Source organism: Aegilops tauschii, chromosome 2, assembly GCF_002575655.3.
Source record: "Aegilops tauschii subsp. strangulata cultivar AL8/78 chromosome 2, Aet v6.0, whole genome shotgun sequence".
In the NCBI taxonomy this organism is placed as follows: Eukaryota; Viridiplantae; Streptophyta; class Magnoliopsida; order Poales; family Poaceae; genus Aegilops; species Aegilops tauschii.
The window spans coordinates 39940639-40012727 of record NC_053036.3 but is presented as its reverse complement, the minus strand read 5'-3'; the positions used below and the strand labels follow the sequence as shown (position 1 = coordinate 40012727).

Sequence of the window (72089 nt, the reverse complement as noted above, 5' to 3'; positions counted from 1 at the left end):
CTATGATCAGTACCCCCGCAAAAAAAAAAAAAAATCTATGATCAGTACAACACATCGTTCTGAATTTGAGTACACATCAGCAGCCGTAGATCTCACGCACGGCCGGCAGATAAGGACAACGACAATCGGACACCACGCACAACGGTGGACAAGGGGAACGCCCGCAACCAGCTATATGTGCCCCTCAACTCCAGCGGAATCAGCTAGCTCATGTCTCGACGGAACCAAGTTACTTACGTGCAGTCTACGGCCGGAAAGTACTCGACCAGTTTGACGACCACAAGTCATGGCACCACTCTGGAACATACATATACATGCGCACCATCCGTTGCACATTCCCAAAACATGGATGAACTGATTGCTTTTTTACTACATCCATAATAGTCACACGATTCACTAGAGGCAAAATGATATTTTCACTACATACTTAACACCATCAGTGCCTAAAATGGATCGAAATGTCATATAAAAAACAAAATTTACTTTAAGTGTCAAATAGGGAAGATTTTTTTTTTTAAATGGTCAAATAAGAAATTCTCTCTCTATATTTTTTTTACGGAGGGTTACTCCCTCCGATCCAAAGAAAAACTGGAAGACCTGTTTTTGTGTGTGAATAAAACTGGAAGACCTGTTCGGGAGATAGGGGATGACCTGGCCTAGAGCTCCGCAGTGAAACCAAATTGGACTGGACCTGGGCTTCTAACTTACGGCCCGATTATGGACGAGAAGTGTGGCTCAATCTGTGGAGCAGCGGCCCGCGACACGGTGGTTGCATACGGAGTGACGACCTGGATGACGGATCAAATCCTGCGTGTTCATGAACATGATCCAATGGCTGAGAGTTTCAAATCGCTCCTAGCTAGCCGCGTTATACTATTTTTTAATTCAGTCCAAAATACTAACATACTTATCTTTACCTAATATTAAAGGGAGGAGTGTTTCTCCACTTTTTTCGACTCATAAGTCTTTCGTACATTGTAATCTCATGAGTTTCGTACGTCGTCTGTTTTTTTAAAAAAGAAAAAAAAATACGAATCCCATAAGTTTCGTACGTCCTCTGTTTTAAAAAAAGAAAAAAAATACGAATCCCATAAGTTTCGTACGTCGTCTGTTAAAAAAAAATAAAAAAATACGAACAATCAAACCCTGCTCTCATGGAAAGAAGCACACATGCACAACCATCTAGCCAAACCAATGCCTTTGCTGGAAAAGCAGAAGTTCCCTTATTATTGAGGCCGAAGGTAGATCACCTCGCTACATGCAGCAATTTCGTGGGCCGGCCCATTTGAAAGGATGACATCCCACATAATTTTATTCTTTTGTTTGTAGTTTTCTGTTTCCATTTTTTCTCTTACGTTATTTTTTCATTTTCCTTTTTTCCTATTTAGGTTTTTATAGTATTCGTCACACTTTAAAAAAATCATGTATTTAAAAATGTTAAACATGTATAAAAAATGTTTCTGATGTACCAAAAAAACATAAAATATGTATTAAAAAATACTGATCAAAACATGTATTTGAAGAAAATGTTAATCATGTATTTAAATAATATTAAACATACTAAAAAATGTTTCAGATGTATATGAAAAAAGTGGACATCAAAACATATATTTCATGAAATTTTAACCATGTATATTTACAAAATTAACCCGTATAATCAAATATTTCATATGTACACAAAAGATGTACAATATGTAGAAAAAACTAGACATCAAAACGTATATCTGAAAAAATGTTAATCATATATTATAAAAATGTTAAACATGTATAAAAGTATGTACAATGTGTATTACAAAATGTAGACATGTGTTGAAAAAACGTAGACATCAAACATTTATTTAAAGAATGTAATTGTCTATTTGAAAAATATTAAACACGTATAAAGAAATGTTCCTGATATATACAAACAAATGTAAAATGTGCAAGAAAAAACATAGAGAGTAAAACCTATATTAAAGTAATGTTAACCATGTATTTCAGAAATGTTGAACATATGCAATAAAAATGTCCGTTATATATAAGCAAAATGTACATTATGCGTGAAAAAAATAGACAAGTGTTGAAAAAGTAAAAATGAAAAAATGATGAAAACCTGAAAGGAAAAAAGTGAAGGAAATCATACATAAACAAAGGAAAAAAACACTGAAAATGGAAGAATAAAATAGGAAAAAGGAAAGCCAGAAAACTGAAGAAAAGCCAGGCTGCAGGCAATCGGAAAAAAACTGAACAAATAAAAAAATGCACAGTTGGGCCAGCCCACTATTTCCTACACGTAGGCGATTCATAGGAATCACTAAGAAGAGAAATAACCATCGCGGTCTTATTATGGAAGAGAGTTTTCTTAAAAAAAGTTGTTCGCTCCACAAGCCCACTGAATTTGTTTTGCCGTTCCGTAGTACATTACTTGACTTTTCTTCGTCGAGCTGCACGTCCCTATTCTCGATCTGTTTTGACTTTTGACGATCAAAGCGTTCGACATCCAAACTGTTCTTGCTCTCACGTACAAAATAAGTCTACAAATCAGAAGAAAAATCTATTAATTTTTTTAGGAGAAAAGTAATTCCAGGCAAGGGAGAAAACCAACTCTATGCCCAAGAGTTCATGAAGCACATGTCGGATCCCCACCATCCATCTTCGATATGTCCTTGCCTCCATGACTTGCACCATCGCAGACATCTCATGTGCATGCGATGTGATCAGACACCACCCATATCAGATTGATTGCTAATTAGTACCACGTCCGAAGACATCTTCTAAGGAAGGCATATATATATACTATCATGTGGTAGTTACCCACATATATCATATACGATCATGTGGTACTATATATACTATTATTTTATTTTAAATATGTTCATATATTATATCTAAGATATTTCAAAGCAAGTTACACGAAAAAATTGCATATGAGCCCATAGTTTTTGTTATATTTGCGAAATACGTACATATTTGTACGTAAAAAAGAGCATACTCAAAACATGGTACATACTACCTAAAAATTAGTATATATACTACCTAATCATTGTTATATACTACATACTACATGTACATACTCTCGGTTTCGATAAATACTACATACAACATAGAAAACGCAAGTGGTGGTAACTACCACTGCTCAAACTTCAGTGGAAGCAATCGCAATATCTCGGCGTGCCGTCAATATTGTACTTCCCGCCAGATGTCCAAATACAGATAGATGCGCTAATTATTGTGGCCCTTTTTATTTTCCGATGAAAGTTCTCATTGATAACGTAGACATATGAAATCGTCCAGGAGCCGTGTCCAAGGCGATATCGTTAGATAGGCGGGTGTGAACGTGTACAAGGTGTGTGCATGGCTGCATGCAAACGACATAGCATCACATATTCATCAACTGCTGTGTCAACTAGCCGACTCCCGCATCAATGTACTTCTGTCTTGGGCGCCATCAGGCAGGAGCCCAGCTCATTTGCCCCACTACCATCGCTGGGTGACATCATCCAGAGGCTGGTATCTCGCACTGTTGAATGTTCTGATGAACATGATAATTGTATCTCCGTTGCAACGCACGGACATATGTGCTAGTGTTTACATAAAAACACCAATACATGAGACATTATACATGTATTCCAGCAAAAGGGACATTTTCGTCCCTCCTACGAGTGGCATGAGGGGACCCTAGCCGCCTCCTAGCTCTCTCCTCCTACTTCCCTTCTCCTCGTTGCCGTCGGAGTGCGCCACTCGATCGAAGCCCGGGCGGCGTGGGCGGCAGTGGGCCCCCTTCTACCTCCCACACGGGCGGCTGCTAATAGCGGGGGCACGACTCTATGCGGGGTGTTGCGGTGCATCGGCGGTGGCAAGAGGCGGCTGTGCGGAGGGCTCCACAACGCTAGTGGGGGGTTATGGTGACGACAGCTGTGTAGATACGGTGGTCATGCTGCTGCACGCGACACATGGCCTCGGTGGCGACCTCCTTTCTCCTAGGTTCGAGCCAATGGCGCGCAGGGGTGGGTTGGTGCAACAGTTGCATGGATCCGATTTGTGGAACCGAGCAAAAATACGAGAAATATTGGGAATTATTTTGGAAACTTTGCCACGAGCAAAAACACTATGTGAAGCCACACCCAATATGCCCCAATCGTGTCTGGTGCTCTCTTCAACATAGATGGTCAACCATCTAATAGGCCGCCAGCAAATTTGTTGGTTATCTCAAACAAGTTGTAGGCCGGAACCAAAGCGGCATCGGAGTTCAAACCCATGCAATGTTGGTAGCGGCTTTGTAACATCAAGTGGAGAAGAACTCGTTCAATTTTTCACATTTTTGGTCGAAATAAATGGGAAACCCAAGTGGCAGACCGTCCTCAAGGAAATTGAGAACGACACGAGGAGGATGAAGAAAAACGATGGGCCGAGCTCGACTAAATCAACTGGAGTGGACGAGGAAGGAGACGAAGAAATGGTGGGGCGGACTTGCAACCAACCGTGCCGAAGAGAAACCAACAAGTGATGGGGAACAAGTGGGAGAAGGGGAGTGTGGCGCGTGACGGGGTGGCAAGCAAAATGTCCGCCACTTGGACGGGCATTTTTTATGCCAAGGTGGTGAAGAAGGAGGGGAGGTACAAGATTTCCATGGATGTGCAATGGGAGAAGACGGAGTTAGACCGGGAGAGGTTGATGTTGGAGAAGAACAAAGCCGAATTGGAGAGTCAAGAGAAGGTTGCCAAATGGGAGCTTGAGCAAATTGTGACAGTGCATGGTCTTGGGCTCGAGAAAGAGAGGTTGCGGCTTGCGAAAGAGACAAAGGAGTCGATGATCATGTTGCAGGACATCAACCTCTTGAACGAGAAAGGGAAGAAGTGGTTGCTCCACATGAAGAAGAGGATCAATAACCGCGAGGCGTGAAGTCATTGATTCATTCATGTATCGCTTGTCATGAACTATTGAATTTTATTTGGGCATGTACTAAACTTATTTGGGCTACACTATCTTTATATCAGTATGATGAATTTGCATTGTATGATCGTCGTGCGTGGATTTGCATGAATTTGGATATTGAGATTTGGGGAGTGTGATTATGGAGAAGGCCAAATGGGGAACTACCCGGCGCCAGTTTAAAATGTTTACAAATTTAAACAATGTTCATGCATCTGGAAAAAAGTAATGATTTTTAGTAAAAAAATGTGAAAAACTTCACAAAATAGAGAAAATACCATGAATTTGAAAGTTGTTCATGATTTGCAAAAAAGGTTCACAAAATTTAGGAAAAAATCATGAAAATTAAATTTTAAAAAGCGGCAAATGAAAAATAAAAAAAAGGAAAAACTGACAGAACCAAACAAAAAGCGATGAAACACGAAAACCAGAAAAAATCCATCATGAAAAACCTAGGGAACCTCCCAAAACCGGTGCGGTGCTGGGATATATGTTTCGGAAGGAATCGAGCATGTCGCGCCAGGAACGGGCGCCTTAAGCTAAATAGGAATCGGCCTAACGAGCACTTGCCTAACTAGGATCAGTTCTTTTTCCATGTAAAAATCAAGATTACTACCTTTTTTACTAGCTGATTGGTTTCCAAGTTGAGCAGACGATCCACCTATATAAGACGGATTATTCTGACGGGGATTTCATACTTCTCTCGACGTACTGTTCATCTTAAACGTCAGGCAGAGATGATGGCGTCTTTCTCGCCGCTGTGCGCTCTTGTCATGCTGCTCGCCGCGGTCGGCTCCGTCTCCCTCGCATCCGCCTCCGTCGCCGACGCAGGTAGCTTGTCTCTCAATTCTTCGCTGCTCGCATCGGCGGCTCCTCCGCCAAGCGCCGTCCTTCCCCGGAAGGTGCTTCGCCCTGCAGGTAATCCATGACTTCATGCAAAGAAAAAGCATCCGTCTTCTTCTTACGAGTTTCAGTTATGCTCAGCCTTGTCTCTTTTCTCTGCATGCAGCCGTGGGCGCCGACGTGCCGCACCGCGTGAGCCTCGGCTGCGCCGGCGCGGACGACATCGCCATCGAGCAGGGCCCGGGGACGACGCTGCCCAGCGGGATCCCGTCCTACACGGTGGACATAATCAACCGCTGCTCCGGCGCAGGCCGCGCCGCCTGCGCCATCTCCGGCATCCGCGTGCGCTGCGGGTGGTTCAGCTCCGTCACCCTCGTCGACCCCAGCAAGTTCCGGCGGGTGGCGCCCGACGACTGCCTCGTCAACGACGGCAAGCCGCTCTTGGCTGACGACACCATCTCCTTCGAGTACGCCAACTCGTTCCAATACAAGCTCTACGTCGCCAAGGCCACCTGCGTCCACCCCGCCGCGGATACCTCCGACTAGTCGTATCGTATGCACGGCCTAGCTAGCTAGCACTTTCTTTCGACACGTATTGTAGTATGCAGAAGTTATTAGTAGTATGGACGGACAATATCATCGGACAAAAATATAAGGTGTTTGCATGATTTTTACTATTATAAACACGATCGACATATATCAATTTTTTTTGATGTGCATTACATTGTCTCTGATGTGTACTGTGCTTGTAATTAAGTACCTATTCGGCAATCCACCAGCACCGAGAAATACGATGATCCGTGGAGCATCTGTTTCTCTGCTTAGTTATTTTCAACTGCAGCTCCACTTGCTTCGGGAGCATAGTCGTGGAGCAGAGAGACCTCCGAACAGGCCCCAAGTCTCGGATCAACGAGAGAAGGGGAACTTGGGGAACTTTTGAGAGGTCGCTTAACTTTGACTCGAGCTAATCGTCATACTTCTCATGTTCCCCTACTAACATAAGACTAAGTCTGATCTCCAATCCAATGGCAATTGAACCTAATAATTGAAAACATCAATGTGCCACATTATTCGTCATGTGCACACGACCTTCGCATGCATAATGTTATGTGCAGGGTTATGTACCACTTTCTAACATGCACCCGCTTTTCACCGACACCGATGACAACAACATTTATTTTTAAACTTTATATCAATTTTACACGTGTTAGCACACTTTATGATACCCCTGTTATTTTGAATCATTTTTTTCTGTGGGGACATCGGGTTTTTAATTTTGTGAATTTCAAGTGTTGTTAACAAATTAAATAATTATTTTTTGGGGACATCGATCCTCAAACATAAAAAATTTGCGGGACATCAGCTCTATGATACGAGCGCTCTCATACTGCTAATAATGGAGGCCCTTGCCATAGAAGATGGTGCCTGACTCGCATTTGCCATCTGAATCGTGTTGGAGGGTGACGCCCTAGAAATTAAGTTCATGTGCCGAGATATGCTAACGTGCCAAACGGGTTAGTAGCACCTGGAGGAGGTGCCTCATGAAGCGTAATTTTGACTATGTAAACAAGGCAACTTAGTAGCAAATAAGGAAATAGTTGTGTACCATATTTGTATTTCTTTCTAATTGAGACTTCCATATAAAATATGCATGTCCAAAGTACAACGTGCGTATGACATACAAGTTCTCATCTTATACGTTGAAATATATTTTATTTTCGTTTGTACATGTCATAATTTTTACAAGAATTCTTTTCACGCAACTTAACATCCAAAGCATAAAAAAATAAAAAGGCAATTCAATTTTTCAAACATAAACTATATTTCTTGTACTTTTATATGTACGTGACATATGGTATAGCCTTATAGGAAAATGAACACAACACAAATGTGTGCCGTCTTTCACATCGGCTTGGGTCACATATATGTCTTACATTTGACACAATATTTCTTTTCTAAATTGCTTGATCAAATAATAATAAACTCAGAGCACACATGTACTCCCTCCGTTCCTAAATATTTGTCTTTCTACAGATTTCAACAAGTGACTACATACGGAGCAAAATGAGTGAGTCTACGCTCTAAAATATGTCTATATACACTGTATGTGGTAGTCCATTTGAAATCTCTAAAAAGACAAATATTTAGGAACGGAGGGAGTATATCTTAGCATTTGTTCCCCTAAAAAAAGTATTTGTAACAAATGGTGTAGCTTTATCTAGGCACGTTGTACTACTAGATAATAAATTCTTTGTATGCATAATTAAATAGCTTTGCTAGAACCTAATTTTCTAACTTCTGTTAACTTTGTGACTGTTAGGAGTGGTTTTTTACGTCCTTGAGAGATAATTTTATCCTGAGAAGTTATATTTAGTTATTATCGGTTCCCTATGTTATGCACACCTTTTATTACCTCCTCATGCATTTTGTCAGAGAGATTTTTCCTAATAGTATCTATTTTATTTGTTCTTATCAATTATGTGGACGCTAGCACATTTTTCTTTTTATCCTTGCAATCAAGGATGGCAATTGTACCCATGGGTACGTATATCCATACCCGCATGGGCAAGTTATGGGAACGATTTTATAACAATGGGTAGTTTCTGTCCTCCGGGACTTCCCCATTGACGAGGTATGCGAGCAGTGGCTGAGTCCAGATTGGGGTCACCGCGAGAGCTTCTCTGTTCCGGCTTCGTCCTCTCCGTCCGCAGGCTCCTGGCCGCAGGATTTTTAGGAATGTGATCGACGGTACCGGTTCGTGGCTTGCCCCCAGACGGGCCAGGTAGTCGGTGGCTACGTTGTCGATGCGCTTGGCCTGATGCACCTCGATGCCATCAAACTTCCCATCCAGCTCGCTGACTGCCGCGCAGTATGCAGCCATCTTTGGATCTTTTGTGTCAAATGTCTTCATCAACCTTTTTTCCTTCTAATTTCCATGGATTACAGCAAGGATTTCTGATTGAGAAAGGGTTCCCCCCCGCTTTGTATTACAAAGCAACCACCACGATACAGTGAAAGTGCGTTATATCGACTAGAGGGGGGTGAATAGGCGCTTTTTATGGATTCTTCACTGAGGAATTTCAGGGTGAGGAAATTCCTAAGTGAAGAACTACTTGCAGCGGAATAAGTACTCAGATGTAAACATAACAGAACACAAGCACGGTCATCATGATGAAATGAAAACAAGCACAGAGTACAGAAAGCGTAAACACAGGATAAAACAGGATGAAGACAAACAGACTGAAGAAATTGAACTGAGGAAATTGAGAAAGTCTTCGGTCAAAGTCTTCAAACAGATATGAACAAGCACACAACAACTGTAATGAGGAAATGAAAGAGTTGAGGAAATAGAACCAGTAGGCTTGGTGAAGACAATGATTTGGTAGACCAGTTCCAACTGCTGTGACAGTTGTACGTCTGGTTGGAGCGGCTATGTATTTAAACCTGAGGACACACAGTCCCGAACACACAGTCATAACAGTATTCTCCTTGAGCTAAGGTCACACAGACCTCGCCCAATCACTCGTGGTAAGTCTTCAGCTGACTTCCAAACCTTCACAAACTCGGCCACTCGGATCCACAATTTCCTCTTGGATGCTCTAGACCATGACGCCTAACCGTCTGGAAGATGCACAGTCTTCAAAGGTAACAAGCGTCGGATCCACGCATGATCAATCTCTTCAGTGATGCTCAATCACTTTGGGTTTGTAGGTGTTTGGGTTTGGGTTTCCTCACTTGATGATTTTCGCTCAAAGTCCCTCGGAGGATGGGATCCTCGGAGGATGGGATGCTCTCAAATGACAAGTGTCAGTTTCTCTCGGAGCAGCCAACCAGCTAGTGGTTGTAGGGGGCGGCTATTTATAGCCTAGGGAGCAAGCCGACATGATAAGACATAAATGCCCTTCAATGATATGACCGTTAGGTGGGTAGATATTTTGGGACAGCTGGTGCGTAGCACAGCAACGGTCGGATTTTTGAGGCTCAAATTCCTCAGGGCTATCATGATCCTCACTGTGTAGGCAATCTGCACTGGCGAATTTCTAACTCCTCAGTCAGAACAAATTCCTCAACGACCAGAAGAACTTCGTCTCTATCATTGAAGAAATTGACTGAACTGTATGAGATTTCCAATGGCTTCACTCGAAGGGATTGGTAGGTGTAGGATTTTGAGTTGAGCATCACATGGAAAATTTTCCTTAGTATTTGCTCGACCCCCTTTAACAGTACGGTGTTTCCTATGACTCAAGAAAGAGAAAATGAAACTGTAAAAACAAAAGTTTTCACGCTTCATGTTCCTCGAATGAATGCCAAGTCTTCAAGGTTACACCAATTTCTTCACTTTCAAAGTCTTCAGAAAGTCTTCAGAATCCAAAGTCTTCAGTCGAAGAACTTCATTTTTAGGGGTCGACTTTCTCTGTAAATATCAAACTCCTCATAGACTTATAGACTTGTGTACACTCATAAACACATTAGTCCCTTAACCTATAAGTCTTCAATACACCAAAATCACTAAGGGGCACTAGATGCACTTACAATCTCCCCCTTTTTGGTGATTGATGACAATATAGGTTAAGTTTTCAACGGGGATAATCATATGAAGTGTAAATACTGATATTGAGGAATTTGATTGCAAGATATAGAAGAACTCCCCCTGAAGATGTGCATAGTGAGGAATTTGCTTTTGAAGCAATGCACACTTGAAGAGTAGTATCATGGAGATCTCCCCCTATATCTTGTAATTCATACACGCATTTGACATATAATATGAAGAATTTGAAATGCATGATGAAATATGATGACTGATGTAATTCAGCATGCGTGCATTAACATTAACGAGGAATAAGCATGCAGAAAAACACAACAAAAGTATCAGGACACCATAGAGTTTAAGTTTACAACTCGATCCAGCAAAGTCATCAGAAGAACGAGAGTTGTAACTTAGCAAAAAATGCCCATATAGGTAGACCCGCTTGAAGACTAACTCAAATTTCTCCCCCTTTGTCATCGAATGACCAAAAGAATCGAAAATGAGGACTAACGCCCCTGAAGAATATCAAGTTGATGGAGGAGCGCCAGCGTTGTTGGGGCCGTTTGTCGTAGTAGGGTCTGCCGCAGTGTCGTCCAAGTCTTCATGCTCGTCGGTTTCGCGCGATGAAGAATATGAGCTGGCCACCAAGGAAGGAAACTTGACCTTCTTGTATTTCTTCGGTGGAGGTGCAGACCAGTCAAAGTCCTCCTTGAGACCCATTTGCTTCAGATCTTCTTCACCATATACATGTGACAGAATAGCCCAGGTGCGACCGAAGACTTCATGGAGGTAGTAATGGTTTTTCTTCACTGCATTATGTGTAGCAGTCATGTTGTGAAGAATAGAACCAAATTGACGCTTAACCCATTTATGGTTTCGATCCACCTTCTGGTGAAGACTAAGCAGAAGCTCACGGTCAGTCATCACTCTTGGAGCTGTGGCTTGAGGATTTGGCTTGGATGCATTAGCAACAGAATCATAGTGGCAGAGTCATCATTGGTGGAATAAGATGCAGCTTTGCGAAACTGACCATCCAATGGACGAATGCCTTCATCAATGACAGCGGGTGCTTTGCCCTTTTCATCAGCTGAGGAATATGTCCGCTTGAGGACTTCAATTGGGGGCAGGTAGCTGAGGTGATTCTGAAAATCAGCTTTGTAGTTGTGTGAAGACCTTGTTCTGAGGAATCTCATAATCCAAGGAGCATAAGGCTTCAGCTCAAACGGAGAGAGTGCGACATTGGCCAGAGTCCTCATGAAGAAATCATGATAGTTGACAGGGATGCCATGCATGATGTTGAATAGCAGATTCTTCATGATGCCAACGACTTCTTCATCAGACGAGTCGTGGCCCTTGATAGGACTCATTGTCTTCGTCAGAATGTGATAGACTGTTCTTGGCACATATAGCAATTCCTTCATGAGGAATTTGGTCCTTGGGGCTTGACCGGGCTTCAGAGGCTTCATTAGCACCTGCATATAGTGAGCAGTGAGCTCTGGCTCTTGGTACAGGCAACGAGCTCCTTCAAGGGGAGGACTGATTGGTAGGGCATGAAGTAATTCAGAGGCCGGTGCTTTGAAATGAGTGTTTTCGGTCATCCAGTCCAGAACCCAGGTATTCACATCGTTAGCATCTCCTGTGATGTGCAGCGTTGTGTAGAACTGAAGAATAAGTTCTTCATTCCAATCAACAATGTCAGAGCAAAAGTTGAGGAGGCCTGCGTCATGAAGCACACTGAGGACAGGGGTGAAGCAAGGCAGTGATTCCATGTCCACGTGAGGAATATGCTCGTGGTCAAAGACTTTATCTTTGTTGAAGAGCAGTGAAGAATAGAAATTGTCCTGGCTGGCAGTCCAGACGCGCTTCCTTCTAAGACGAGCAGAGTCATAAGGATTATAATCAGTGAAGAACACGTGCTCGCCGAAGAAGTCATCAGCCTTGAACTTCTGCTTCTTCGAGAAGGGATCCTTTGGCTTGGGCTGAGGAGTATCAGTCAATTGCATCACCACTTCAGGAATAGCAATCTCAGGATCCACAGGCTGAGGAATTTCAGGTTCTTCTTCAGTGACAGCCTGGGTCTTCAATTCTTCATTTACATTTTCATCAGCACTAGTGGCTGGAATTTCTTCATGGACAGACGGTGTGGCATGAGGTTCATCAGATCCCATTTGAACTTCAGTATTGACAGGGGACTGAGGAATATGTTGTAGTGGTGTGAACAGAGGAGAGTTGGGGTGCTGACTTTCCCAAAAGTCATCATTCAGCACTGGTGTTGTACACCCAACGTCCACATCTTCATCTTCACTCTTTTCTTCAACGCCGGCCTCTTCAGCAGTGAACTGAGGCATGGGCGATGAGACTATTGGGGTTGAAGGGATTGCATCCGCTTCAATTTCTTCATCCAACTGCTCTGACGAAGCAGCAGAAGGATTCTCTTCATCTGATTCACTTGGAATCACATATTCTTCATCAAAAGGAACAAGGTCCTATGATGGCATGGATGAGACATGAATAGCATCAATTGGGTTGTCAAATGAACTAGTCAGTGGCTTCATCTTCTTCGGAGCTGAAGAATCTGATGAAGTTGATGACTTCCTTTTCTTCACCGCTGCATGCTCTGCAGCCTTAGTTTTCTTCACATCTGATGCAGATGGAAGGATTGGAGTTGGTGTAGGCGCAGGAGGAGCAGAGGAATTTGGTTCAAATTCTTCAGGCACAACTGATGCAGTTGCCCTGACTTCTTCAGTTTCTTCAGGTGCACCACTAGTGGATGCCCTGGCAATTTCTTCAGCGGCTGGAATGCAGTCATCAGCCCTGGTACTCTGAGTTTCTTCAGCAGCCTGATTGTCATCGGCGGTGCTGGCATTTTCTTCAGTTGGCTGAGCAGATGCCTCAGCCTGAGGATTTTCTTGTTGCGATGGGGCTGCAACATTGGAAGTGAACTTTTCAGTCAAATTCACAAACCTGACTTTGGCTCCAAGCCAGTCAGCTCTGTATACATCAAATTCATCACTGAGTTTCTTGATCTCAGATTGAATATTGACAAGGTCTTTAGTTGTCATAGAGACAACGTGTTTCTTCAGGAAGCACTCCTTCTTATACTGCGCTTTCTTGATCTGCCTGGCCTTTTCAAATTTCCATTTTTCTTCTTGAATGAAGGCAGTCAGCATATGACTCTGGCCAGGAGTCAGCTTAAAATCAGGCATAGGAGTGTTGGGTCCTTGTGCCAGAGATCAATGTAGTCAAGGATCAACTTTGGATCCAAAAGTAGAGGCACATTTGTGCCTTTGGCTCTAGCGGCCCTGAGCTACCTGTCTCTGATGATCTCGGCAAGTTCCTCATCATCAGTTTCGTCTTCATCAGACGGCACTTGGAAGGCGACCTGCTTCTTGTGAGGACTTGGGCGAGAGCCTCGTCCAGTTGTGGCCTTTTTCTTCAGCAGAGAGGGGCCAGTTGATGAATTTGGTGCAGCTGAGGAACTAGCAGAAGCTCCTGAGGCAATAGAGATGCCTGTTGTCCTTTGGCACGTGGCGAGATGCACAGGTGCAGCTGAGGACTTTGGCGGAGGAGCTGAGGACTTTGGCGGAGGAGCTGAGGACTTTGGAGGAGCTGGAGCAACTTGAGGAGTTGGCCGTGAGGGCTTTGAAGAATCTGGCCGTGAGGGCATTGCTGAGGAACTTGGCCGTGAGGGAATTTGGGGCGAAGCACTTGGCTTATGAGCAGGCTTCTTAGCCATGGCCTTCTTTGGCTTGCTTGTAGAGGCCTCAGCAGTGGTAGCAGCAGCAGCAGAGTCTTCATTAAATTTCCTCACTGCTTCTTTTGCCTGTTTGGCCAGTTTGGCCTGGCGCTTGGCCCATTCTTCAGGATAGTCCTCACCGCGCTTGAGGCTGGTGGGATCAGCTACTTGGCCAGGTGCCAATGGAGGTCTTGAGCATGGAGGGGTAACAGCGAATTTCTTCATGTATTTGGGAGTAACATATCTGTACTCCCTCCACTCTCTTGCCCATCTCCTCTCAATCTTTTGAATGCGCACCTTGCGCTGATTTTTGTCCTCCTCAGGGGGTGTGCAGTACCCAGCATAAATGTCATCAGGGATTTCAAACGCTGTGTTGACCTCAGGCCTCTTTCCTCCTTTCTGTGGCTTCTTACCGTCAGCCATTTTCTTCAGATGAGGAATATGAACAACTGAATTTTCTGAAGAGGTGTGCAACTTTTCTTCGAGGAACGCTGCAAATGAGTTAAGTTGATGAGAACCTAGAGATTCAACAGCAGACATGTGTACCTGTGAATAGAGTATAGTTGCGAGGAATTTGGAGAGGTCATATGCGTTCTCAGAGGTTTTTCAAAAAGAACAAGTTTGAAGAATTTGACCAGATTAGTCTTGAAGAATTTCACTAAGCGTTCTTTGTCTTAGGTTCCAGAGTTGTACAGATCAAAAATCCACACAATTGAGGAATCTTGAAGAAAAATATTGCTTAGAGAAATGGATCAAGAACATATGACGTGTGATGTGTTTTAGGTGTGAGGATTTGAAGAAAAACACCTTTGAAAATTTTGTAGAAATCATTCGAATCAAAGAGGGAAGTAAAAGTAACTTTTAATTACCCTTGACGAAGAACACGACGAACTGGGAAGTGTAGAAGTGAAGTTCGTCAGTTCAGATCTTCCACGCCCTAACTCGGCTGAGGAAGACAGCTACGGCGGCGGCGGAGTGAAGAAATCCACAGCCGGCGCGAGTACGATGATGTCTACTACACAACCTTCTTCTTGTAGACGTTGTTGGGCCTCCAAGTGCAGAGGTTTGCAGGACAGTAGCAAATTTCCCTCAAGTGGATGACCTAAGGTTTATCAATCCATGGGAGGCGTAGGATGAAGATGGTCTCTCTCAAACAACCCTGCAACCAAATAACAAAGAGTCTCTTGTGTCCCCAACACACCCAATACAATGGTAAATTGTATAGGTGCACTAGTTCGGTGAAGAGATGGTGATACAAGTGCAATATGGATGGTAGATATAGGTTTTTGTAATCTGAAAATATAAAAACAGCAAGGTAACTAATGATAAAAATGAGCACAAACGGTATTGCAATGCTTCGAAACAAGGCCTAGGATTCATACTTTCACTAGTGCAAGTTCTCTCAACAATAATAACATAATTGGATCATATAACTATCCCTCAACATGCAACAAAGAGTCACTCCAAAGTCACTAATAGCGGAGAACAAACGAAGAGATTATTGTAGGGTATGAAACCACCTCAAAGTTATTCTTTCTGATCGATCTATTCAAGAGTCCGTAGTAAAATAACACGAAGCTATTCTTTCCGTTCGATCTATCATAGAGTTCATACTAGAATAACACCTTAAGACACAAATAAACCAAAACCCTAATGTCACCTAGATACTCCAATGTCACCTCAAGTATCCGTGGGTATGATTATACGATACGCATCACACAATCTCAGATTCATCTATTCAACCAACACAAAGTACTTCAAAGAGTGCCCCAAAGTTTCTACCGGAGAGTCAAGACGAAAACGTGTGCCAACCCCTATGCATAAGTTCACGAGGTTACGGAACTCGCAAGTTGATCACCAAAACATACATCAAGTAGATCACGTGATATCCCATTGTCACCACAGATAAGCACATGCAAGAAGCACATGCAAGACATACATCAAGTGTTCTCAAATCCTTAAAGACTTAATCCGATAAGATAACTTCAAAGGGAAAACACAATCCATTACAAGAGAGTAGAGGGGGAGAAACATCATAAGATCCAACTATAATAGCAAAGCTCACGATACATCAAGATCGTGCCAAATCAAGAACACGAGAGAGAGAGATCAAACACATGGCTACTGGTACATACCCTCAGCCCCGAGGGTGAACTACTCCCTCCTCGTCATGGAGAGTGCCGGGATGATGAAGATGGCCACCGGAGAGGGATCCCCCGCTCCGGCAGGGTGCCGGAACAGGGTCCCGATTGGTTTTTGGTGGCTACAGAGGCTTGCGGCGGCGGAACTCCCAGTCTAGGTTATTTTCTGGAGGTTTCAGTATTTATAGGATTTTTTGGCGTAGGTCTCACATCAGGGGGGTCTCCGGGTTGTCCACGAGGCAGGGGCCCACTCCCAGGGGGGTGGGCGCGCCCCCCACCCTCGTGGGCAGCCCGGGACTCTTCTGGCCAACTCTTTTGCTCGGGGGTCTTCTTTTGGTCCATAAAAAATAGTCAAAAATTGGCACGTCAATTGGACTCCGTTTGGTATTTCTTTTCTGTAAAACTCAAAAATAAGGAAAAAACATAAACTGGCACTGGGCTCTAGGTTAATAGGTTAGTCCCAACAATCATATAAAATAGCATATAAATGCATATCAAACATCCTAGAAGGATAATATAATAGCATGAATACTTCATAAATTATAGATACGTTGGAGACGTATCAGCATCCCCAAGCTTAATTCCTGCTCGTCCTCGAGTAGGTAAATGATAAAAGAAATAATTTATGAAGTGTGAGTGCTAGCAGGTGCACAAGTTTGATCAATGATAATTTCAATCACCTTTTCTAGCATCATTATATGTCATAACAGTAGCTCATATCATAAAGCTTATCATGATCAAGTAACAAGCTATTCACATGTTAAAGTATAGATCATAAACTTTCATGAAAACTAACAAACAGTTCTCAGTCGTCAAACAATTGCAATTCATCTTATTTTCAGGAAGGGTCTATGTAAGAGCTTTGATTTAGCAAATCCCACATACTCAACTATCATATAGTCTTCCATGATTGCTACCACTCAAAGCATATTTTTAGAACAAATAGTATTCATCGAACACAGAGAAAGATAGGGGCTTAATGTTTTGCCTCCCAACCTTTTACCTCAAGGGTAAAGTCAACAATAATAATTCATGCTCAAATATATTTGAATTGCCATATATGCTTAGATCTTTCTCCACCACATGATGCTTGCCAACTAAAGAGTAGGTTGGAATGAGAAGGAATACTACTGACTCTTGCATAAAAGTAAAAGATAGACCCTTCGCAGAGGGAAGCAGGGATTTGCAGAGGTGCCAGAGCTCGAAGCTTTAAAACAAAGATGAAAATAATTTTGAGAGGTATGCTTTCATTGTCAACATAACGACCAAGAGTTCCCAATATCTTCCATACAAGATACATTATAGGCGGTTCCCAAACAGAAAGGTAAAGATTTTACTCCCCCTCCACCAACAATCACACTCCACGGCTTGTCCGAAACAACGGGTGCCGTCCAACTTTCAACAATCCTGGGGGAGTTTTTTTAAATTATTTGTGAATTTGTTTTTGATCTTTTGATCATAGGACTGGGCATCCCAGTTACCAGCCATTTTCTCGTGAATGATGAGCGGAGTCCACTCATCGTGAGAATAACCCACCTAGCATGGAAGATACTGACAGCCCCTAGTCGCTACATGAGCGATTCGGGCATACAAAACAGATTATTATTTGAAGGTTTAGAGTTTGGCACATGCAAATTTACTTGGAACGGCAGGTAAATACCGCATATAGGTAGATATGGTGGACACTCATGGAAGAAACTTGGTTCAAGGATTTTGGATGCACAAGCAGTATTCTCGCTTAGTACAGATATTTTGGCTAGCAAAGGATTCTAAATAGCAAGCACCACATGTTAGAGGATCCATAACAATATAACTTCTATACAAATATACCCAAGCATAACTCATTATGTTGTCTTCCTTGTCCAACTTCAACTAATTTGCTCAGGTTTGAAAATAATTAATGGGGCTCACAATCATAGAAGATGTCCAAGATAGTATATTTATATGTGAAATCTCTCTTCCTTCAATATTCTTTCATGAATTGTTCAAGTGACCAGTACAATGCTTGCTAACCTTCAATAAATTTACCACCTCTACTTCTTATATGTGAAGTCATTACTCCCCATGGGGTAAGCATTTGAAACATATATAATTTCAGATTTATGATATTCAAATCATTCAACTATTTACTCATTGGTTATACGTGAAGCACACGAGTAAATGACAAACTACTCCAAAAAGATATAAGTGAAGATCAATGAATAGTTAAATAGTTATGTAGCTTTGTGAAGACTCTCTCTCATTTAAGAATTTCAGATCTTGGGATATTATTCAAACAACAAGAAAAACAAAATAAAATGGCATTTCAAGGATAGCACTCATCATGTGAAGAAGCTAAAACTTAAGCTCAACCGATACTAACCGATAATTGTTGAAGAAGAAAGGTGGGATGCCTACCGGGGCATCCCCAAGCTTAGATACTTGAGACTTCTTGAAATATTATTTTGGGGTGCCTTGGGCATCCCCAAGCTTGAGCTTTTGTGTCTCCTTAATTCCTCTCATATCACGGTCTTCCTAAATCTCAAAAGCTTCATCCGCACAAAACTCAACAAGGACTCGTGAGATAAGTTAGCATAAACCAATGGAAAAACCTTATCATACTATACTGTAGCAAATCACTAAAATTATTATTCAACATTGCATACTAAATGCCTCTGCATATTTAATGGTCCTATCCTCACATAGAATCATTAAAGAAGCAAACATATGCAAACAATGCAAACATAACAGCAATCTGCCTAAACAGGACAGTCTGTAAAGAATGCAGAAAGATCCATACTTCCCTAGATCCAAAAATTATGAAAGAAAATTCCCACTGTAGTAAATTTATCAGAGCTTATTATGCAAAAGGTTTCAACATTTATCACATTCTGACTTTTCTAGGGAATTTTTGCAACAGCGGTAAACTTTCTGTTTTGAAACAGCAACATGTATACTTGCAAAATAAGCATGGTAAAGGCTATCCTTGACATTTTTATTGAAAATAAAGATGCAAAACATTATTCTAGATAACAGCAAGAAAATACTAACAAAATAAAATGACGCTCCAAGCAAAACACATATCATGTGGTGAATAAAAATATAGCTCCAAGTAAACTTACCGATGAACGAAGACGAAAGAGGGGATGCCTTCCGGGGCATCCCCAAGCTTAGGCTCTTGGTTGTCCTTGAATATTACCTTGGGGTGCCTTGGGCATCCCCAAGCTTAGGCTCTTGTCACTCCTTATTCCATAGTCCATCGAATCTTTACCCGAAACTTGAAAACTTCACAACACAAAACTCAACAGAAAACTCGTAAGCTCCGTTAGTATAAGAAAATAAAACCACCACTTAGGTACTGTTGTGAACTCGTTCTAAATTCATATTGGTGTATTATCTACTGTATTCCAACTTCTCTATGGTTCATACCCTCCGATACTACTCATAGATTCATCAAAATAAGCAAACAACACATAGAAAACAGAATCTGTCAAAAACAGAACAGTCTGTAGTAATCTGTATCAAACGTATACTTCTGGAACTCCACAAATTCTGAAATAAATTGTTGCACCTGAGGAATTTGTCTATTAATCTTCTGCAAAAAGAATCAACTTAAAATCACTCTTCTGTAAAACATGACAGCTAAACTCGTGAGCGCAAAGTTTCTGTTTTTTACAGCAAGATCACATTAACTTCCACCCAAGTCTTCCCAAAGGTTCTACTTGGCACTTTATTGAAACAAAAGCTATAAAACATGATTACTACAGTAGATTAATCATGTGAACACACAAAAACAGTAGGGGTAAATATTGGGTTGTCTCCCAACAAGCGCTTTTCTTTAATGCCTTTCTAGCTAGGCATGATGATTTCAATGATGCTCACATAAAAGATAAGAGTTGAAACATAAAGAGAGCATCATGAAGAATATGAATAGCACATTTAAGTCTAACCCACTTCCTATGCATAGGGATTTTGTGAGCAAACAACTTATGGGAACAATAATCAACTAGCATAGGAAGGCAAAACAAGCATAACTTTAAAACTTTGAGCACATAGAGAGGAAACTTGATATTATTGCAATTCCTACAAGCATATGTTCCTCCCTCATAATAATTTCAGTAGCATCATGGATGAATTCAACAATATAACCATCACATAAAGCATTATTCTCATGATGCACAAGCATATAAATTTTACTACTCTCCACATAAGCAAAATTCTTCTCATTCGGAATAGTGGGAGCAAACTCAACAAAATAACTATCATGTGAGGCATAATCCAATTGAAAATTAAAATCATGATGGCAAGTTTCATGGTTATCTTTATTATTTATAGCATACGTGTCATCACAATAATCATCATAAATAGGAGGCATGCTTTCATCATAATAAATTTTCTCATCAAAACTTGGGGGACTAAACATATCATCTTCATCAAACATAGCATCCCCAAGCTTGCGGCTTTGCATATCATTAGCATCATGGGTATTCAAAGAATTCATACTAACAACATTGCAATCATGCTCATCATTCAAATATTTAGTGCCAAACATTTTAATGCATTCTTCCTCTAGCAATTGAGCACAATTATCGGAATCCTTATTTTCATGGAAGACATTAAAAAGATGAAGCATATGAGGCACCCTCAATTCCATTTTTTTGTAATTTTCTTTTATAGCCTAAACTAGTGATAAAACAAGAAACTAAAAGATTCAATTGCAAGATCTAAAGATATACCTTCAAGCACTCACCTCCCCGGCAACGGCGCAAGAAAAGAGCTTGATGTCTACTACACAACCTTCTTCTTGTAGACGTTGTTGGGCCTCCAAGTGCAGAGGTTTGCAGGACAGTAGAAAATTTCCCTCAAGTGGATGACCTAAGGTTTATCAATCCATGGGAGGCGTAGGATGAAGATGGTCTCTCTCAAACAACCCTGCAACCAAATAACAAAGAGTCTCTTGTGTCCCCAACACACCCAATACAATGGTAAATTGTATAGGTGCACTAGTTCGGTGAAGAGATGGTGATACAAGTGCAATATGGATGGTAGATATAGGTTTTTGTAATCTGAAAATATAAAAACAGCAAGGTAACTAATGATAAAAGTGAGCACAAACGGTATTGCAATGCTTCGAAACAAGGCCTAGGATTCATACTTTCACTAGTGCAAGTTCTCTCAACAATAATAACATAATTGGATCATATAACTATCCCTCAACATGCAACAAAGAGTCACTCCAAAGTCACTAATAGCGGAGAACAAACGAAGATATTATTGTAGGGTACGAAACCACCTCAAAGTTATTCTTTCTGATCGATCTATTCAAGAGTCCGTAGTAAAATAACACGAAGCTATTCTTTCCGTTCGATCTATCATAGAGTTCATACTAGAATAACACCTTAAGACACAAATCAACCAAAACCCTAATGTAACCTAGATACTCCAATGTCACCTCAAGTATCCGTGGGTATGATTATACGATATGCATCACACAATCTCAGATTCATCTATTCAACCAACACAAAGTACTTCAAAGAGTGCCCCAAAGTTTCTACCAGAGAGTCAAGACGAAAACGTGTGCCAACCCCTATGCATAAGTTCACGAGGTTACGGAACTCGCAAGTTGATCACCAAAACATACATCAAGTAGATCACGTGATATCCCATTGTCACCACAGATAAGCACATGCAAGACATACATCAAGTGTTCTCAAATCCTTAAAGACTCAATCCAATAAGATAACTTCAAAGGGAAAACTCAATCCATTACAAGAGAGTAGAGGGGGAGAAAAATCATAAGATCCAACTATAATAGCAAAGCTCGCGATACATCAAGATCGTGCCAAATCAAGAACACGAGAGAGAGAGAGAGATCAAACACATAGCTACTGGTACATACCCTCAGCCCCGAGGGTGAACTACTCCCTCCTCATCATGGAGAGCGCCGGGATGATGAAGAAGGCCACCGGAGAGGGATCCCCCGCTCCGGCAGGGTGCCGGAACAGGGTCCCGATTGGTTTTTGGTGGCTACAGAGGCTTGTGGCGGCGGAACTCCCGATCTAGGTTATTTTCTGGAGGTTTCAGTATTTATAGGATTTTTTGGCGTAGGTCTCACGTCAGGGGGGTCTCCGGGTTGTCCACGAGGCAGGGGCCCACGCCAGGAGGGGTGTGCGCGCCCCCACCCTCGTGGGCAGCCCGAGACTCTTCTGGCCCAACTCTTTTGCTCCGGGGTCTTCTTTTGGTCCATAAAAAATCGTCAAAAATTGGCACGTCAATTGGACTCCGTTTGGTATTCCTTTTCTGTAGAACTCAAAAACAAGGAAAAACATAAAGTGGCACTGGGCTCTAGGTTAATAGGTTAGTCCCAAAAATCGTACTCCCTCCGTTCCAAAATACTTGACTTCCATTTGTCCAAAAATGAATGTACCTATATACTAAAACATGTCTAGATACATTTTTATTTTGACAAATGGAAGGCATGTATTGTGGAACGGAGGGAGTATAAAATAGCATATAAATGCATATCAAACATCCTAGAAGGATAGTATAATAGCATGAATACTTCATAAATTATAGATACGTTGGAGACGTATCATACAACGGCGACGAGGTCGAGGCAGTGAAGCTCTTCCTCACCGACGACGATGAAGTAGCGGCGGCGCTAGGGTTTGAGATGCTCGAGCGGGAGAGAGATCGGGCGGAGTAAAAGTGAAGTGAGGAAGGGGAGGGGTATATATAGCCGCGGTGAAAAACTGTTCGCCCAAAGAAATTGGACGAACGTGCCCCTGACCCTTCTCATTCGCTTGACATGTGTCACCCACGTACTGAGAGGTGGCGATCGTGTGAGATCGTGGGTGAATAGATAAGTACTTTCATGGGATGCGGAACGGTTTGAGCGGTAAAGCCGAAAATTTAGATAAGATAAGTTAAAAGTTCCGTTCGCAGATTCTTCAGCTGACAAGGACACAATGAAGATTTTGAACGAGTTTCAAATAGAACGCACATGAAGAATTTGTGAATAGATTGGGTTGAGTTTAGGATAGAGGGGGAAGGGTCCGATCACATTCACTTAGCAGAAATAGCAACTTGAAGAAATAGCAATAAGTGAATGCTGTAGAGGACATAAACTCATATATATATATATATACATACATACATACATACATATATATATATATATATATATATATATATATATATATATAGCCAATGAAGAAAAACGACGGAAACAGTGAAGACAATGCAAAGTTGAAGAAAATTGAACAACTGAGGAATTTCAAAAAGAGGAAAAACTTAAATTGAAGATTTTCAACTTTTGGTGGTGGCGTGACCAACCGTATAAGAATGATGATTTCAGACACCGCGTACAATTGTCGTAGGGCTCTGAGAATCAAATTCTTTGTTAATTTCTTCACACTTAGAGTGTTAGTCTTCATTGATTGAAGAAAACGTTTCTTCATGTGTTGCACATCTAAGTCATCAATTTTGCATAAGTGTTAGGATGAGTGTCCTTTTCAAAGAACATTCGAAGATTCTAAGATATTTAGCTCACACCGCAACTTGCTAAATCTCTTCTCATCCAAGGGCTTTGTGAAGATATCGGCTAGCTGTTCTTCAGTCTTCACATGCTCAATAGAAATGTCGCCCTTCAACACATGATCACGAAGAAAATGATGACGAATCTGAATGTGCTTTGTCTTCGAGTGCTGAACTGGATTGTGAGCAATCTTGATTGCACTCTCATTGTCACAGTAGAGAGGCACATTTTTCACGTTGACGCCGTAGTCCTTGAGAGTTTGCTTCATCCATAGCAATTGAGCACAGCAAGAACCAGCAGCAATGTACTCAGCTTCAGCAGTAGACAGTGATACGCAGTTCTGTTTCTTCGAGGACCAACAGACCAAAGATCGTCCGAGGAAATGGCATGTGCCTGATGTTGACTTGCGGTCCACACGATCACCAGCATAGTCAGAGTCTGAATATCCAATGAGATCAAAAGCCGAGCCCTTGGGATACCATAATCCAAGTGTTGGTGTGTGAGCTAGATATCGAAGAATATGCTTCACAGCCTTATGGTGTGATTCCTTCGGTGTAGCTTGAAATCGGGCACACATGCAAACACTAAGCATAATGTCTGGCCTAGATGCACATAAATACAATAAAGAGCCAATCATGGAGCGGTATACCTTTTGATCGAAGTCCATACCATTTTCATCAGTGCATAGATGGCCATTTGTGGGCATTGGAATTTTGACCCCTTTGCAATCTTGCATGCCGAATTTCCTCAGTACATCCTTGAGGTATTTCTCCTGAGATATGAATATGCCATTGCGCTATTGACGAATTTGAAGACCTAAGAAGAATTTCAATTCTCCCATCATAGACATTTGATATTCTTCACTCATCATATAGGCAAATTCATCACGGGTTTGAAGCCTTTCTTCATGAGGAATTCCTTCAAAGTATCATACCACGCCCGAGGGGCCTGCTTGAGGCCATAGAGGGCCTTATTGAGTCTGAAGACTTTGTCAGGATGCTTTGGATCTTCAAAACCTGGGGGTTGAGCAACATATACTTCTTCCTTAAGCTTACCATTGAGGAATGCACTTTTCACATCCATTTGATATAAAGTGATATCATGATGGTTAGCATAAGCAAGTAATATGCGAATAGCCTCAAGTCTAGCAACAGGTGCAAAAGTTTCATCGAAATCAATTCCTTCAACCTGTGTGTAGCCTTGAGCTACAAGCCGTGCCTTATTCCTCACCACAAGGCCATTTTCATCTTGCTTGTTGCGGTAGATCCACTTTGTGCCAATGATATTGTGCTTGCGAGGATCTGGACGTTTGACCAGTTCTCAGACGTTGTTGAGCTCGAACTGATGCAATTCTTCTTGCATAGCTTGAATCCACTCAGGCTCCAGAAATGCTTCATCTACCTTAGTGGGCTCTGTGATAGACACGAAAGCAAAGTGCCCACAAAAGTTAGATAAATGTGAAGCTTTTGAGCGTGTGAGAGGACCTGCTGCTTCAATGTCATCGATGATTCTCTCAATTTGCACTTCGTTTGCAACGTGAGGATGAGCTGGTTGTCGTCGAGGAATTTGATCAGCATTTTCTTTAGCACCATTTTCTTCAGGTGCATCAGCTCGACGTTCTTCACGTTCTAGAATGAATTCTTCAGCAGATTCTTCGGTTGGAATGACATCCTCAGTAGCCTTGAACTTGATAGATTCCTCAGGTGCTGTTCATCCATCACAGAAGGTAGGTGCTCTCTTTGCGAGCCATTAGTTTCATCAAACCGCACATCTATAGTTTCAACAACTTTGTGGTGAACGTTGTTGTAGACTCTGTAGGTGTGCGAGTCCTTCCATAACCAAGCATAAAACCTTCATGTGCTTTCGGTGCAAATTTAGAGTTGTGATGAGGATCTCTAATCCAACATTTAGCACGGAAGACTTTGAAATAACTCACATTGGGTTTCTTGTCAGTGAGGAGTTCATAAGCAGTCTTCTTGAATAATTTGTGAAGATATACCCTGTTGATGATGTGGCAAGCAGTATCAATTGCCTCAATCCAGAAACGACGAGGCATCATGTATTCATCAAGCATAGTGCGAGCCATCTCAACAAGAGTCCTGTTCTTGCGCTCCACGACGCCATTCTGCTGAGGAGTATAAGGAGTAGATAACTCATGAGTAATACCAAGTTCATCAAGATAGTCATCAAGACCAGAATTCTTGAACTCAGTTCCATTATCACTTCTGATGTGCTTGATCTTCACACCAAAGTTGGTTGAAGCCCTCGAGGAAAATCGTTTGAAGACTTCCTGCACCTCATGTTTGTAAGTGACAATATGTACCCATGTGTAACGAGAGTAATCATCAACAATAACAAAGCCATATAGAGATGCATCATTTGTAACCGCAGAATAATGGTTAGGACCAAAGAGATCCATATGAAGCAATTCAAATGGTCGAGTGGTAGTCATGATTGTCTTCGCTGGATGTTTGGCCTTGGTCATCTTTACAGCTTCACAGGCTCCGCATAAGTGATCCTTGAGGAATTTGACATTCTCAATGCCAATGGCATGCTTCTTCTTCGCAAGCGTGTGCAAATTCCTCATGCCTGCATGACCAAGTCGTCGATGCCATAGCCAGCCTTCTGAAGCTTTTGCAAGTAGGCATACGGCTGGTTGTGGTCCTGTAGAGAAATCAACAATATACAAGTCTCCTCTCCTAAAGCCTTCGAAGACTTTGAAATGATCAGCTTCCATGATCACAACACAACAATACTTGCCAAAGACAACAACCATATCAAGATCACAAAGCATTGAGACAGACATGAGGTTGTATCCTAAAGACTTGACAAGCATGACTTTGTCCATGTGTCGATCCTTTGAGATCGCAACCTTACCTAGACCCAATACCTGACTTTTGCCTTTGTCAGCGAAGATGATATGCTTCAGATGCGATGGAGATAAGGGAGCATCCATCAATAGATTCTTGTCACCAGTCATGTGATTTGTACATCCACTATCAAGGACCCACTCATTGGCTTTGGGTTGATCGTCCTGCAGATGAATTAGTGCAACTTACGAACTCATATACTTCATCAGTGAAGAATATGACATCAATTTCATCAGATCAAGTAATAGAACAGATAAAGCAATATGAGGACGTGAGAAATGAAAGTTCATTTCTTCATGATTAGCCTGCGTCCTTTCAGGCAATTTCAGGTCTCCAGCAAATTCTTCAGACATTTTAGCACGTCTGGAGACCTGACCCTGCATAAGAGATTAGTTCTTTATCTTCACCACCCACATCTGAAGGGGTGGCAGAGAGTTCATCACTCTGCGAGCTCCATACGAGAAAGGTGGCATAGAAGCCAGTCCACTTCGTTTCACATAAGAGGAGTTAGGGTAAGCATATGAATAAGCAGAGAAATTTTTCAAGGACTTATGAACATAATGATTAGAGGAATAATGCTCATATTCATAGCCCTTAGCTCTTCCCTGCGAAATAGAGGTGTTAGCACGATGATGATCATATGAGGACTTTGATCCTTTTAAGGAATTTGATCCACGTGAAGAATTTGGTCCATATGAAGAATTTGATCTGGGGTTCCTATTCTTCACAGGTGGTGTCATGAGGACATTCACCTGAAGACTTTCAAGGCACCTTTTGGGAACCCAGATTTTCTTCACTGGGGAACCGTTCCTGCAGTTAGTGCCAACATATCTAGCAAATACTTCACCATTCTGATTTTTGAACAGTTTATAGTTGGAGTCAAATGACTCATCAGCAGAATGAGGAGATTCACATGTGAAGCCAGATAGATTAGATGGATCAACTGGAGGTCCCTTTGCAGCAACCCATGAGGTTTTGGGGTACTGCTCAGGCTTCCAATATGTTCCATCAGCATTGAGTTTCCTCTCAAAGGCAAGACCCTCTTTCCTAGGATTCCTGTTGAGGATCTGCTTTTTAAGCACATCACAAAGAGTCTGATGCCCTTTGAGGCTTTTGTACATGCCTGTCATGTACAATTCCTTCAGCCTTGCATCATCAGTGATACTAGCAATGTCCTCAGGTGAGGAATTAGTGATAGCAGAGACAGGTGAAGAATTTGTAGCATTTGAAGCATTTGAACATTCAGGTGAAGAATTAGCAGATTCACGTTCAATGCACTTCAAACATGGAGGAACAAATTCTTCCTAAGAAGCGCTGATTTGTTGAGCAAGTAATGAATCGCGCTCCTTCTGAAGATCTTCATAACTCACTCTTAGCTTTTCAAGATCTTGCTTTATTTGAAGAAATTCATAAGAAAGATTCTCATGATCAGATAAGAGAGTGTTATGATGACCTTAAAGGGTGTCAAACCTAGTCTGAAGTCTCTGAAGACTCTCAGCCAAAGCTTTCGACTGATCCATTTCTTCACCCAACATATCATTGTTGGGGAACATAGTAATTTCAAAAAAATTCCTACGCACATGCAAGATCATGGTGATGCATAGCAACGAGAGGGGAGAGTGTTGTCCACGTACCCTCGTAGACCGAAAGCGGAAGCGTTAACACAACGCGGTTGATGTAGTCGTACGTCTTCACGATCCGACCGATCAAGTACCGAACGTACGACACCTCCGAGTTCAGCACACGTTCAGCTCGATGACGTCCCTCGAACTCCGATCCAGCCGAGTGTTGAGAGAGAGTTTCGTCAGCGCGACGGCGTGGTGACGATGATGATGTTCTACCGACGCAGGGCTTCGCCTAAGCACCGCTACGATATTATCGAGGTGTAATATGGTGGAGAGGGGCACCGCACACGGCTAAGAGATCAATGATCAATTGTTGAGTCTATGGGGTGCCCCCTGCCCCCGTATATAAAGGATCAAAGGGGGGAGGTGCGGCCAGGGAGTAGGACTCCCCCCTTTTCCTAGTTGGATTAGGACTTGGGAGGGGGGAAATAGGAGAGGGAGAAGAAGGAAGGGGGGCGCCGCCCCCTTCTCCTTGTCCTATTCGGACTAGGGGGAGGGGCGCGCGGCCCAGACCTAGCCGCCTCTCCTCTCTTCCACCTAGGCCCACTAAGGCCCATTATGTTGCCGGGGGGTTCCGGTAACCTCCCGGTACTCCGGTAAAATCCCGATTTCACCCGGAACACTTCCGATATCCAAACATAGGCTTCCAATATATCAATCTTTATGTCTCGACCATTTCGAGACTCCTCGTCATGTCCGTGATCACATCCGGGACTCCGAACAACCTTCGGTACATCAAAACATATAAACTCATAATATAACTGTCATCGAAACGTTAAGCGTGCGGACCCTACGGGTTCGAGAACTATGTAGACATGACCGAGACACGTCTCCGGTCAATAACCAATAGCGGAACCTGGATGCTCATATTGGCTCCCACATATTCTACAAATATCTTTATCGGTCAGACCACGTAACAACATACGTTGTTCCCTTTGTCATCGGTATGTTACTTGCCCGAGATTTGATCGTCGGTATCTCAATACCTAGTTCAATCTCGTTACCGGCAAGTCTCTTTACTCGTTCCGTAATACATCATCTCGCAACAAACTCATTAGTTGCAATGCTTGCAAGGCTTAAGTGATGTGCATTACCGAGAGGGCCTAGAGATACTTCTCCGACAATCGGAGTGACAAATCCTAATCTCGAAATACGCCAACCCAACAAGTACCTTCGGAGACACCTGTAGAGCACCTTTATAATACATAGAAATTGCTTTCCACACATCCAAATGGATTTGTATTATTTTAGTACTGTGAAAATGTTGATATTTTTTTTATAAAGTGGGTCAAAGAAAACTTCACAAAGTGTAACGTAAAACAAAACTGATATGCAAAGTATTTTGGAATGGAGGGAGCACACATGTAGAATACATTCATATGTACTTTTAGCTTTCTTGATTTTTTTGCAACTCTAAATTTTGATTTTCAATTTTTTTGGGGCCTCCACTACAAATGTGAGGTCATTTTTTTTACCTTGGGAAATTATGTTCTCCAAGGATGGCAAGTTTAGTTGACGAGCACGAAAAATCTGCCTCTTTATTTTTTTGTCAGAAAATTGCCGTGCGTGCAAACTAAACTTGTCATCATCATGCCAACATAAATTACCATGGAAAATGTCAGATTGACCATGCCTAAAAAGCTGACGTCAGATTTTTAGTGTTTTCCTTTTTTTAAAGGTGCTCCATGGATCCCATGATCCAAAGCACCCATTTCCTTGCCATAATGTTGAAAACCCTTATAATGTTACTCCTTTTTTAATGGATCTTACAATGCTACTCGGTCTGATCAGAAATAAGTGCCGTAGTTTTAGTTCAATACCTATTTGCACCAAATTTGATAGCATCATATGAAGGGCTCAGTTCCAAGCATAGTGTGCCATAAGGTGGCCTAGTACTTTGGATAAAAGGATACACAATGCCCATTGCCAACCTTGCCCTCCGCCACTATGAGAGAATGAGCTCCAACTTATTAACGTTTGGGATTAAAAAATATATATGATCACTACTACCAAATTTTCAAAAATGTTCACAAATTTCAAAAAAATAGTCATGAATTTACGAATGTTCTTGGAGTTCAAAAGCTGTTCTAAATTTTAAAAAACTGCTCATGAATTTGAAAAGTGTTCTCAGATTTAAAAAACATTCATGAATTACAAAAAGTTTCCATTAATCAAAATATGTTAACGAATTTAAAGATGTTCCTATATTCAAAAAAATGTTTATGAATTTAAAAAAATCCAAAATTCACAAATATTTGTGAATTCAAAAAAGGTTCGGAATTCCAAATATGTTCATAGATTAAAAAAAGGAATTTGAATTTTTTTTAAAATATTGGTAAATTAAAAAGGATCGCCGATTCAATAAATGTTCGTGATTTTTAAAAAAATATATTGATTCTAAAATTTTCACCTAGTCAAATATTTTCCCCAAAGTTTTATAAAAGGCAATTCAAATCTATTACAGAATTTAAAATAAATCAAAATTTAAAGTAAAAAAAACGACCAAGAACACCGAAGAAAATACTTGTTCAAGGAAGATTGTAGAATCTTCCCAAAACCGGTGGGAGAAAGGCACACGAAAAGTCGCGGATATGGATCGGCCCATATCTGCGTGGGTGAAGCGCAACCCGGGTATAGGAGCGGAATTTCCTATTGGACGCTGGTTGGGTCAAAGTGTCGCCCTTTCGCACAGACCTGCGATCCAGCGATGTTACGGGCCGGCCCATTTAACGTGTTTGCAGCGTTTCCGGTTTTGGGAACCTTCTAGAGTTTCCCGGACGGGGTTTTCCGGGTTTTGGAATCTTCTAGAAGGTTCCTGAACCGGCCTTTTCTTTTTCAGTTTATTTTTCGTTTTCCTTTTTCTATTTCTCTTATTTTTCGTTTTTTCTTTTCTTTTTTCTGTTTCTTTCTTTTTCATTTTTGTTTTCCTATTTTTCTTTTCAAGTTTACTTTTCTTTTCCATTTTTTTGCAAATTTCAAATATTATTCAGCATTTCAAAAAAATGTCCCTGGTTTTCAAATTTTGTTCATAAATTCGAAAAATGTTCGTGTTTCAAAAAATGTTCGCGGTTTCAAAAAATTTGTTCCAAATTTCAAAAAATGTTCCTGTTTTTCAAATTTTGTTCACAAATTCAAAAAATGTTCCTGCTTTTCAAATTTTGTTCACAAATTCAAAAAATGTGCGTGGTTTCAAATTTTTGTTCCAAATTTCAAAAAAATCTTCCTGTCTTTCAAATTTTGTTCACAAATTCAAAAAATGTTTGGGAGTTTCAAAAAATGTTCGTGGTTTTCAAAATTTGTTCGGAATTTCAAAAATAGATAAAAAATTTGAAAATTTGTTCTCATGTTCAAAAACTTTTTGGACTTTCAAAATTTGTTCGCATTTTTCTAAAACTTTTCAGATTTTTTTTAAATCATATGTTTCAAGAAAATGTTCTAAAACTGTTTGATCTGCCGATGCATATATGTTTTAGAGTTTAGTGGTGCTTGAAAGTCAGGAATGGTCATCATGTCTAGTGGCATGCAACGACATTCACCATCGAGTGGTCGTCAGTTCGATCCCACGCGCGAGCGCTGCTGCTTTTTTGGTGACGTTTTTACGCTGCACTGTCGCGCTACAGTAATCGCGCCAGCTAGCCCCGCCAATTGGCTGGCCCAGTCGGGGGCTGTCCCCTGTGCGGCGCGTGGAAATCGGACGCAACGCGCGTCGACTAGGAGCTTCCTATGGGAGCTATATCTCGCATTAAGCGCGACAGAAGGATCTCTCGCCTTAAGAGCCCGGAGTAACGGGCCAGCCTGTTAGTGCACCTTCAAAAGAAAATAGGAAAAGAGAAGAAAAAAGGGAGATCCCAGGATTCTATACCAAGCAACCTCAATGATGTATAGCGAAGCTGGCCATTGGGCAAGTGTCAGGTTCATGTTAAAATACTAGGGTGCTGCCTACTTATACACAAAAGAGCTGGTTTTTCATTGTTTTTTCATCAGTTTTTGTTCGGTTTTTCTCCATTTTTACCGGTTTTTCTTTCTTTTCTTCTGTTTTCTCTACTACTTTTCGTGACTCTTATTGGTTTTTCTTCTTCTTTCTGTTCCTTTATTTTCCTTCTGTTTTGTTTGTCTCTTTCTCATTTTTCGATGATTTTTCTTATTTTCTCTCAGGTTCAGTTGTTTTCTACACAAATTTTTGTATATATGAAACACATTATTTCAATACATGTTTAACATTTTTAAAAAAAATTAATTAAAAAGATTCAAATATGTGATTAATTTTTTTTAATACTTTGTCAACATTTTTTCCATACACAGTTATTTTTTATCAAATGCTTAATTAACAATTTCTAAATACAAATTTAAATAAAATTGAACGCATGGTCAATATTTTTTATTATAAAATGTTAACATTATTTTAATGCATGGTTAATAATTTCTATATACATTACCATTTTTTCAAATACAAATTTAATAATTTTTAATACATGCTCAACATGTTCTCTGTACACATTTAACATTTTTTAAATTCTTGACTAATATTTTTGAAATACTTGTTCAACATTTTTCTCAAATGCTTGATTAACAATTTATGGAAGATCAATTTTTTCATGATTTTTTAATACCTGATTTACATTTTTTCTATACACATTTCACATTTTTCAAATGCTTGATTCATATTTTTGAAATACTTCTTCAACATGTTTTTTCAAACGCTTGATTACATTTTTTAAATACATGACCAATTTTTTCATACACATTTAACATTTTTTATGTAGAGTGTTTTTGTAATATATATTTGAGGATATTGTACAGTATAATCAAAAGTATAAAAATGGAAACAATACATTTTAAAAAATTAAAAAAAAACAAGGCTGTGGCCTTGCCTGGGGGCTCCCATTCACGCGAGGGCTCCCTAGGTCTCGCTCTAAGCCACCGCATGGGACATGTGGTTAGCAAAATCAAAAAAAAGGTCTCGCTCTAAGCAAGACACAAACCAGCACCGTTCCCCTGCGCAGCGCTAAATTGGGCCGGCCCAAATAAGGTTAGAGAGCGCTAATTACGAGCTTCTCTGATGTTTTTTTTCTTCGATTAGTTTTTCAGCCGTTCAGATCGTTTTTTAATCCTGCTAAAAAATTCTTTAATTTAAAAAATGTTATTTAATTAAAAATATTCTTGAATTAAAAAATGATTATGAATTCAATAATATTTAAAATGTGTCAATGTTTTTTAGAAAAAGATCATGGGTTCGAAAAATGTTCCCGCATTACAAAAATACCTTTTTGGTAAGTTTCTAGTTGGGTCGGCCCAAATATGAGTAGCAACACTTACGGGTGCGAGTTCCATCGATATCTATTGACCTACGCATGGAATAGAAATTTCCCAGCACTACATATGCATATTATCACGGAGAGTGCGCGATCATGCTGAGCAGTCAAGAATTTCTGTGCGGGGAGACGAGCAAACTAACATCCCCCAAATATTTTCTTGGTAAAGTAATGCACCTTGTCTCTACACGCATACCACATGTTAGCCAACCCAGCCCCACCAGCCAATGATGCAAACAATACACACGTTATTGCAGCCTCAGTCATAACATCACACACAATGCTTGAGTTCAAACTATCATTGTCACTATTAAGACAGAACATTACATGATCAGTAGTTGAAATCATGATTTCGCAAAAAGAAAAGTAGTTGTTTTTAGAGGGAAAAAAAATCAGCCGTGAATAGTAGTTGAAAGTAAAATTCACAGAAGAATTTGAATCCATAGCTGGATTATCTCTTTTTTGTTCCTTTCTCAGTCTGAATAGAATTTATAGGTGGAATTTTACAAGATGGAAGGTACGTCTTGTGCCAATCTATGTTTTGAAGTAGCTTCTCACAGTTTTCTGACTGCTACCATGGCAATAGTAACAAGGCCATCCGATGGCATCACCACAGTCGTAGCCAACAACCCAGTCCGGACCACACATGTTAGCTAACCCACCCACCAATCAACTTTGCAAATAATACACGCATTACTGTAACCTCAAACATAAACATCACACTTAATGCTTGAGACTTTGAACTATCAGCATCACTATTCAAGACACACAAACCAACCAACACTATTCTCCAGCAAGTACTCCTAAAATTATAAAAGCCAATATTTCAGGAGCTCTCATGCAAAAGATATATATATGTTGAGAGTTTTTTCTCACATTCACAGGAAAATAAAGAATATCTGGAGAACTACTGTCCCTGTGGAAAGAACGGAGAAGCCCCCAGGAAGATTTACTGAATCGTGGAGTTCAAAACTGCCAGGTGAATCTCTTCATCGCGACCGGTGAAAAAAAATTGCTTCTATTCCAGAGCCAAATACTGACTATCAAGGGATGATTTCTGTTTGCTCAGGTGCCCGGCACTCATGCTTCAGTGACATCGGTAGGATAGCTTCCAAGAACTCTTAGGAAGGTGGCAAACTCTTGCTGCAAAAGACAAAAACAGAGACGAATTGAGTCATCGCTCACTTAACCACCAGACCATAACGACCAGCGACTGATAAAACCACACCTTTAAGTTACTGAGAGCATTTTGTGCATTCGGATCAGCCATTGAAGCCTCGAAATCTACGTAGAAAAGGTAGTCGAAGTGCCTGGCACAACATTTTGAGAAACATTATGATATATACAATACAGTTTCCGTGCAGCTCAAACTGTGCACTGTTAAATGGAACTCGAATGAATAAATTTGTTCTTACTTCAGCGGCGTGGAGTTATCATCAGCTACACGCAGAGGCCTTTTCTTGTGTGGACGGCTTTCCATCTGCAGACCATACAAAAACCGATGCAGCACTGATCAGTTCTGCTTCAAACACGCATGAGTGTTGACGAAATACTAAGAGCATGATGTTGCTGAAGATACAATACCTTGGTGAGGTTAATTTTCCTCAGAGCAAATACTGCAAGCGCCTTGAAGAGTTGTCCAGGTCCTTCTTCCAAAGAGAACACTATGCTAGTCTGGAGACCATACAATTTGTAGAGCAACATTTCATTGGCATTTACCAGGAAAGGGGGAACAAAGAAATTGCAGGAAGAAAACGTGCAGCACATACCTTGAATGGCTTATCTGTGCGAGGGATAATGGGCTCCCGAGCCAGCATCATAAAACGGGTTACATTATCCGCATCATCCTATATAAAGAGGTGAGTTACCGTTCCATGAATAAAAAGAGAACATGATCTCTTAGAGGTTCAGAATGAACCAGTTATACCTGGATATTTTCTGCAAGAATATCCAGTCCATAAAGTTGAGCAGCCAGTGAACTGGCAACGGCAGCGGTGTCTTGGAGATTTTCTTCTGCAATTTGCTAAAAGGCGCATATTACTCTGATTAGTGACAACAGAATTAACTTGATGTTCGGAACTCCTGCTGACAAAGACAAAGAAGTGAAGAGCAATTTCGTGAACCAAACAATGCCATCAAACAGCATCCTACCTTGGCTGCACCCGCTGTATCATCAACAGCTTCTCTATGTTCAATTCCTAGCTGTGTCAGCGTTTGCTCACACTGCGCAAGAGCCTGAAAAACAATTGTGAGAAAGGGAACAGCATTTAAACAGGTGAATCAAACAGGGTTGGGGATGAACTGATAAAACAGTCCAACTCACCTGAGGGTGGCTCATGGCACTCCGCAGGTTCTCAATCTTGACGCCACGGTTGGCGAGCAGGCAATGACGAACCGCCAGCCGTACCTCGCCCACAATGTGCAGCCGGTGGCGAAGCAGGAGGTCATAGTTGCGATGTATGCTGCCGCCCAAGGAATTCTCCAGCGGCAACACCGCGCGGTCAGCCGCCCACTTCTCAACGGCCTGTTAGACGGACAAGATCATATCACTATCTGACGGTCGATGTCTGGCAGGATCAGCTAGGGGTGTTCAAATCAAAAAACGGCTCGCTGAAACCGTGCACGAAACCTGTTGTTGGTTCCTATGGTAATGATCGGTGCTAATTTTGGATTAGCAGACATCGTTGAGTGCATACTGTGATAGTTTCAGCATTGCAACACATGACACATGTCGCGAAATCGTCCCATGGATTGGAGAGGATCAGGGGGCAGTGGATTGAGGGATGGTACCTGGAAGGCGGTCTCGAAGTACTCGCAGGGCACGGTCTCGCAGCTCGGGTAGGCCTTCTTGGCGGCGGCCTCGCTGTAGGCGCCCGGGCACCCCTGAGATTGGTTGGTCAGAGTGGCGTTGCATCGCATCGTCGTCAGAATCATTCATCGCCGTCAGTGTTTTCTCAGAAGAAGAAGAGAGGAGGAGAGAAACCGGACCTGGTACGCGACCCTGAGGCCCTCCCCGCTGGCCTCCCCCATCAGATCCGCGCTCGTCAGCGGCCCTGCATTCAGAAACAAGCACGCTTATATGCACACATACAGAAGCGCAGCGAGCAACGAAGACAAACAACCATCCCGGCCTTACGAGGCAGCGCGATGGCGGAGTCGCGGGAGAAGGGCGCGGGCACGGCGGCGGGTCCGTTGTCCTCGCCGTCACCCGGTGCCGGCGGCTGCTGCGGGGAGGAGGCGGCGGAGACCGCGGAGCGGCGGGGGCGGACGGAGACGGCGTGGAAGGGCAGCCGCCGCGGACGCGCCCCCGCGGCGGGGTGGTGGGTTGGTGCGGGGATCCGGAGCGAGGAGGAGGAGGCGGCAGCCATGGTGGACTGGTGGTGCGGTACGGGGTATGGTGGTGGTGGATTGGTGGACCGAGTTGCGGAGGTTGGTGACGGCGGGCGGAGGCTTGTTAAACTTATAAACGAGGCGGGTGGAGTGGAGGGAGGGAGGGAGAGCCCACCTGCCCGCCCTTGCTGGTTTTCCGGCCCTTCCCATTGGTTGGTGTTTGGTGATTTGGGAATCACTAATTCCATTTTTGCAGCTCGATGTAAATGCAAGATCAACAAAAGATATTTGCGAGTTATGAGTATATTTAGTTGGAGTAGGTCGTACGTATGTAGTACTGTCTTGCTTGCCACGATGCTGCCGATGCACGGCCGAAACAGATGTGTTCGCATCAAATGCTGGCTCCGGCCGATGCACAGCCGACCACTCGATGCAACAGCCTACAGCAAACGATGATACAAAACTAGCTGACAAACAACACGACAAGCTGGTAAAACAAACACAGAGAGGGCCAAATGTGGGCAACCAAATTTTCATTTCGTCCTCGACAGGGAATAACAATTCAACCGGAAAGGAACTACATAACACTTAGCAGTTCAGACTACAAGAACGCCCATCACAAGATGACACGAGGCGTCGAAAGCAAAACAATGCAACACCCCATCGACCAACCCATCTAATCCAAGTCCAGACAAACACATGACATGGCCGCAGGCCAACACATCCTTATTGCTCTTCTTCTTCATGATCTTCTTCTTCTTCATTAACCTTCAGGCGCCGAGCTTGAATCAGCAGCAGCCCTCAACAGCCTCGCCAAATCTGAAAAACAATAGATAGGCATGGATTTACTCTCCCGAGGATGTTTGCACAAGCAAGGTTATCATTGCAATGGTGCATATCAAGGGCACCGATGATACTCGCATCACTTACCCCAATTCGGAGAGCTTGAGGTGTGCCTCAGCGTAGTCAGCAAAGAAAGCATCCTCATCCTGCAAAATCAATGAACATCCGGCCTCTCAGATCACACACATTACATTGGTATGGTACCCAAAGATGAACACTGTGAGAACCCATAATAGGCTACGAAGGATCGAGGATGTACCGCAGCATATTTGTCCACAAGTGGGCGGAAGGCCGGGTCAGTCAGGAGGGTCTTGTCGGTCGGCAACTGAAGAAGGCCTTCCTTCTCCCCACTAAGGAGCTCACTGTCAAGAGAAGAATTTTTTTGTTTGAGGAAACAAGAACAGCATATCAACATGGCAACAAAAAAGATAACAGAGACAGCTTCCAACTCTTGCAAACAAGCATGCATAGATTACATACGTGAAGTAAGAGTTGTCGAAGATCAAAGGGTTGGCGGTCCAGGCTCCCTCAAAGCCGGATCTCTCCTTGTGGCATCTTCCCTGCATCAGACAATTAAAGCTGCGTGAGCACAACCTTTCAATCGAGCCTACAGACAAGCATGGCCCAACATGATAATTGAGCAGTTGGACTACTAACCAGGGTGTGACCACCAGAAAGAGCAACAATGTCCTGGTCACTCAAACCCATCTGAGTGGAAAACACCTGCCTGAGGTGGTCAGAGCCTGATACAACAGTAAGTTCACCATGTCAGCCAGGTAAAATCAAATCCACCAATCCACACACCATAAATCACAGCATAAAACAAACAGACAAGCATAAACCGTTTAACCCTGACTATAGAAGCAGAGCAAAGACAGGCATGGTCCAGCATTGACAGGGTGCATCACATAGACCGAGACATAAAACTTAAGAATTCCATAGGTACACCTAAACTAAGAGAAATGTTGGAATTCTAATAGCAATATCATAACAATCAAATAATTACTCAACGAATTTAATGTGTCCTCTTGTCAAACTAACAGTTGATAGCACTATGAATTAATAAATGCCTAAATGATGATATGCTAACACATTCCGTTGCATAACTGGTACCAAAAATAATAATAATGCAATCAGTCATGTTTATCAATATATAAGTTCTGTAGTTGTGTTGATATAGAAGATGCTGCGCGATAGTACCTTGGGTAGCATCAGGAAGACGGCCTTCTGGAGGAGGCTCGGGCTTGTCCTGCAAACAAAGTCAACCCACTATAAACATCCACAAACCATGTGCGTACACACACATACAGGGGAAAGAAAACCACTGCTATTCTATTTCCATGTAAACAGATTTTAGACAGCACTATGAGAAGACAAGGACATACACGCTCTAACTCATTCACACACAACAGGACAGGAAGCATAAACATTCATGTAGATACCCTGTTAAATATTATTCCCAATCAACAGCTATCCCATATAGATAAAAAAGCAAACCAGGATCACATAGTTCAGCCAAAGATATGAAGATAAACGGTGACCTAATATGTATAGGGAGGCAAGTTTGAGTTAAATGATGTTTTCAAAGTAGATAACTGTGGAAAGCACCTAGATTGTAGACATATGCATACCATGTTGCCTAAGAAACAATGTGAATGGACAAGAATTTCAGGCATAGAATCTAGATTGAAGATCAAATTAGCTACATAATCGTCTCAATCTAACATGGTCACACCAAAGCATAACATGGACCAGAATACCATTTCCCCTGAACTTTCGTTAGCACACCAACACATTTCTTTTTCATAGTTATGGATTAAGGATCAGACATTGAATGGAACAAAAATACACCCCACTCACGAAGCCGCAATAATTGTCTTGGATGTATACATCACAGCAATAAACAAGCCCGATATTTCACCAAATTATCATTCTATAAACAACTATTCGAGCCTGTCGTCACTATTGTCTCAAACAACTATTCCAAATACCCAACTAAACAATACTGCATCTGTCGTCACTAAAGTCAATAAAGAGAATATGAGGACAAACAATACTGAATTAAAGTCACTAAAGTCCTTAAACAATACCGCATCTGTCGTCACTAAAATCATAAACAATACCCAATTAAAACACTGCTCTTCAGTTATTTCCATGTAACAGATTTTAGACAGCCTGTGAGAATATGAGGACACACATACTTTTCATAACATTGCATAACAACAGTTGTTAATGTTTATTCGAGCTAACATCATAAAATTATGTAGAGCTAGAAGGCTAAAATAGAACAAAGAGAAATGACATCTGTAATTGTATGGCATATAAATACAATCTAGTTATAAGTTTAATTAGCTTCATACCCCTCTTAATCTACCATGGTCACATCAAAACAGCAACCCCGCACATAGATTCAATCATCAGTACTTGATCATCAGAACACCAACACATGGACTAGAATTTTATGGAATACAACGATGTTCTTTTTCGTAGTTATGGCTATATCAAATCAGATAAGAATCAGACATTGGATGGAACAAAAACACACCCCACTCATGAAGCCGCAATAATTGTCTTGGATGTAGCCATCACAGCAACAAACAAGCCGCATATTCGCCAAATCGCCATTCTATAAACAATTTTATCTGGACCAACTATTCCAACCACCCATCTAAACAATACCGCATCCGTCATCACTCAAGTCAATAATACACGTTGACAGGTCCACCATCCCGCACAAGGATAAGGTACAGAAATGGAGCATCATTTCAGTAAGCGCAGGTAAACTAAACAAAACAGGCTTAAACCCTGGATAAATCTTATGGCCGGTTGGGGGAGAGCAGAAATGGTTCTCACCTGTCTCCCCGGGTGGAAGGGAACCTCGGGCCCGCCGGTGACCTCGACGGCGACGACTCCAGCGAGCTGCAACACCGCAGAAACGGCAAAATCAGATCAAATCGATTCGGGAGCACGGCGATCCGGGCGGGCGAGATCGGATCGGGGGGCGGTGCGTCACCTGGTAGAAGTCGGCGTAGGAGAGGATGGGGAACTGCTCCTTGATGGGCTCGAGCAGCCTGACGGCGATGTCGAGGCCGGCGTTGGCGCCGTGCGCGAGCTCCGCGGGGCACTTCATGGTGCCGAAGGGCCCGCCGGTCTTGGTGGCCACGTCGAAGGTCCCGGCCGAGTGCCACCTGCGGAGGACAAAAAGAGCGCCGTCAGATCAGATCGGCGGGAGACGAGGGAGGGGAGGGGATCGGGCGGATCGCGGGGCGTTCTTACGCGAGGCGGAGCATAAGGGGCGCGCAGTTCTTCTCGGCGATGAAGCCGCGGAGCTTGCGCTTGGCCTTGGCGACGGCGGCCAGGTACTCGTCGCTGACCGTCGGGTAGCACTTGGCGGCCATGGCTGGAGCTCCCTCCGGCGGTGGTGGGCGGAAAATGTCAAACGCGTGCGTGTGTGGGGACGGACGGGGAGGAGGAGCGGGCTGAGGACGATGGAGGCCACTGGCCCTCTCGCGCTTATATACACCGGGCCGGAAGCTTCTGGTAGGGCGACCGCGGCCGCTGGATCTGGCGATCGTGCGGCCACGAGGGCGGACGGGTCGCACGGGCGTGCTTGGAGACTGTGGGTGACGGTTCTGCCCTCGTTTGGCCGCCGGGGGACGAGGGCGTTTGGGTAATTTGGGAGTGTGAACACGGGAGATTCCGCCGGGGAGGGGCGCCAAGTGGTGGGCCACGATTGGGCCGGCCACGTCGGTCGGTCAGTCTGTCAGAGCGCTCGGCTATTTTCGCTAGGGGAGGTGGGGAGGAGGGAGTGGACGACGACGAACCAACGACAGGCCGGCGAGCCACGGCACGGCATGCATCTGGCTGCCCCACTGGCCGTCCGGCCGATTAATCAAGGGAGCAAGTGGCTAAATCGCTAATGGATATGATTTACTAGTACTAATATAATGTTAATATATTATATTAGTGTAATCAACGATTCCCCGGCAGATTAGATCCATGGTATAATCCCCAATCTCATTCCGATCCAAAAAAATAGTTCCGGTGGTTGTCAGAATGTGAACGTGGCTTATGCCCTGCACGCGCCCCTTCAAGCCAACATCGCCCAATCAATCACACGCCCACCTTTCAAGTTTCAGCCACGAACGCGAAAGAGGACCCATCGCCATCGCGTGCCAGTCACACGCCGCCCAGTTACTACCTCGGCCACACTCACTCATCCGCATCCCACAATTCCACTAGGCAACAGCAGCAACACTACCTCCGGACAAAGCAAGTGCGCTAAGCCTAACGTGATCATTCATGTAGGATCGGGTCCGAATTAAGAATTCTTTACAGGGGCTTCTACCGGGGGGAGGAAATGGAACCAAAAAACTCGCGGACAAAACAGTGTGGTTCGTTCGTGTGGCTCTGACGATGGTCTCGCTCCCTCCCTCGCTCACTCTCACCAACAACGTATTGGTTCCCTCGCCTTGGCCTACATCTGCTCCTGGACAATGTTATACACAGATATCAAGATCTCCACGCTGATGAGGATGATGATGAGCCACTCGAGGAAGTCCGACTTCCTGTTCTGGAGGATCTCCTGGAGGAACCGGATGTTGTGCTGCGGGCAAAAAAAAAAATTACAGGATTCTCTGTCAGAGATCTTCAGATAAGCCAACACAAAACCCACGCGCTGCTGTGCGACGGCCCTTAATTACCTCGACGAATTTCAGCTTGAAATCAAGGTTTCCGAATCTTTGGGTTAGCTCGTACTCGTCCCGGAGGAACTCCCAGATCTGAGCATAGTTTGCGTTCTTCCAAGCAATGTCTGACCTGGTGGGGCAGACAAAGTTATGTAAGTAAGCGTGCACCCCACAAATATACAAGGGTATTCTGAACTGCAAGGGGAAAACCCCTTCAGCTTTTCACGGTTTTGACTTTCAATGCGCAGATTTGCATACAGAGCAAGCACGCAATTTTTGGTGTTAAAGAAAAAAAGAGAGGGGCTCTCAGCACAACTGTACTTGCAGAGACATAAGACCAACATAGTGTATAGAATTTCTCGACTTTTTATGATATGGACTTTGTCTGCATACTTAAACAGTTGAAATGAAGAATGCCACAAAGTAAATCCAATTGAGAAAATGCAATGCTGGCATAAAACTGAGCTGATAACCACTAACAAGTACCCCCCTGTAAACTAAGAATAAGAGCGTTTAGATCACTAAAACACTAAAAACACACCTATTTCCATTCAGGAAATAAATACAATTTCTGCCATGATTCTGGCATTCCAAACGACATTTTTTTACCAAAAAGGTAATACCAGACAATCATTCATGTAGCACTTGGACTGTAATATAATATGAGATTTAAATTTGGCAATGACTATGCAACAAGCAGGTAAATGTGTGCAGATACACAAGTGTAGAGTTCATTTTAGCGACATCGAATAGTTTTATTTAACTGGGGTGAGGGTGGGGGGTGAAAAGGTGCAAGCCCTTGAAGTTCATAATTACAAGGCCAACACCTGTTCAGCTTTTCACAATTTTATAAACATTCAGAAATTACAAGGGCTACACATGTTCTCACTTTTACAAATTTCAGAATTTTTTTGCTATGCATATTTGCATAAACAGCAAAACATATTTTTTGTTATACAAGAAAAAAAAATCAGCACACCTGCACTTGCAGAGAAATAAGACTAATGGAGTAATGGATATATAAAATATTTGAAGTAACATGATGTCTCATTATACATTCATTGATGGGATCTAAAGTGATTATAAGCCACACACAAAAACACCAAAAAGATACACCTATTTCCTAGTAGCCAACAAATACTGTTTCCCATGATTTTCTGGCTTTCTGGCAAACGAGCTTTTTTAACAACAACAAAAAAATACAGCCTGACTTGGACTGTACTATGAGACTTATACGTATTTGTCAATGATTATGCAACAATGCAAGTCCGATCGTAATACATCAGCTTTTTGACATCTCTCAGCATTACACATAACTTATAGACTAGAAACAAAAGCAAAATATTTGTCTCAGATATGATCGCATAAAGCAAAAGATTTTGTGGACACAACTGTACAACACGACTGACTAGTAGATGACAAGACAAGGAATGTGAGGTGGCCAAAACACATGCAAGTAATTTGGAACGGAGCTATATTTAAGATGGGAAATAGAAGGAAAATTATGTAGCTTATTTACATTCCAGAGCTTGGAAACTATTTACCCTTTAATAAAAAAATGCAGTACATAAAAGATTAGTCTAACAGTCACATCCTAACACAAATTCAGGAACGGAAACCACACATTTTGACATATAATCTAACAGTCGCATCATACTGAGCTCTCAGTATGATGCTATTCTTACCTCTCAAAAAGTCCAAGCTTAAGAATGACATCTGCCAAGTTAGAGTTAGCCTTTCCGACCAACTGGAAAAGCTTTTTCCTCTCCATAGTGAAGGTGCCAGTTTTTTCCATTCCACGGTTTATATCCGTGAACTCAGCAACCATTCCATCCACCTATCAGTGAAGATTTTTAAATAGATATTTCAAAGTTTCATAACCATGTATATGAAAATAACGAGTACATACTTGCCGGATATAATAGTCAAGAGCAATACTCTGACCAAGGACACTTCCAATTGTCCGAATACCATCAATACTCAGATCCTTAAGTATAATAAAATCAAGTCCACCCTCCATCCACTTCTCCATGGCAGGCCTCTCAACAACGGCATAATCTACAGTTTAAGGTTTCAAGGTTGAATCCTCAGAAAATACTGACGATTAGATTACTACAACAGTAATCACAATGATACATACATATCATGCAGCTGGATTTATTTAGTTTTTTGGAATGCGGCTCGTAGAGTATAGGCTATTTGCTCTTGCAAAAGACGAAATGAAAGGGCAAACCTCACCATTAATCAGCAATGAACATCCAACAAACTGTCAGACCATTTTATACGAGCTGTAAATTACAAGGTTAAAGGCTGGATAGATTATGACAAAGTAGGACAAGATTTGTACAATTGCATTAGCAGTTTCCACTAAGAGTAAATGCCATGGTCATTATAGGAGTACTGTCTGCATGTGAAAAAAGAAAACAAAGATCGAGTATTACAGAAATAGCTAGTGGTCGTCTCTACGGAGGCAACTTACAACTGCCTAAATTTTCTTGCCTGTTGTTGCTTAGTGGGGACTATGTAGACCTTAAACTGTGTTTCTACGCGTGCCTGTTAACATTGTATCACCTTTTCACATGAACAAGGATCATCACCAAATATTTATGTTGGGAGTACTAAATTTGAAACAGCTCATCATTTGACAACACAGCATTCGTATGAGGAAGAAAACAGTAACAGTTACAGATAAAGATTCAGGAAGTATACTGTATCAAATCAGATAAGTACTCTTTTCTTATATTGAGAATGAGTTTACCATCTTTTCTCATCTCTGGCAGTAATCCTGAAGCATGCCTCTCGACAATTTTTAGGTATCCATCTGCTTCATGGTCAGAAACATTGAACAGCACGATGGACCCATATTGGAAAACTACCATGTAGTGGCAATGGCTCTCATCTATGACACCAGTCTTAAAACCCTGCAAAATAGCAGGTGACAAAGCCCATTTAGTCTCTATTAGATCCCTAGGAACACACTAAAGAATGATAGACATTACTATTCTAAAAAAGTGATGGCACAATCACACAATAACCGACTATGGAGCTACAATCAGCTTGCAACAGTTTTTCATGATCTCAAAAGAATAGAAAACAGTGAACTTGTGTTGAATATTGTATGAATAAACAAGACAGCAATCACAAGTCTGAGAAGTATAAATGTGCCCTAGCAGAAATATGTACTGAGCAAAAGCATGACGACAATCAAGCTATTAGACACCCATTGCAAGTCCAAATATATTCTAAATCATCTTGTCATGCCTAAAGAATCCCACTGTTTGTCCAAATAACTAGAGAACAAAAGGAGAGTTGCGAAGGCAGTTCATCCGTTACATGTCTGCATTTAGCCAACCTGTAGGCTATATAGGTCAGAATAGTGTGGCGCTGTCTGTGTGTCACTGTGACAATGGCCAAAGGCCACTAAATAAGTCATGTATCGAGCTTTTGTCTTGGAAAACTTAAACGAGGGTTGTAGCCTTGCCGAGAGCTCATTCTTTTGCTTTTCTGTGTGTAAAACTGATACTCCTCTATTCCAAGTTATCTCGGTACAATGTGACTTGGCTTGAACAAAGGGCTGAGGGTAATCACCTTCCATGTAGGGTGTCGGGAAATGGGACTGGGAGATTTGTTTTAGCTTAACTACATTTCACATAATAAATGGCCACTGAATATAGAGATCCTAGAAAAATAAAAGTGGAAGTGAATTCCCCCTCTATTGTTTTTACAGGTACTTTTCAAGCGGTTAAGTAGCCATTTGCAAATGATGCCTATTAAAATCTTCATCCTTAGATAACAAATGTGGACTGACACACAGAATTTTGGTACAGGAAATACATTGTTTCTTAGGTTCAACAGACAAGACCACATAATGCTGGTCACATTGCGTATGAATCAAAAGGCTGTGGCGGAAATGGACAGAGAAACTGTAACTAAGTGATAAACAGGGATGTGAATAGGATTACCGCTCACCTCGGGGTCTCCCTTGACATCATAGTATCTGAGGACGACATAATTGGTGGCACGCGAAGTGGGCGGGATGACATTGAAGGAATTCTGCGACTGGAGGCTCTTGAGGTTGATGCTGCAAGAGATGACAATTGGCAAAGAGGATGATGAGCCCCAAATCCCAGCAACCGTACGGATGAGTGAGATAGGCTAGGTTGGCGACCTGGTGCAGGGGAAGTAGGCCTTGACGGGGACGAGGCGGGCCTCGTCCTCCTGCGCGTACTCGAGCAGCTGCTCCTGGTAGTAGGCGTCGTCGTCGGAGCCGAGCTCCTCGGGCGGCGGCGGGAGGGGCGCGGGCGGGAGGCCGTCATCATCGTCGTTGCCGTTGCTGCCCTGGAGGTCCTTCCCGGGGGCCGACGGGGCCGGGGAGACGGAGGCGAAGGAGCGGAGAGGCGGGAGCGAGGCGCGGCGTGGGGGATGGGGGTGGGGGGCGAGGTGGCGCGTGCGGAGCAGGAGGAGGAGGGAGGGGGCGCGGGGCGGCGGAGGGGAGGAGCGGGCCAGGGTCTGGAACGCCCGGGAGCGCGACGGCAGGGAGAGGAGCGGCCGGAGGAGGCGCTTCTCGAAGGTCCGGATCCTGGAGAGCTCCATGGGCAGCCCTCTGCCCTAGGCGGCGGCGGGGGCGCAGGCGGGGGCGGCGGTGGACTGGTGGAGTGGAGGCGACGAGACGGGGGAGGAGGAGGAGGAGGGTGGGGCAGAGGCCGCCATAGAATGGGGATTTTCTCTGTGTCTTGGGGCTCACGTTGGTGTGAGGCTGCCTGGTGGGCCCTGTTGGCTGACTGGCTGTTACCCGGAACGGGAGTGGGATGGGCCGCAAAGAATTCAGAGCCTAGATGGGCTACAACAACCCTCACACGTTCCACCCCTCCCCCCCCCCCCCCCCCCCCCCCCCCCTCACAAAAAAATACAATAATTGTTATTAACTGTTTCTCACCAAACATACAATAATCTCATAGAATATTTGTTGTTCAAATTCAATGATGATCCTATTGCTCTATCATAGTCATAATTTTATGAAAGAAGACCCTCAAAAATTGATGGAAGAAGTCCATTTTTTACCCCGAATTTGCCTCGATGAACAAATCCCCCCTCAAGTCGATCTTGGTAGTAACCCTTACAACGTGCTTGGCTAAAGTGAAGAAAAGTAATGGCAGAATACATATGGGAGTTTAATAAGGAATTAGGCAAGGGCTGTTGATTTGATTCCGAAACTCATGTTTGGTGCATGATGTGAATTATTATGGGGACTTTTAAGGGTGTGTTTGGTAGGGTGCATGAGGGTAAAAATTCCCAATCTGAGCCACTTTTACTTGTTTGGTAGGGTGCATGGGGTCACATGGGCTATGCTCAACTGATGCAAAAAAGGGCCCTCGGTTATGCCCATCTCATGCACCACGGAGAGGGTGCATGGAGGCAGCCATGCTGGCATCGACCCTCGTCCCCACCCACCAGACAACTTCCACATATGTTTCAAATTTTAAACATTATTCATAATTCCAATTTTGTTTAAATTTCAAAAAACTTCAAAATTTTATTTTTTTTAATTTTCGAAAAAGTTCTGAATTTCAAAAAAATCAAAAAATGTTCAACATTTCAAAACAACTTTAATTTTTAAAAAATAAATTTTAAAAATGTTTAGAATTTCAAAATTTGTTTAAATTTAAAAAGTTCAGAAAGTCAAAATTGGTTTATTTAAAAAAGTAAAATTCATTTAAAAAATCAAAAAAGTTCAGAATTTCAAAAAATCTTTAAATTTTCAAAAAATGTTCTGAATTTTAATTTTTTTAAAAAAATTCGAAAAATGTTTAGAATTTCAAATTTTGTTTATATTCTCAATAAAAGTTCAGAATTCCAAAATATGCTTAATTTTTTCACGTTTTTTCAATTTATTTCACTATTTAAAATAATTATTCGGAATTCGAAATCGTTTAGCATGTCTAAACACATGCAGGCTGCCAAACAAAGACTCAGCTCAGCATGTTTCAGCGCATACACCGCTGCCAAACAACAGCCAATGCATGGACTCGTCATGTCTACACTCAGCATGTATGAGAGGAGAACAACTAGGTTAGGTCCATACATACTACCAAACACACCCTAAAGGAAGTAACATCACATGTGAATTAACATGGGGAGGGCAGGAAGAGATATATAGGAATTGATCCCCTTAATTCTCTTTTCCCTTCCCTCTTCAACTCCCTAGCATCCCAACCGAATAATGGATTATATGTCTCATACGCCTTAATTCCAGATTCCCTGCCACTAATTCCCCCAACCAAATAGGCTGTCAAATATTTGAAACTTGGCAAATCCCTCTTAGACGGTTTTAGTATGATTTAGGCGGTTTGGGGAGACCGCATGGCATGTTGGGTCGTTTCTCTTCATGTCCTCGATCGAATCGCTCGTATTGCACGTGATCTCTTGCACACACGCATATACAAATTGACCCCACAAGGCATTTGATGATGTTGAAGCAACCGATGACCGTCTTGTAATGCATCGACGCCCACAAGATCCATGACTTCCTTCACCGTGACATGGACTATGACAAGGAGCACAAAGTGTTCGCCAACGTACACTCCCACTCGATGGTGTGCCATGTCGAGGAGCACCTGATCACCGTGAAGGATTTCATCGACAAGAAGCCCATGAACTTCCACATAAACAAGTATGAGTATAACTCGAGTATTCATGGGCTTCGGATCTACCCGCTCCCAGTCGTTAGAGACCCTCTGGATATCACCAAATGTAGCAGCCTCAACATAGAAATAAATAATTTCAAAAAAAAACATAGAAATAAATGACCTTTGACGGTGATGGTGATTGTTGAGACAGGGAGAGACAGACACACACGCGCGCGCGTGCACACACACACACAGAGAGAGAGAGAGAGAGAGAGAGTGTTTAAACCAAACGTAATCACCTAAATCATAGCAAAACCGCTCAGGGGTAGATTTTACCCGGTTTTGGAGATTTTAGTGTCAAAATCATACAAAAGCTGACTTCAGGGGAAATTTGTCCAATGATGCACAATTTAGGCTGAAAATGGACTTCTTTCCAATTTAAATGATTGTATATCAAAAGCTATGGCGATGTCATTGGGAGCTCCTGTTTTTCGCTATATTATTGGCTTATAACAAAGGATAGTTGCTAAATCACGCAAGTGGCCCATGTTTGATTAAGGAACCAAAAAAGGACTATCGTGCGTGGTTTATATAAAATTGGATATTAAAAACGGGTGCATTTGACTTTGAAAAAAATAGGTTTTTGTCTTGACGGTCTAAAAATTATTATTGAAAAAATGTTCAGAAGATAAAAAATGTGAATGATAAAACTATTCATGAATATAAAAATGTCCATGTGTTTTTAAAATATGAATTTTAAAAATGATTGTGTAGTTAAAAAGAAAAAGGAAATTCAGTCAAAAAAGAAAATAAAAATAAAAAATGGTATGAACAAAATTTTGAAATATAAAACAAATATAAAAATGGGTAGAACAGGACTATGTGCCTCCCAAGCTCCTGGGTTGGACTGGCCCATACGCGGGAGGGTGCTAATGCCTGTTGTTTGCCCACTATCCATCGCTATAGGCAAAGAATAGGAAATCTCAATTTTTTTATTTGTTAGGGTAATAATTATATGTCAAATTTAAGAAAAGTGATCAATGAATATGTACATTTGTCAACGCATCACCCATATACCCCATCTCATCTTTGGTCTCTCCTGGTGGTTGTGAACCTGTCCGTCTCACAACGAGAGTGGGTACCCCCCCCCCCCCCAATGCACCATCTCCTCATTGTTATCCAACTAGGGGCGCAGATCCCCCTGCCCGAGACTTCCACTATCCTTGCTCTCCTATATATCATCTTATTCGATGCCCCATAGTCTCTCCTCCTTCTCCACCCAAAGTCATGAACACCTGCCTCGTAGTATCCTTCTCCTCCTCGTTGTCTTTCTCCTCCTTCTTATGTGGCTTGTTCTCTTTCTTCCTCCAGCAAATCGAGCATTATTTGGATCTAGATGGATTCATCAATGGTCTCGACAATGGTTTGTCATGTTAGAAAAATGACAAGGGAGCGTATGAATGAGGTCTAGGGGTTAAGTCTGGTAAAGGTTGCGGGTACCAAATGGGCGAGCATGATAGTCCGTCAAGGAATACTCCTAGGGTCTCCTCCTTCTCGGATGGTGTCGTTAGCCATGGCTGATTGGCGAAGAACACTCCAAGAAGAGCAGTGGCACATCATTTACATCAACAATGTAAGGCACTTGGGCGGAAATTGGGTGGAAATCGGCGGGATGAAAGAAGAGAGTTGGGGATTTTGCTATGGAAATAGTGCGTGCATCTACAAAAGCACGGGCTCCGTCTTGCTTTTGGGTGGGGCAGGGGTGTCTGAGTCCGACGTGTCTCGTGTCCGGACTCCCGTAAAGCCCTCCCACGTTTGGTTCCAGTTTGTGGTAAAATTATGGTTCAGACTGCTCCGCGAATGGATGGGTGTCGGTGTTGGATGGCTTCCTGGGTCCGGACAGCTGCGTCCGGATGGATACTACCGGTTTGAGGGTCGGCGCTAGAGGTGCACTTCTATACCTATTGTTTTACTAATAAAGGGTTAGTACTTCTGCCCGTCCATCACAGAGTTTTGTAGAAAACTCCCTTTATTTCCCAATAATTTACCCGCGGTCCAGCTTTAATACATATAAAACGAATTGTTCTTATCGTTTTACAGAAACCCCCCTTCTTTTTCTGCTAATAAACCAGTAGTACATCTTTAAGTGAGAAAATCAATCTTTTTTATGTGTTATGGTAAACCCCCCTGCCTTTTCTGATTTTAACTCGCAGTCCATCTAGAGCAAATACTACTCTTCATAAATATCTATATCTTTTAAACCCTAACCCCAATTTTAACATGTTATATATGAAATTTGATTAGAAAAATATATAGAATCTGAATATGATGTTATTTTATATGTTAACCGTTTAAAAAATGTTATTTAGGGTGCAACCTTAATCAATGGTGCACAATCTATCATCATTCGTACCGACATTCATCCGAATTGCAAACGAACACCTCAATAAATCCAGATTAGAGATAAAAGAAACCATCAATAACCATGCATGCGTGCCTCGGCAAAACTTCGCATCGGAGAAAAATGCAGATTTCTAACCTAATGCCGACCGAGAGACGCCTCGGCAAGAACTTGTGACGCCCCGATTCAATCGTACACTAATCATACACGCAAATGTGTACGATCAAGACCAGGAACTCACGGGAAGATATCACAACACAACTCTAGACACAAATCAAAATAATACAAGCTTCATATTACAAGCCAGGGGTGATACGTCTCCAACGTATCTATAATTTTTGATTGTTCCATGCTATTATATATTCTGTTTTGGATGTTCAATGGGCTTTATTATACACTTTTATATTATTTTTGGGACTAACCTATTAACCGGAGGCCCAGCCCAAATTGTTGTTTTTTTTGCCTATTTCAGTGTTTCGAAGGAAAGGAATATCAAACGGAGTCCAAACGGAATGAAACCTTCGGGAACGTGATTTTCTGAACAAACGTGATCCAGAGGACTTGGAGTGGACGTCAAGCAACCAACGAGGAAGCCACGAGGCGGGGGGCGCGCCTACCCCCTGGGCGTGCCCTCCACCCTCGTGGGCCCCTCGTGGCTCCACCGACCTACTTCTTCCTCCTATATATACCTACGTACCCCAAAAACATCAGATACAGAGCCAAAACCCTATTTCCACCGCTGCAACCTTTTGTACCCGTGAGATCCCATCTTGGGGCCTTTTCCGGCGCTCCGCCGGAGGGGGCATTGATCACGGAGGGCTTCTACATCAACACCATAGCCTCTCCGATGATGTGTGAGTAGTTTACCTCAGACCTTCGGGTCCATAGTTATTAGCTAGATGGCTTCTTCTCTCTCTTTGGATTCAATACAAAGTTCTTCTCGATTCTCTTGGAGATCTATTTGATGTAACTCTTCTTTTTGCAGTGTTTGTCAAGATCCGATGAATTGTGGGTTTATGATCAATATTATCTATGAACAATATTTGAATCTCCTCTGAATTCTTTTATGTATGATTGGTTATCTTTGCAAGTCTCTTCGAATTATCAGTTTGGTTTGGCCTACTAGATTGATCTTTCTTGCAATGGATAGAAGTGCTTAGCTTTGGGTTCAATCTTGCGGTACTCGATCCCAGTGACAGTAGGGGAAACGACACGTATTGTATTGTTGCCATCGAGGATAAACAGATGGGGTTTATATCATATTGCATGAGTTTATCCCTCTACATCATGTCATCTTGCTTAAAGCCTTACTCCGTTCTTATGAACTTAATACTCTGGATGCATGCTGGATAGCGGTCGATGTGTGGAGTAATAGTAGTAGATGCAGACAGGAGTCGGTCTACTTGTCACGGACGTGATGCCTATATACATGATCATACCTAGATATTCTCATAACTATGCTCAATTTTATCAATTGTTCGACAGTAATTCATTTACCCACCGTAATACTTGTGCTATCTTGAGAGAAGCCACTAGTGAAACCTGTGGCCCTCGGGTCTATTCTCTATCATATTAATCTACCGTTATTCCTATTACTGTCTATTTTGCTTTCTTTACTTTTAGTCTTTATCTAAAAATACCAAAAATATTATCTTATTATCTCTATCAGATCTCACTTTTGCAAGTGGCCTTGAAGGGATTGACAACCCCTTTATCGCGTTGGTTGCAAGGTTCTTACTTGTTTGTGTAGGTACGAGCGACTTGAGCGTGGTCTCCTACTGGATTGATACCTTGGTTCTCAAAAACTGAGGGAAATACTTACACTACTTTTACTGCATCACCCTTTCCTCTTCAAGGGAAAAACCAATGCAGTGCTCAAGAGGTAGCAAGAAGGATTTCTGGCGCCGTTGCCGGGGAGTCTACGCACAAGTTAAGACATACCAAGTACCCATCACAAACTCTTATCCCTCGCATTACATAATTTGCCATTTGCCTCTCGTTTTCCTCTCCCCCAGTTCACCCTTGCCGTTTTATTCGCCTCTTTTCCCTTCGCCTCTTTTTGCTTGCCTCTGGTTACTTGTTGCCCTTATGGCCCTGCCTAGATTTGGTGATCTTCACCTTAAAAGTTTGGAAGAGATTGAAAGCAACGTCAGAAGTTTTATGACTTTACAATTTGAGCATAATAATTTCTTTAGAAACGAGCTTAAGGAACAAAAAGGCTTTATGGAGTACATGAATAAAGAACTTGATGACATGTCTAAGGAATTTTATGATTTGAAATCTCAAATTGCTCATTTTGAAAAATTAATTGCTGAAATTTCGGATAAGCAGGCCACCTTAGTTAATAAGATGGCAGCCAAGCCGGATTTTTTTATGAGAATAAAGATGAAGATCTAAAAATTATTGATATGTCTCCTATTAAATCTTTGTTTTGCAATATGAATCTTGATGGGACTGGAGATGAATCAACTTTAGTTAAAATGCGTCCCAAAAATTCGGAGTTTTTAGATCTTGATGCAAAAATTGGTAAACGTGGGATTGAAGAGGTCAAAACTTTAGATATCAATGAACCCACTATCTTGGATTTCAAGGAATTTAATTATGATAATTGCTCTTTGATAGATTGTATTTCCTTGTTGCAATCCGTGCTAAATTCTCCTAATGCTTATAGTCAAAATAAAGCCTTTACTAAACATGTCATTGATGCTTTGATGCAATCTTATGAAGAAAAACTTGAGTTGGAAGTTTCTATCCCTAGAAAACTTTATGATGAGTGGGAGCCTACTATTAAAATTAAAATTAAAGATCATGAATGCTATGCTTTGTGCGATTTGGGTGCTAGTGTTTCCACGATTCGAAAAACTTTGTGCGATTTGGTAGGTTTCCGTGAATTTGATGATTGTTCTCTAAACTTGCATCTTGCGGATTCCACTATTAAGAAACCTATGGGAAGAATTAATGATGTTCTTATTGTTGCAAATAGGAATTATGTGCCCGTTGATTTTATTGTTCCTGATATAGATTGCAATCCTTCATGTCCTATCACTGCAAAAAAAGACACATCCGTGACATTTTGGGCCGAACGAAATTTTTTTCTGTCATACATATGACACTTCTATGACGATAATTGTGACAAAACCCGGTATCATCATAGATGTGGTGGGCTCCTACTTCTATGACAAAAAATCATGACAGAAAATGGGCTTTTCGTCCTGGGCGGGCCGGAGACGCAGCTGCATGACATTCTTTGGGCCGTCCATGACGGAAAAAACCGTGGTAGAAGCGAGGGCGAGGAAAATTTCGGGGAGTTCCCGGTTACGGTGGGAGGTCGGGGGCTGAGCGATGCACATTTCTCTCGTACACGTACGCGCGTGTGTGCGAGGCGTTGGCTCTAACTGAACCCGAGCGAGGCGTTAGGCTCTAACTGAACCCGAGCGATTGCACTGCAGGCTACGCGTTACTGAACCTGAGCGATCGATCGATGACTGTTAACTGAACCCGATCGAGCGATTCCTTCGCTACTGCTGCTAACTGAAGCTGATCGATGCTGCCTCTAGGATGAACAGTGAGCGTTGCGGGGGGGGGGGGGGGGGGGGTTTGGATGAACAGTGAGCGGTGGCGTTGCCTCTGGACGAACAGGACCCCGTGGTGTGGTGGAGGGCTGGATGAACATTAGACGATGGAGGGGTGCCCGTGGAGGGGTGGTTGAACAGGACCCCGTGATGTGGAGGGCTGGATGAACAGTAGACGGTGGAGGGGTGCCCGTGGAGGGGTGGTTGAACAGGACCCCGTGGTGTGGAGGGCTGGATGAACATTAGACGGTGGAGGGGTGCCCGTGGAGGGGTGGTTGAACAGGACCCCGTGATGTGGAGGGCTGGATGAACAGTAGACGGTGGAGGGGTGCCCGTGGAGGGGTGGTTGAACAGGACCCCGTGGTGTGGAGGGCTGGATGAACAGTAGACGGTGGAGGGGTGCCCGTGGAGGGGTGGTTGAACAGTAGCCGGTGGAGTAGCGCGCGGTGGAGGCTGGATGAACAGGAGCCCGTGGAGGCTGGAGGAGGTCGACGGTAGCCCGTGGAGGCTGGAGGAGGTCGACGGTGGAGATGAACAATATCCCGTGGAGTCCCGTTTTGCGGTACGCCACACCCCTCCCGATGAACAGGACCCCCGTTTCGACCGTAGGAGGTCCGTTTCGTCCGTTTTGCGGTACGCCACACCCCTCCCCATCAACAGGACCCCCGTTTCGACCGTAGGAGGTCCGTTTCGTCCGTTTTGCGGTACGCCACACCCTTCCCGATCAACAGGACCCCCGTTTCGACTGTAGGAGGTCCGTTTTCTCCGTTTTGTGGTACGCCAGACCCCTCCCGATCAACAGGACCCCGTTCCGAACGTAGGAGGTCTGTTTCCTCCGTTGTGCGGTACGCCAGGCCTCATTTCCATCGCCTGTTCCGTCCAAGCCCTCCCGATGAACACGACCACGCATTCCGTTCCGACCCAGCCGGTTGGCTCCCACGCGTTCCGTTGCCTCCCGATGAACACGACGCATTCCGTTGCCTCCCCATGAACACGACGCATTCCGTTGCCTCCCCATGAACACGACGACGACGCTATTTCTCCGTTCCGACCCAGCCATGTACACGAGCCCTGGCCGTACGTATGCGCGAGTAGGCGTTCGAGACCCCGCCCGTATGTACACATACGTGGCCGTATTTTCTTTCTTGCACCCTGGCCGCTGTACGTACGTGTACATGCTACGTGCGCGCCTCTACTACGACACGTACGCGCCTCTACTACGACACGTGCGCACCTCTACATCCACCAGTATATATGTACGTACACGTTCGCGACCAGAATGACAATACTACGTACGCTTCGACCAGGTGGGTCCCGACTGTCAGGCACTTCCTTGCGTGCGAAGATGTAGCTGGTGGGTCCCAGCAGTCACGGGGGTGAATCGTTTTGGTTTTTGCCCGGACGCACTTCCTTGCGTGCGAAGGTGTAGCTGGTGGGTCCCAACAGTCAGGGGGGAAACATTTTTTTCGCGAAATACAGTGGCCCGTCCGGTGGGTCCCCGCTGTCAGTGGAGGAATAATTATTTTACGCGTAATAAGGAGGCACTTCCTTGCTGCGGCCATGGACCCAGCTGTCAGCGTCTCCACGCACAGTACTCTTCCGATGGAAGTCGGTCGTTGACCACATTGACCACGCCACGCCGAGAGCACCACGGCGGTGGACGACGGCGAGGCCTAGGAAGGGGACAACACGGAGGCAGGGAAGACTCGGCAGTTGTTTCCCACGCGGAGGGGAGTACAACTGTACGAGGGTTTACTGGTTCGTCTGCCGTCGCCGGAGAATAACAGCAGGTGTGGGTGAGTAGAGGGATGGCTAGGCCAGCGATGGGAATACGATGGGGCGGTGAGGCCTGCGCGGCAGCACAGCCGGCCGCGGGGAGGAGGGAGCAGGCAGTCCTGCTGGCGCTTGTTTGAGCGGCTGGAGCAGGAAAAGCAAGATTGAAGAAGCACGACGGCCGTTGGATGGACATCCAACAGTTAGTGCTTGTGCGTCAACCTTTTTTTTAGGAAAGCCTCAAATCTGTGGAAAACAGCACACAGCCCATCTGCCATTATTTCTAATAATTTACAGCCCATTTACTAATTCTTAAGGTTTTTTTGGAGCCCATATTCTTTTTGTTAGCATTACAGCCCGTATTGTGGCCATGGTTAAAAAATTATACAAAATTTTGCATATTTCGGTGCGGTCCGAACTGTTTTTAATCCCGAAATTTCGACTCACATTCAAACTGATTTTAAAAATAAATGTATATCAATATAAAATCCAACAAATTCTCCACGCATAAAAATTAATGTAATTTAAAATCTTGAAATGAAAAAAAAGATATTTGAAACTAATTGCCGATTTGATGTGTTTTAAAAATGTACAGCCCATTTCTCATTACTGATGGGCCATTTTCTCGGCCAGCCGAATGAAAGCTCTCCTCGTCTTGAAAGATTTGCAACCCAACAGGCCTGACAAAGCGACTTACTTGGCAAATCACAAAAAACTGGGCTGTAGCCGTGGACCCAGCTGTCAGCCTCTCCACGTACAGTACTCTTCCGATGGAAGTCGTTCCTTGACCATGTTGACCACGCCGCGCGGAGAGCACCACGGCGGTGGACGACGGCGAGGCCTAGGAAGGGGACGACGCGGAGCCGGGGAAGACGCGGCAGTGGAAGCCCGCGCGGAGAGGAGTACGAGGGTTCACTGGTTCGGCTGCGGTGTGAGGCTGCCGTCGCCGCAGGGCCTGGCCAGCGGTGGGAATAGTAGGGGGCGGTGAGGCCTCTGCGGCAGCACAGCCGGCCACGGGAGGCAGGAGCATGTGGCACGACCGGCGCTGCTTTGGGCGGCTGGAGCAAGAAGACCAGAGGTTGAAGAAGCACTACGGCCGTTGGATGGACATCGTACGGTCACTGGAGCTAGAATCGTTCATATTGACTAAGTTGACAAAGCCCTTCGTCCCCGTCAACTTAGTAGGCCCATTAGTCAGCCTCCCACCAAGGTGGGTCCCAGCTAGCCGGGGGAGTATTCATTTTTTTGTCCGTAATAAGGAGGCACTTCTAGTGGGTCCGAGCTGACAGTGGGGGAACGTTTTTTTTTTGCGAAATACGGTGGCCCGTCCGATGGGTCCCAATAGTCAGGGGGAAACAATTTTTTTCGCAAAATACTGGTGGCCCATTCGGTGGGTCCCCGCTATCAGGTGGAGGAATAATTATTTTCCGCGTAATAAGGAGGCACTTCCTTGCGGCTTCCATGGACCCAGCTGTCAGCCTCTCCACGTACAGTCCACGTCCGATGGAAGTCGTTCCTTGACCACGTTGACCACGCCGCGCCGAGAGCACCAGGGCGGTGGACGACGGCGAGGCCTAGGAAGGGGACGACGCGGAGCCGGGGAAGACGCGGCAGTGGATGCACACGCGGAGAGGAGTACGAGGGTTCACTGGTTCGGATGCGCTGCCGTCGCCGCAGAATAACAGGGGGTGTGGGTGAGTGGAGGGATGGCCTGGCCAGCAGTGGGAGTAGTAGGGGGCGGTGAGGCCTCCGCGGCAGCACAGCCGGCCACGGGAGGCAGGAGCAGGTGGCACGACCGGCGCTGCTTTGGGCGGCTGGAGTAAGAAGACCAGAGGTTGAAGAAGCACGACGACCGTTGGATGGACATCGTACGGTCACTGCAGCTAGAATCGTTTATATTGACTAAGTTGACAAAGCCCTTGGTATGTCAACTTAGTAGGCCCACAGGTCAGCTTCCGAAACGGTGCGCCCCAGATGTTAGGGGGAGAAATCATTTTTTGGGCGGGTGAAGCTAGAATATCCGAGATTGAAGAAGAAGCACGGCATCCGTTGGATGGACATCCAACGGTCACTGCTGCTAGAACCGTGTGTTGACTATAAGTTGACAAAGTCTTGCATACGCGTCAACTCTGTTTTTTTAGGGGACGCGTCAACTTAGTAAGGCCAGAAGTGTGTGGCAGAGAACTTATAGCCCATTTGAGATTTGTAAAAATGTATAGCCCATTTTTGAATTCTAATGGAATTTACTACAGACCATTTACAGTTTGTTAAAAGTACAACCCATTTCAACCAACCGTTCAAAACAGAATTCAATAAAATTTCCCACATTTTGATGGGATCCGAAATATTTTTATCCCGAAATTTCTAGTCAGATTAAATACAATTTGAATATAAATTTATATTACGTAAAAATCCAACAAAACATTGCGCTCGCAACAATTAATGAAATTAAAATTTTCAATATCCAAAAAAAATATTTTATAAAGTAATCACGTGTTTGGTGCATTTTTTTATAGTTACTGCCCAGTTTTTATAATTACATCCCATTTATTATTTCTTAAAGCCCATTTTCTTGTTAAGCCTAATGCATCCCTCCTAGGACAGATTTGCAACCCAGCGGGGCGGAGAATAACAACTTGACCTTGCCTGGGTATTCCTAAAAAACGTATAGCTGAGCTAGCCATTTTCAGCTTGACAAAAATTTATATCTGGGCTGGATATCTGGCCTGGGCTAGACAGGCCACAGCCCGCCCAGTTAATACCGGCAGCGATGTTTTCGTTGTTGTTCAGAGGAGAAAAATTAATATCTGGGCTAAACATCGAAAAACTCTGCAGTGCTCACACCTAAAAAACACAAATACTGCTTGAGCTGCTTGGTCCCAGCTGTCGGCCGCTTCTTGTGCAATTCTCTCGTTTATTGACTACTACATAGGTTGACAATGGTGTGGGACCGTGATGTCAGGAAACCAGGAGGAAGCAAAATAAATTCTAGTTATATATATATATATATATATATATATATATATATATATATATATATATATATATATATGAAATAAGGAGGCACTTGCGTACGTGAGGCTATGGACCTGGTGGGTCCCCATTGTCATCCTCTTCAAGTAAAGTCATCTCCTCGCCCCCGCGCGCTTTCCGCGAGAAACAGTCAGCGCCGCCCGCCCCGCTTCCCGATGCAGGCGATTGCTCCGCCTTCAAACGACACAAGTGCCGTCCGTCCGTCCATCTGCCGCCCACATTAATGATACGCGGTTGCCGAGGCGGCTACTCCGGCGCCACACGTCCGTCCCTCCGCCCGCCCACCATTGCTATATAAACTGCTGCGCCGGCCATAGCCGCATTCATCTACATCCGTTCCCTTTCTCCTGTCCACACCACTACTGCCCACCATGGCTTCCTCGCGCTCCAGCGCTCTTCGGGACGGGCGGACGATGGACCACAAGGAGATGGCAGCCATTGCTGCCGACCGGCTGGCCGGCAGGCAGCCGGAGGACGACGATGTCCCAATGGAGAACATGGTAGTCGACGATCCGGCGCCAACCCCCTCCTCCGCGCCATCCTCGCCGGTGCATTGCACCATGACCATCAGCGAGGCCCGTGCCCAATATATGGACAGGGTGAGGCAGATGCGTGAGGAGCAGTTCCGGGAGGCGCAGGCCGACGCCGCCTACAACCACCATCTCCTCCAGGAGCACCTGAAGGCGGAGGAGCAGATCGCCGCGGAGCGAGCGGAGCAGGAGGCGCTGCTCGACTCGTACCGCTCCGCCCGCAAGGGACGCCTCGAGCGCTGGCGGTACCGCATGCGGGTGGCGGAGGCTGCGGCCGCCTACAAAGAGGCTAGCAAAGAGGACGATGAAGCGGGCGAGGCGCTGTTTGGCGAGACCGAGGACGAGGCAGAGGACAATGCCGGCTCCGACGAGTCCCCGCTCCGCTGGCGTCGACGAGGCCCTGCTCCGCCGAGGCCCCGCGGCGCCAACAATGAGGCAGAGGACACTGCCGGCTCCGCTGGGGCCCTGCCCCTCCAACAACGAGGCAGAGGACATCGCCGGCTCAGCCGAGGCCCCACCCTGCCGACAACGTGGGGGAGGATTTCCATCGTCCGCTGAGGCGCCGCCGGCCGGCAACGAGACAGAGGACATCGCCGTCTCCGCCGAGGCCCCGCCCCGCTGCCAACGAGGCCGCGCCATGCAGAAAACAAGGAAGAGTAGAACATGGTAGGTCGCCGCCGCTCGGGTCCAAGTAAGGCCACCGCTGCTACCCTCCGGTTGAAGCCAAGCTAGGCGGGTTGACCATTGACGGCCGGTTAGCTTCTTGGCGGCGACGTGGAGTCGGAGAGCTACGCTGGAGAAGAACGATGCTTCTACTTAACTGCTGGTTCAGTTGGCTGACTGACACGTGGGCCCAACAGGCCACATGTCAGTTACGTAACTGCACCTGCAGTTAAGTCACTGAAGCTTCAGTTCGGCTCAGCGGGACACAGGTGGGTAGCTTCGGTTAATTAATTATACCTCCAGCGCACCCCTTTTTAGTTGAAGAATGTATGAAATGTAATGAAATCTGACATGTTTATATGAAATCTGACCGTGTATGAATGAATTTATTTCGATTAGTTCGAATTCCTATATCACTGGCATTGGATGAACATGCAAAACAATACGTACTAGCATTATTCCCAGGGTGATCACCTCGTTTGCAGCAGTTTCACATGTACTCCCTCCGGTCCTTTCTAGTCTGCATACAAGTTTTGTCTGCAGTCAAAGTATCTCTACTTTGACCAATCTTATACAAAAAAGTATGCACTTTCACAATGTGCGAAGTAAAAAGGAACATAAGGAGTACAAAGAGTTTGAGCAGCTTTTTAGCGTTTCTGTACATTGCAATCAAACACACAGGCCTGGCAATTCATAGAGAACATTCAAAACAATCGATGATTATGCATCTCAGCTACTCACATGTCAGTGGCAATATTTACTTCACAACTAAAGAATAAAGAAAAAATTGATCGACACTGCTGACAGCAAAGGGTGTCCCATTCGAAAATATCAAACACATGTCTTGCTAAAATCAATGAGCAAAATTTGACAAGGCTGTCCCATTCCAAAATATCAAATGCCTACGATTGTGGAATGGGCAGGGTTTGCCATCAGTTCGGACATTGACATGGCACCTCGTGCTAAATAAACCAGTTGTTCTTTTTGTGCAGTTCCACCAAAATCAACCAAATTCGTGCGTAGCTTGTATGATTTCGCCCTTATATGTTGCAACGCCTTGAACTTATCGGCACCTCCTTTCTTGTGGTGGAAATGAATGATTCGATGTATTCATGAACATTTTGTGCAGTTCCCATTGAAATCAAGCTGAGCACCCCTGTTTGCACAAATACAAAAAAGTGATTAGTATAAAGCAAACTGTACTATGAATTGACAGTTTCAACAGGCACATACATGGTCCATGTAGAGCACACTTTTAGAAAAATGGAACTCACCAGAAAGAATCCTAGAACAACATTGTACTCGCGCATCACAGCAAAAAATGGAGATTTGTCAGTCCTTCTGAGCTGAAGTTAGTTTGGTCTTGTGGGGAGTAATGTAACCATCCTTCAATTGCTCCTTCTGATGAGAAGATAGACATGGCTTCTTCATCCTGGCATAATCGGAACTAGTCACTTCACGTACTCCATATTCTTCTTCAGAGGAAGATGATCATGTTGTGCAAAGACAAGAGGACTACTAAATGCTAGCATCCCTGTTTGCTCGAAAAAAGGAAAGGACATATTTAAAACAGCACAGATGAAGCACTTCTCAAGGACAATACCACTTTTTCATGACAGTATCTAAACAGTAGCACAACACCAATAGAGATGACAAAGCTCAATCATATGGATGAAATCAGTGGGCGAGTACCAACCTTTGTCAGGAGGCTTATTGTGTAGAGCATACAGATGAAGCACTTCTCCGGAACCATCTGTTGCTATCTACGGTGGTGGCCATGCTTACTATATACTCCTCGATTAATTTAATGTTTCCAACATCTTCTTGTGCAGTTCCACTAAAATATATGGTATCTTCAAAGAAGATCCTTGTTTGCACAAGTAGAGATACTTACATATTACATTAAGAGTGGCATCAAATCAGTGGCAAAACGATTGCTCGTTCCAGCCATAGCAATAAATTAAGATGCAAAACTATATCATTACTTGTGTCATCACAGTTCCAGTGCTTCATTACAGCACCGGGAGTTGATTTTTGTTTTTCTTCCGCTTGTTCTTCCCCTTCATCACTTGGTTCAATAACAGACAAGCTTCGCCTTCAATGTAAGATTTGGCATGTCAATTAGGGAGCACAAGTATAGTACTAAACTTAATTTTCTGATGAAACTGGCAAAATACAGGCCAGCAGTTGTGAAATATCCTTATCTTACCTCAATGGGATATTACGGTGCACATACAGATTGGAAGTCTTGTCTCCATTTGTGCAGTTCACTAAAATCAAGCAACATTATCGTACAAGTAGCACAACATATGAAAGCACACTGCATAATCATGTGAAAGAAGGCTAGTACTGACCTCTCATGATGCGGAATTCAAACAACTCACAAGAAGAAGATCTGAACCAAATTCGCCATAACGGATAGGAAGTAAGATCTCCTCTTGTGCAGTTCCACTAAGATCAAGCAATCAAGCAACGTTGTCGGTGTGACATTTTGGTTGAATTGCACAAAACACTCTTAAAACAAAAGTGTTTTGTGCAGTGCAACAAAAGGTCACAATGGCAACGAGGTGAAGAAAGCAAGATAGTACCATTTCTCAAACGGTGGCATTGATTAATATTAACATAGAGATTATATTAACAATAAAATTCGTTAAACATGTAATTTGCTTTTAACTGTGGCATTGCATCAATTTTCCAGCGGCATTATTAGAGGGTGTTTGTTTACAGGGACATTTTGGTGTAGGGACTAAAAAAACTCCGTGTCAGTCCCATCTAAACCAAACAGGAGGGACTTTTAGGGACTAAAAGTGGACATTTGGGACTAAAGAAAGAAGACCCCGAGGGAGTATTTTTGGGACTTTTTCCAACAGTTGCCCCTGCCACGCATCGCACCTTGTCTCTATTAGTTCATTACTAGGGGTAACATGGTCTTTTAGCATGTCATTTAATAACCTCTAGTCCATGTTTAGTCCCTGGAACCAAGCAGGTAGGGACTAGGGAGTTTTTAACCAAACAGGGCCTTAGATTAACAACAACTAATGAGTTGCACGGGACAGTGGACGCACCAGCACCATGTGCATCTACCGATGTACTGTGGTCATGCACAGTCTGTTGCAACATAGAACAAACAACCAAGGAGCATATTTGTGTTGGTCCCAGTTTTGTTATCTTTAGACACCTTTCCCTATGTGAGCGCAGCAAATCTAGTCCTGCTCAAACTCTACAGCCTTGTCCCTTCCTTTCCTTTTTGAACTAGTACTTTTGCCCCTTCCTTTCCTCTTTGAACCACGTCCTAGATTTATGCGATACAACTTTCCCCACTACTTTCCCCCATTCCTTTCCTCTTTGAACCACGTCCTAGATTCATGCTATACAACTTTCCCCCTTCATTTCCTCTTTGAACCACGTCCTAGATTCATGCTATATACAACTTTTCCCACTACTTTCCCCCACTTCTTTCCTCTTTGAACCACGTCCTAGATTCATGGTATACATGCAGCTAGAGCAATGCATGTGGAGTAAGTAAATTATACCTTAAGGTTCTTGGGGCATGGTTCGGTGGGCGACGGGACGGCGGCGAAGAAGAAGGGTCGGAGGCCCTCCCGCGCCGCCGCTGGGTGGAAAGTGAACAGCTGCGCCGGTAGTCCCTCGCCGACGACGACAGCGTTAAGCCTCCTTCCCTTCCCGGCGGACGGATCCTGCCGGCTCTTTGAGCAGCAGTGGGGAGAGAGAGGCCAACGAAGTCTTGTTTAGATCTGGAGAGGGCGAGAGAGTGTGAAGAGAGCAACTACAAGCGCTGAGGCTCCAGCGGGAGAGGGCGAGAGAGTGTGAAGAGAGCAACTACAAGCGCTGAGGCTCCAGCGTGTATATATATACTGGAGAGAGAGAGCGTGAAGCGTGCAAACCCTAGAAAACATTTTGACCAGTCAAAGAATCCACCCGAGACCTCAAGTTTGATGAGCGAACAGGCTAACCAACTACACAACCCTCCCGTTATGTTCAACGAGAGGGAAATAACCTTTTATACATTCCTGCATTCGTGTGACAAGCATGCCGTGTTTTCTTTTTGTGTGGGAGTCATTGGGATTTCAATCATAATCGTGTCATGTGGCTTTGGTGGTAAGACTATCCACAGTGGTGCAGAAATAATGCAGCCTTAGTCACCTTACCTCTCTCCACGTAGTACGTTGGGTCCCACCAGTCAGAGGGTGAAACAAACAAATTAATAAGAAAAATTAAAAGTGTCAGCGGTGTATCTTACCTCACACATCTCGCTACTGCTCGGGAACACTGTCCAATTGACCCCTCTGTTCGCTCACGTACTATTTTAAGTGAATCCTTATTATAACATGCACACAAATTTTGGGCACTTGTATTCGACTTAAGTCAGTGTGCCACCGTATCTCGTATACGTACTAGTCCCTCCGTCTAGGTGTAATAAGTCACGTTAGAAGGTGCAACGGGACCAAGGTGTGTGTGTGTGCGTGTGTGTGTGTGTGTTTAACAGCATGTGTGTGTTAGAGAGAGCGACAGATCGACCTACTCCTACAGAGAGATGTTGTGTAGTGTAGTACGATTTTAGCCGCGATAGTCGGTGCATCCTCTCGTTTCCGGGCGTGTCCGGTAGGGACATGTGGACAGCTGCCACACCCGCTCTTGACTAGCCTGGCCCACCCAAAGCCCCTCCATCGCCCGCGCGCGCTTCCCGCCCGAAACGGTCAGCACCGCTCCAAAGAATCGGTGCCGCATTCATGCCCGGGCAGAGCGGACGCGACCTCTCACTGGCGCAAGAGTGATGGTTGCTTCGTCCGTCCAACTTACTGCTGGGTCTATGTGATTTGACGGCTCATTGGTCTTTATTACTGAGGTGGTAGGACTGCTGGATGTCCCACGCTTTCGGCGAAAGAAGGTACTACTACTAGATTACAATTTTCTCCATTCTTACAGCGGAGGCGTGCAAGAGCAGTGAAAACACACAGGCTCAGTGATTACATGTCCCACCTCACACTATCACCGTGCGACACCTAACTCTTTACATAGTACTCCCTCCGTTCCTAAATATTACTAGATGAGTCCCCGCGCGTTGCCGCGGAACAACGGTATATCTCTCTGCGCAAAATTATCGATTTCATAGAACTAAAAAAAACTCTATAACTGCATGACAAATGTGGTAGCCAAACTAAATAAACTCCCATCATCATTTAGATCATCCCACGTAAGGAAAAGAGATCAGCCAACTCCTACTGCATAATGGGATTATATTTTTCATTTTGACATGTTAATGGGACTTAAAAGCTTACTTACATGCATGCTACCGGTGCATGCTTGCATGCAGACATGTTGATGTGATTTAAAACCAACTCACATGCATGTGCCACGGTATTTCTGCATGCTTGCATGTGGCTTAGTGTGGAGCCTCTCAACGTCTAGATCAGACGGCTATTATGGACTGATTTACTTCATCTAACGGCTACATCAATTTTGATGATGTGGCTCAAGGAGAGGATAGAGAATTCCTAGTAGTGGGGGCTAGCTATTACTAGTAGATAAGTCTTTGTAGAGATTCCACTACATACGGAACAAAATGAATGAATCTACACTTAAAATGCATCTATATACATCCGCATGTGGTTCATGGTGAAATCTCTACAAAGACTTATATTTAGGAACGGAGGAAGTACTAGTATAGTACGTACTGTAATTTATCAGCGAGATAAATTTGCACAATGCTATGAAGCTTCCAGCTTCTGTTACATGTATCTTGCGTCCAAGGTTGCCCGTTGCAACATTTCATCAAATACAAAGGAGACTAACATGCATGCTATTGCATCTCAATGATTGACAGATCATAGCAAATATGTACTCCCTCTGTTCCAAAATAAGTGTCTCAACTTTGTGCAAACTTTAGTACAAAGTTGTACTACTACTAAAGTTGACACTTATTTTGGAACAGAGGTAGCTAAAGAAAAAAAATGATCCATGCAGTCCCTAGCCCTTGAACCGTGAACCCTGACCAGGCTTCAATTTGCTGGCAACGTTCGAGCTTCCTAATAAATGAAGTTTGCAACCTTTTGACCATCGGATCATTTTGTGCAGTTTCACCAAAATCGAGATGAGCATCCATGTGGCAAAGAAATTGAAGAAGAATGATTAGAATAAGATTACTGGGACTAGTTGATGAGACATAAACTCATCACAAATACAGTACGTAGAAGCCAATAGAGGTATGTGCGGGGCAAAGAAGTAGAGAAATATCCACAGGGAGTGATGTGGGCAGCTGGAGCAGTGGTGCAAGCCGGCTGTAAAGGGAGTTGTACCCGAGGGACGTAGCTCAACCTTGAGGAGGGCGGCGGGAGGCGGCAACTGCCCACGTCGCGGCAGTGAGCAAGGGACGAAGGCAACCTCACCGGCTTTGTGAGAGAGAACGGCGGGGACCCCTGATCGGGACGTGCCGACAGTAGGTTTTCGCCGTCGGCGACGGCCACCGCATCTACACTAAGCATCCACTCCTTCCCCAAGCGGACGTGATCCACCGAGATGTTAGAGATGTGGCCACAGTCGTTTTGTGCGAGAGAGTGTGAAGAGAGCAACCCCAGCAAGCAACCGTGTAGGCTGGCCCGTCCTGACTATGTATATAGTGGAGCGGTTTCCTTTTCTCTCCATATGAACCTATCATATTGCGTACGTGCCACTAAAGAAAAAAACTTTATTTATAAATGACGCGACACCTACTACTCATTCTCCTATAACCTTGCGCTTGGCATCTCCAAAATATTAACCTTGCGATTGGCTCTTCGCCTCTTCGGGAAGTCGAGCAATAATGGTAGTGCAGTATATATCGTTCTGGCTATATGAGACCGAATGAATTGCTGCACGTCCACCACATGGGCGAGGGTCGAGGGGCGAGGGAGAGTGCTACATACAGAGCAAAATGAGTGAATCTACACTCTAAAATACGTCTATATACATCAGTGTTTGGAGTATGTACTAGTAGTTCATATTGAAATCTACTAAAGGACATATATATTCCAAACAATATGATATAATCTCTATAACCAAGGTAGTAGGGACGAGGAGTAAACAGAGGGAGTAGTAAATTTTTCTCCTCGTCCTGCGAGCCACCACGCGCATGGGCGAGGGAGCGGGCGTAAGGCGGAGCAAGCTTCACCTCATCCTGCGAGCCACCGCGCCCGTGGGCGGGGGAGACGGCGTACTAAGCAAGCTTCTCCTCGTTCCGCGAGTTGACGGGACACATCAAAAGTACTCCAGTGTATAGAGCCTTGCCTCTAAGGTAGGCCCCACATGGTTTGCCTCTTTTTTTAACATAACACGTCAAGTCGCAATTTGTTTGTTGACCCGTGGTAGACGATCCTCCCTCCACCAAGTGGACAACCAGTACACGTGCCAAATTACCACGTGGGCTGCCTTTTTCGTACAGAAATGAGCTCCACCGTGTACCCACGCGGGTGTGGTTGGGAAAGAGACGGGAGTACGTGCGCCGTGCATGCATCTCTTCTCTTCGTGCACGTCCCCCACCTACGTGGGTGTGTGTGAGAGATACAAACCGCGTTCGTGAGTGTTTTTTGTTTTGGGGTGGGGTGGGGGGTTGATTTCGTGAATTATTTGTGCGAATATGTGTCGATGACATCTCAAACAAAATTTTGCATGCAATGTGTGTGAAATGGACGCCTATCCATATCATACATAGAGGGTCGGGCAATCCACGAGAAGAGAGGGAGGGGTCATAGCTATCGATAGAGTCGAAGAGAGGATCAAGTGGGTGGGTGCGAGATCGATGAAGAGAGCCATCGAAATTGTTGTGTGTGTGCAAGTCAAAGATATAGGGCGACTGGCCTACCGGAACGTTAGAGGGCACATGTCAAGTTTGTGTGTGGCAGGGAGACATGACTAGAGCGCTCGATGTATCGGTGTGTCTGGGGGGAGGGGTAGGCAGAGGCCTAACTATAGAGGTAGAACGACTCGTATATGTGTTGAGAAGGAGAGACCCAGCTATGTCTTGAGGGAGATCGGTCGACATCCATACATAACTGAAGGACGGGAAATATGATGGGACAAAGAGAGAGAGAGGAGAGAGAGAGGGAGGGAGAGGGAGGGAGAGGGGTAGAGTGCTGGATGGGTGATGGAGTTGCTTCTCGAAGATGGTGGGAGAGGTCTACTAGACAAACTGAGGGTGGAACTGCAATGTTATCAATAAGAGTGGGGATGTGTTTCTGTGTGTGCCTGTGCGTGATAGATCTGTCGGGACGCATCCATGGATATTGAAGGGGAACCATGTGTTTGGTAAGCAAACCTAACTAGATCGGTAGATCAATTCTTGTTTGTCGGAGGAAGGGAGAGACACAACTAATGAGGTAGATCGATTGACGTGTGGGAAAAACGAGTTATAAGGACCTAGCTAGCTATATGTATAGCGAGAGATCGGTCGGTGTACGTCCATTTGTTAGAGGCAAATAAGGCCCAGTGAGACGGATAGACAGAGAGAATGGAGCTAGGAGGTGGTGCGAGAGGCCCAACTACTAGCTAGATAGGGGGAGGAGTGTGCGGTTGTGAGATCGATGAAAAGAGGGGCGAGAGTTTACACGTGTGTCTGACCGTATGAGAGACACGAGGCAAGGACACATAAAGGAGGAGATTGAAGGTGTGTGTGTATGTTGTAGGCAGGCATCGCTGGAGAGGTTTATCGATCAGTGTGTGTCGGAAAGGAGTTGTGGAGACTCTGGGAGAACGACCTAAAGAGAAAAATCAATGTGCCCGGTGGATAGAATGCCGAGGGAGGGGGAGGGCGAGGACGGCGTGTGCATGCACGAGAGAAAGTTAGTGGTAGCTACAAAGGTTAGAGGATTGTGTGGGTGTAAGAGACTAACAAAGATCATAATTTGACATGAAAGCGGATTCATATATTTGAATAGGAGATCATAGTGGTTTAAACATTGCATGCATGAATATAGCGGTGATACACGTGCTGTGCACATGTTATACCATAATGTGATAATGCATGGCGTTTGCAACTCACAGCTAAATGCCGAACAATCTAAACCATACTATACATCAAACAATCTCACATTTTATTTGAATTTGTGATAATGTGTGGCGTTTGCAGCTTACAACTAAATATCGAACAATCTAAACAATACTATATATCGAACATTCTCACATTTTATTTGAATTTGTGGTAATGTGTGGTGTTTGCAACTCACATCTAAATACTTGTAGGCGTAGGGGGCGGGGCACCGTACATAATGTGATAAACACATTATACATATGAGACATGGTTTAGATTATGAAGATCTAGCTAGAGCTAGAAACGTAATGTGATTTGAAATCAAAATAAAGTGGATTCAAAAAAATCTAGTTCGAGTTCATATAGTACACATAGTTCATATGTAACTCGAGACTAATCATGTGGTGTGCTGTGAAGATAATACACAAACGATGGTTTAACTTGACAATAATGATGATTGTAGATCTTATTAAAACAGAGAAACGAATTCAAATGCTTTGACTTCACAACAATCATTACTGTAGATCTTATTCAAATAGAGAAACGAATTCAAATTTAGTTCATATTGAAGCGGTAGTATATACGTTTGGAATGCACTAAAACGTTCATTTGAGTAGTAGGTTGCATGCATTATACACGTAGTGAAATATTTTAATTGAACATAACATGAATTCAAAGTTTTGAATGACATTTGTAGTGCACATTGATTTGGTACAGTACACGTTAGGCTTGTCCGGAAATTTCAACCCGCGCCTTGTTAGCCCGAAATATTTAAGATATATCTTTATCTCGTTGTGCTCCGACAACTTCCTCCATCTCAACCCGCGCCTTGCTATTCCGAAATTACAACGCGCGCGAAAACTCCCGCCTCCTGTGAAATGCCGACACGCGAAATGCCCGTGGTACCCCTGAACCGAAAGAACTGCCTCAAATCGGTGGGGGTACTTTCGTAACTTACCCAACATTTCGGACAAGCGCGTCTCTAAGCCATGGTTCCCGACTGCCATCCCATCCGCCCACCCATTCATACACCGAGGCCGCGAAAACCCGCGACGAAACCCCATACCCTGCTCCGTCCGCCACCTAGCCGGAGCCTCTTCCCCGACGACGTCGTCCACAGCAACACCTCGACGTCCCTCATCCACCGTACCGGATGAGGATCCGTCGTCGATCTCATCGTCCCGCCGGCTCAGCCACCCCGTCCTCCACCTCCAAGGAGCTGCCCCGACATCCCCCTCGTCTTTCGCACCACCTCCATTCCCACACCGCCGTCTTCACCTGCACCACCGGAAGAGCATCATGATCACCGTTTCCTCGGATGAAGCTGCGGCCTAATCGGCGCCACCAAAGAGGTTGTACACTAATCGCCGCATTTTCTTCTTGATTCAATCTCACGGTGCTGCCGGCGCTCAGTCCCGAGCCGACACGGCGCGGCTCCATCCACGGCGGTGTCGCCGGCCACTTCCTCCACGGTGTCGCTCCCTCGGCGGCGACGTCCACATCAGTAGGAGCTGCTGCTGCTTTAGCTCTCGCTCGCGCTGCTGCTCTGCTCTTGCTCTCGGTCCCCTGCCTGGTCTGCTCTTGCTATTGCTCTTGCTCGCGCTGCTGCTCTCGCTCTTGCTCTTGCTTGCGATGCTGCTCTGATTTAGCTACACTTCAGTCGACTGAATTGACTTTTGGGTCAGTCGATTTTCAGGGGGTGGGGGGGGGGGGGGTCACCGGGGTGAAGGAAGAACCAGCCGCAGCGGGGAGGGGGGCTCGCCGGAGAGGTACCCCACTATCTATCTTAGGGTTCAGGATGGGGGCGGTGGTCGCCGGCGATGGCGGGGCGTTGGCGGGGCGGTGGCGTGGGGATCGCCGGAGAAAAAGCTCGACACGGGGTGGGCCTAGAGGGATGGCCGGGGCGGCGGCGGACCGGCGGTGGGGAGTGTTTTCGGGGCGGGCGGGGTGGCGCACCGCCGGCCGCGGGCGGCGGGGGGCTGCTGTTTGGCCGGTGGTGGCTGGCGGCTCAGGGGGGTGGAGGTTGAAGATGAACCGCATGCCCTTGATTTCGTATCCAACGGCTGTAAAATCGACTGAGCAGAGATGAAAAAGTCAGTCGACCGACGTGTAGCCTCACCTTGCTA

At 44.0% G+C, this 72089-nt stretch overlaps 4 protein-coding genes across 4 annotated transcripts; 1 reads left to right on the top strand and 3 right to left on the bottom strand.

Annotated features, from left to right (window-relative positions):
- Positions 1–5648: 5648 nt before the first annotated feature.
- On the top strand, positions 5649–6300 carry LOC109748344 (TPD1 protein homolog 1A-like). The gene is made up of 2 exons (XM_020307380.2): positions 5649–5829; positions 5921–6300. The coding sequence occupies exons 1-2, from the start codon at positions 5649–5651 to the stop codon at positions 6298–6300; spliced, it is 561 nt and encodes a 186-aa protein (XP_020162969.2).
- A 27879-nt stretch (positions 6301–34179) lies between these two features.
- On the bottom strand, positions 34180–36959 carry LOC109748350 (arogenate dehydratase 2). Its single transcript, XM_020307386.4, has 11 exons — positions 36619–36959; positions 36471–36535; positions 36273–36365; positions 35806–36006; positions 35634–35717; positions 35410–35505; positions 35252–35329; positions 35067–35156; positions 34898–34962; positions 34711–34792; positions 34180–34625 (listed from the first exon to the last, which is right to left on the bottom strand). Exons 1-11 carry the CDS (start codon positions 36848–36850, stop codon positions 34563–34565), a joined length of 1149 nt encoding a protein of 382 aa, XP_020162975.1. The 5' UTR covers positions 36851–36959; the 3' UTR covers positions 34180–34562.
- Positions 36960–37328: 369 nt separating this feature from the next.
- Positions 37329–42145, bottom strand: LOC109748346 (L-ascorbate peroxidase 2, cytosolic). Its single transcript, XM_020307382.4, has 9 exons — positions 40932–42145; positions 40669–40843; positions 40509–40574; positions 38856–38904; positions 38313–38398; positions 38136–38215; positions 37915–38017; positions 37743–37801; positions 37329–37631 (listed from the first exon to the last, which is right to left on the bottom strand). Exons 1-9 carry the CDS (start codon positions 41051–41053, stop codon positions 37601–37603), a joined length of 771 nt encoding a protein of 256 aa, XP_020162971.1. The 5' UTR covers positions 41054–42145; the 3' UTR covers positions 37329–37600.
- LOC109748345 (protein RETARDED ROOT GROWTH, mitochondrial) lies at positions 41933–47105 on the bottom strand. Its single transcript, XM_020307381.4, has 7 exons — positions 46512–47105; positions 46313–46424; positions 45102–45264; positions 44253–44401; positions 44029–44180; positions 42359–42473; positions 41933–42261 (listed from the first exon to the last, which is right to left on the bottom strand). The coding sequence occupies exons 1-7, from the start codon at positions 46934–46936 to the stop codon at positions 42133–42135; spliced, it is 1245 nt and encodes a 414-aa protein (XP_020162970.4). The 5' UTR covers positions 46937–47105; the 3' UTR covers positions 41933–42132.
- Positions 47106–72089: the final 24984 nt, after the last annotated feature.

Bases quoted from the DNA above. Each gene is read 5' to 3' on its own strand.
- LOC109748345 (XM_020307381.4), bottom strand. From the start codon at position 46,936: ATGGAGCTCTCCAGGATCCGGACCTTCGAGAAGCGCCTCCTCCGGCCG. The intron at 45,265-46,312 runs GTGAGCGGTAAT...GCTATTTTGCAG, and splicing joins ATGTCAAGGGAGACCCCGAG to GGTTTTAAGACTGGTGTCAT. The intron at 44,181-44,252 runs GTATGTACTCGT...CTTCACTGATAG, and splicing joins TTGACTATTATATCCGGCAA to GTGGATGGAATGGTTGCTGA.
- LOC109748350 (XM_020307386.4), bottom strand. From the start codon at position 36,850: ATGGCTGCCGCCTCCTCCTCCTCGCTCCGGATCCCCGCACCAACCCAC. The intron at 35,157-35,251 runs GTATGTGCTGCA...TATGGTCTCCAG, and splicing joins GCACAGATAAGCCATTCAAG to ACTAGCATAGTGTTCTCTTT. The intron at 34,963-35,066 runs GTATTGTATCTT...TATGGTCTGCAG, and splicing joins GGAAAATTAACCTCACCAAG to ATGGAAAGCCGTCCACACAA.
- LOC109748346 (XM_020307382.4), bottom strand. From the start codon at position 41,053: ATGGCCGCCAAGTGCTACCCGACGGTCAGCGACGAGTACCTGGCCGCC. The intron at 40,844-40,931 runs GTAAGAACGCCC...TGTCCTCCGCAG, and splicing joins CCCCTTATGCTCCGCCTCGC to GTGGCACTCGGCCGGGACCT. The intron at 38,905-40,508 runs GTGAGAACCATT...CTTTGTTTGCAG, and splicing joins CCTTCCACCCGGGGAGACAG to GACAAGCCCGAGCCTCCTCC.
- LOC109748344 (XM_020307380.2), top strand. From the start codon at position 5,649: ATGATGGCGTCTTTCTCGCCGCTGTGCGCTCTTGTCATGCTGCTCGCC. The intron at 5,830-5,920 runs GTAATCCATGAC...CTCTGCATGCAG, and splicing joins GAAGGTGCTTCGCCCTGCAG to CCGTGGGCGCCGACGTGCCG.